Source organism: Tachypleus tridentatus, chromosome 2 (genome assembly GCF_004210375.1).
Source record: "Tachypleus tridentatus isolate NWPU-2018 chromosome 2, ASM421037v1, whole genome shotgun sequence".
Classification (NCBI taxonomy): domain Eukaryota; kingdom Metazoa; phylum Arthropoda; class Merostomata; order Xiphosura; family Limulidae; genus Tachypleus; species Tachypleus tridentatus.
Window position 1 is genome coordinate 116,422,060 of NC_134826.1, and position 72,089 is coordinate 116,494,148.

At 33.7% G+C, this 72,089-nt stretch overlaps 1 long non-coding RNA gene across 1 annotated transcript; it reads left to right on the plus strand.

Moving 5' to 3' along the window:
* Positions 1 to 19,734: 19,734 nt before the first annotated feature.
* On the plus strand, positions 19,735 to 55,283 carry LOC143236420 (uncharacterized). Its single transcript, XR_013019553.1, has 4 exons — positions 19,735 to 19,786; positions 20,538 to 20,729; positions 23,804 to 23,981; positions 55,211 to 55,283. It is a non-coding gene; the product is annotated as an uncharacterized LOC143236420 (long non-coding RNA).
* Positions 55,284 to 72,089: the final 16,806 nt, after the last annotated feature.

The following is a 72,089-nucleotide window of genomic DNA, read 5'->3' on the forward strand; positions in this document are numbered from 1 at the left end:
CTTTTCTTTTTGTTTTACAAACGCAACTAATCAGACATAACATGATCAGATTTTTTACAAAAAATGGACCTAGTCCTTGGTGATTTTAATGAAGTTTTATCCTGACATTCAGAAAATTTTGATCAGAGGAGTTGGATTTGTTAGAAAGATCCTCAACTTTAGAGAATTGAACAGATACAGGTGTTTTTCTCAGATAGTAGGAATATTTTTAAATGAAAAATTGTCTTATGTGTTAAAGTGCAAGCTTTGTAAAGATCAGCTGCTTCCTGTAATGTTTCAACTTTCTTTTTATCGAAGTAAGTTTTGAAGTCATCACGTGCACAATGTTTAAATTCTTAATAGGATATAATCAGGCAAAAGCCTGAAACTGAGTTAAATTTAGATTTAGATGTTAATTAAATGTCGAAATGTATAAAGCTTATGATATTGCTAACAAGATTAATACGTACAATTTACTTTCTTAATATAGATGAACTTTAATATAGAAACAATAATAGTTATTACAAACAATTATTACAAATAATGATTTATATTCAAAAGTTTTACAAACTTACAAACAATATTCAGTTCTCTATCTAATCTGGAACTGGATATATTATCTAGGGTTCTTGATGAATGAATTAATTTTGAGTTGATATATATGCAGTTCACTTTAAGGGAGCTAGCTAACTCTTCGCTGATCAACGTAAGTTTTTCACAGCTGAAGTTATATAATGTTTTTATAAAAAATACGAATACCCGATGTTAATTTACTATAGTGAAATGGTTTGTGATGTTTAACAGCTATAACAAAAATTTGAAGTTCCAGATTAATAAGCGTTAGTCATAGTTATACCTTCCGAAGTTCATAGTATACCAACTGTAGCAAATCAGTAATATATACTATCTCTTGGCGTTTTGGTTACGATTTATAGACGTGAGGAAAATTTATAGAAATTTCAGTCTGTTCAATGAATCTGACGATACGTCAGTGCTTTCGTATGTATATGTTTCTTATTTTTATGTTTGAGAAATTCCCGCCTATTCATTAAAATTGTTAAATATATATTTAACGGAAACAAAGTATATTATAGTAAATCCACAACACCATTGATCAACTAGCTATTTTTAACGCATCGTTTTAGGCCTTAGAATGACACCAAGATATAAGTTTTTGAGTAAATAATTTGCTTGAACACTGCATTCTGAGTTTCAAGAAATAACACGAAACAAGCCTTGCAATAACAGACTGTTATTTCCGCCTATTCCATGAAGAATGTTTAAAGAGATACCAGCATTTTGACTTTCCAAAACAGTAATAGCGTGTTATGCAAAGAAAATTTAACGTTCCCCGTATTTTTTACTTTATTAAGGTAAACATCTCACCTAGAATTTCTAGAACTTTTGCATGTACACTTTCCTATCTGTGTGTGTAGTTTTTAAAACAAAAGTTCTTCAAGGAGAATGGCAAATTATTTTCACTTTGAATCATTTCTTCATGGTGTTACGAACACTTTCTCGCTGGAATGATTTATACATATTAGAATATATTATGTTAATAATTGCAGTAATCTTTTCCACTAACAGTTCAGGTGATGTCTTGAGAAAATATCCTTTTTTTTATTTTTCTGTTGAAAGGGTCATCAGTGACGTGACGTGTATTGAGATATACGGCATTATAGAACATTGTATAATGTTAATCTTCCTCTTTTTCTGGAAGAAGTAATAATTAATTAAAAAGTATGACTTAATGTGAAATGGAACCTAGCATCTTGTACACTTACCTGGTTTTAACAATTTCTGTTAATAATAATTACATTAACTTTTCTTTATATTGATTTAATAAATAATACTTTCACTTTTTTGTACATTGAGTTTAATAAGCAATACTTTCACTTACCTTGTATACTGTGTTTATTAAATATTGCTTTCACTTTTTTTTTACCCTCTGTTTATCCTCTTTATTCAGATACAGAAATTTAACTCCACTATACATGTTCTTCAAAATATTGTGATACTAATCTTAATTCTAAGGTTCTTAATGTTCTTGGGAATACCATATTAATTCTAGTCTGAAATAAACGAGAATATGCATCTCCAAAGATGATTCGAAACTTTTAAGCCTTTTATTTGATAACAGAGAATTTAACTTAAAAGTTTTTATTTTATATTTTGCAAAACGATATTTTCAATAAAGACTCTAATGTACAAATTAATCGTTAAACCCAAAAGATAAAGCGAACTGCAGTGGCTTAATACTTAGAACAAACAAATGTCGCTCTTTAATTTTAATATGCATACAACAACAAAAAAACAAATTATTATATTTTCTAAAATAACCGTCAAAATTAATAACCTTTTCAAAAAAAGCAGTTAAAATAATCTGTATAGTTCCATGTTTCTTGTTGACTTGATTTCTAAGTTTAATTTATATAATTTAAAAACTTCTTATTTTATCGTTAACTGAGCTTAGACTGATTTTGATTGAGTAATTACATTAGCGGATGGACGATAAAGGCAAAATATTTTCCGAATAGTTAGAGTAGGAAAATTTTAAAAACGATTTTAAATGTTCAAGCCTGGTGGTGCTTACTTGTATTATTTTATTTAATATTGTAATATTTATGGTATCGAGTTTTATTTAAAAAAAATATAATACAAAGAAACAGATGCCCCCAGTTAGTACAGCGGTAAGTCTATTGATTTTAAACACTAAAATCAGGGAGTCGATTCCCCTCGGTGTGCTCAGCAGATAGCCAGATGTGGCTTTACTATAAAAAAAACAAACAAACAATTTTGCTATTTGTTCTTCTTGTGTTTTTATTTCATCATCTGAATATACGTCACTTCTGAATTACGTTTTTCTCTGTTTTATTCCTGTCCATTTACGTTGGCTGAGTAGTAAGTTTGTGAACTTACAACGCTAAAATCCAGTGTTTAAATATGTTCAGTGAATGGAGTAGATAGACCTATATAATTTTTCGTTACAATAAACAAATTTCATTTTCTATTCCACCAATATATTTTACTTTTATTCCTTAAAAATACTTAATATAAGACAATCTTATTTATTCTCCCGTCCTTTTCTTTTACAAATTTTAATTCTTTTACTGCTCATAAGATACTCCCTAGGATACGTTCCAGCAAATCCAGATAATTTTCTTATTATTTGTTCGTATTTGTTTGTCTCATAATTTCGCGGAAAGCTACACCAAAAGCTATCTTTTTTCCGTAAATTTTATGATATATTAGACGTAAGGCAGTTCGTCAACAGCAGCCATTTCCACAGTGAAATATCATTTAGTTCTACGTCCTAAAAATGTATTGTCTTTGGTAAAAGCCTCAAAGTACTCCTGTGATAATAAAACTGCAGCAAGAATAAATAACATAATAATGTGATATATTTGGGAGGGAATAATCTATCTTGATAATGACCTGTAGCCACTGTTAAAAAAACAACCCTCAAATTAAATGACCGCAACCCTTACTTGAATATAATTAAACAATTTAAAGTGTCACAGTTTAATTACTAAGTGATAAATCTAATTTTATATCTACTGTGAGTTATTAGGTATAAAAATCAGCTTTAAAAAAATGGAACATGGGAACTGGTAGGCCTTTATTGTAGAAAATATATACAGAATTGTGATATGCTATTAAGAGTTAATGCGAAATAATTCACTTTGTAGTTTTATATTTTAAAATGTGTTTATAAATAAAACTGAATAGAAATAAAAGTAAACTTGTTTGTTTTTTATCGTTTATTTTTCACTTTACGAGTACCAGAGGCAACCCATAATTTCTCCTAATACCTCCCCACCAAAGAAGGCTTGCCTTGCGATACTTGAAAAACAAACAATCTCACTCTTTCAGCCATAGGGACGTTATAATGTGACGGTTAATTCCACTATTCGTTGGTAAAAGAGTAGCCCAGGAGTTGGCGGTGGATGGTGATGAGTAGCTGCCTTCCCTCTAGTCTTACAATACTAAATTAGGGACGGCTAGAGTAGATAGCTCTCGTGTATCTTTGCGCGAAATTCAAAACAAACCAAATCAAACGATACTTGAAAAGCATTTTTTCCAATGAACTTTTTATTAGAATATTTTTGAACTAAAGAAAGAAAACACGAACTCTATGCTGCACGATGAGGTGAGTTATGAGTAGCAAATTTTCAAGGAGGTTACTATCTGACGTAGCCTATCGCACGGGCTCCCTGGGATGACACATGTGGTAATTTCCGAATGCTAATCTTCTATGATGCTCGTTGGATAATATATAATGTCCCTGGGAGTTATAGTGTGTGTTTTGTTTTTATAGTAAAATCACATCGGACTATTTGCTGTGTCTACCGAGGGAAATTAAACCTCTAATTTTAATGTTCTAAATCCATAGACTTTCCGCTGTCTCATCGGTATATGAGATTCCAGATTTGATGACAATTGGTCCCGCAGTTCGTCAGTTACAGGTAGACGCACACAGACTTTTCTCCAATAGTGGTTTAGATATACTGTTACAAATTAAGCAATCCAACATGTATAATTACTTCCTGGTCACTATTCGATGACGTAATAATTTACTATTATCAGGAGGAGTGAATTAAAAAAATCATCTCAAATTGTTTTATATCACGTACACTTGTTATAGACTAACCAGATAGAAGCTGATGGAACAATGAAGATGACAAATGAAAACGTATATCTAAGTGGGAATTCTGCGTTGTTTTGGTCTCACCGAAAGTTCTCTAGTTAGAGATAACCACTGCTGGACCAGTTTGCTTCCTCTTACACGAAACTGTGAGGAGCCATTGTTCCTCTTTGTTCTCGTCGTTCTTGCACAAGTGCTACAGCGTGTATTTTGTAGTTTAAAAGTTGTTGATAATTAAATAAGTAATCATAAATTAAAGAATGTTTAAAGTAATATAAGGAAGCAGCTACAATCACACTTAAATACATTTTTCAGTATCTATCTGCCACAATAAGGGGTTACATTTACTTTGAAGTACTAAAAGTATTAGTCGGGATGTCACATTACGACTTTTTTTCTTATTTTCTCGAAGTTAATAAAATTAGAATTAATTTGCATACTGAGACATAGATAATTTTTTTAAAATTGGTTAATAACGTTTTGAGTTTTTCCTCTCTAAGACAAGCAATATCGTATTAAGATTCTTGATGGTGATCATATTACCATCCATATTTGTGTTAGAAAAGATTTAGAATAAGTTTAAAACCAAATAAAAAGTTTTATTCGACACACTAAAATGATTAGAAATTTACTCTGCAAAATTTAAGTAGTATGTACGTGATTTTGTGTTACTAGTTGAAATAGTTTAATAAATTTAATTACGTTTTCTAACCTTTTATATCTACTATGTACTTGTGCACTACATATCTATCCCATAAACTGTTTGCATGTTTGGTTTGAATTATCGCTATCTACATTATCCGTCTCTAATTTAAGAGTGTAAGACTAGAGGGAAGGTAGCTAGTCATCACCATCCACTGCCAACTCTTGGGATACTCTTTTACCAATAAAAAGTGTGATTGACCGAAAATTATAACGCTCGTAAGGTGAAGAGGTGAGCATATTTCATGTGACAGGGATTTGAACCGGCGACTCTGGAATAACAAGTCGAGCGTCCTAACCACCTGGCCATGCCTGGCCTTATAAAGTGTTTACCTGAACACACTTCGTATGGAGTACTCAATATTCAGCTTCTATATATGTATGTGTGTTTCCTTATATCAAAGCCACACTGGGCTATCTGCTGTGTTCACCGAGGGGTAACGAACCCCTGATTCAGCTTCTACTAGAACAAGATTTCGATAAAATGTGTTTCACGTTCTTGTATTTCTAAAATATCGAAAATTTATGTAATATTGTTATCAATACAGTACAGTTGTTTATCAAAGTCATGGCTAATTCCCATTGTATTAAAAAAAAGTGTATTATTGCAGCCAAACTGAGTCATAACGATAAATTATATTTTCATAAAAAGTTACTGTATTAAGGTGTAAATTATCACATTTTAATAAATTAGTCTTACGAGTGTTTAACTTTGGATTAATTAATAATCTGAAATAGCTAATAGCATAAAGGTATTTGTGTTTTGACTTTTTTCGTGTTTTTTCAACTCATTTGTTTATTTTGATTTGACCCATAATGACTTCGTGTTAAATTACTGCAATTAGACAGTTGATGCAATAATCTTCAACTCTAAAAACAAGGCACTTAATATACTGAAACCTTATCATATCCGAGATTCATCCTAACATATTTTAGCCATTATGTGTTCTGATAGCGATGACAAGTGCTTAGGCTCATACGTTCGTAAATTTAAAAATGTCGGAGGTCAATGTAACATCAGAGTGATTCAAAACTTGATCACTTGCCTGCTGAAGAAAATAAAATAAATTTGCTAGTTTATTGATTGAATACGAATGTATATTTCTGGACGTTCCTAGTCAAACCATAATTACTGTTCGTTATATAGATATAGGTAATGCTTCTATGAAACAATATCCTTATCGTGTGAATCCAATCAAAACTGATAAAATGCCTAAAGAAAGATCCTATACGCTGGAAAACGGCATTATAGAGCCAAGTAAAAGTAACTGGTTTTTAACTTGTGTATTGGTTACTAATTCTGATGCTTTAGTTAGATCCTGTACAAAATCTTAAAAAAGTGAATGCTGTAAGACAAATTCCTATCCCATTTCAAGAAGGGAAGGATTGTATCGATAAAATTGAAAAAGCCATATATGTCACAAAATGTGACATGCTGAAGGGATACTGGACTATTCCTCTAACAGACAGAGCAAAAGAAATTTCTGCTTTTGTTACCCCTGATGGAGTACACTTGTACAATACAATGGTGTTTTGGATGAAACATTCTGAGGCAACTTTTCAACAAATGAGGAATCAGTGTCTCAACAATCTGTCAGATGTTGAAATTTACGTTGATAATATTATAATTCACAGTAATACCTAGAAAGAATACTTATGTGTATTACGTGGTGTTTCTGAGAGGTTTAAGAAAGCCAATCTCACTGTAAATTTGACAAAAAGTAATTTTTGTGAAGCCAAAGTTGTTTACTTCGGTCATGTGGTAAGTCACGATTAAGTTGCTCCATTTCAAGACACAGTTGATTGCATTGTGAATTATCAAACCCCAACAAACAAGAAAAGGTTGATAAAATTTTTGGGAAGGGCTGATTATTACAGAAAGTTTGGTAATAATTTTACTGACATTACTATACAGTTAACAAACTTACTGAAGAAAAACCCAAAGCTCAAGTGGTCTGAAACATAATAATTTGCTTTTGAAAAGGTCAAATCTTTATTGCGTATTTATATTGTATTGATAGCACCTGATTTTAACAAGCCTTTTGAATTAGTTATTGATGCCAGCAATTGGGGTGCTGGTGCCATTCTATTACAATCGGGCGACAAAGGTATTGAACTCCTTGTATGTTATTTTTTTTAAAGTCTACTTGTCTCCAAGATAGTGATTATACTGTAGGAAAAGAAACATTACCTTTATAACATTTCAATGTGTATGTATCTACATCACACAAACCTATTATTATTTACACTGACCATAACCCAGTGCAATTTTTGAACCAAATTAAGGGAAAAACAGAATAATGTTAAATTTGAGTTTAACATTACAAGAGTATGATTTAAAAATAATCCATCTCAAAGGGGTTGATAACATCTGCCATGATGCATTTTCACGATCATTGGGTAATTTGTATTTATTGTGCTAAATGCTGTCATGATTATTGAGGTTGTTTAATTCTTTGATAATGTATTATATTTAATGTGTTGTTACCAGTGTATATAGGCCTGGCATGGCCAGGTGGTTAAGGCACTCGACTTGTAATTTCAGGGTCGCGGGTTTGAATCCTTGTTGCACCGAACATACTCGTCCTTTCAGCTGTGGTGGCGTTATAATGTTACAGCCAATCCCACTATTCGTTGATAAAAGAGAAGCCCAAGAGTTGGCGGTGGGTGGTGATTACTAGCTACCTTCTTAAACTGCTAAATTAGGTACGGCTAGCACAGATAACTCTCGTATAACTTTGCGTGAAATTTAAATCAAATTACCAATGTGTATATATATCTTAGTTAAATCTTATCTAATGTCGAGTTTTAATTCTCTACGGAGGTAGGCGTGACGGATTTACTTGTATTTAACTATTTATATATTAATGTTTGTTCCAGTTAAATATATATTTAGAAATACATGTAACGTATTAAGAACTTTTCATCTATTCACTAATATTGTAGAAGATTCTCGAGAGTAAGAGTTAACAGTATATGTGTGTACGAAAACATCAGCGTATCGTCTGTATTGTTGTGCAGGCTGACGGTTCCAAAAACTCTCCTTATGCCTATGAAACGTAATCAAGGCGACAAGCCAAGAGACAGCATATGTTATTGATTTGTTATAATTGGTATACTATAAACTGTAGAAACTACAACTGTGATTGTCGCTTATTAATCGGGAACTTCAGATTTTTGTTCAAACATTACAAACCGTTTAACTTCAGCGATTAACATCAGACTTTAATATTTTTACAAAGACATTACATAATGTCAGCTGCCCCCCAGTTAAACAGCGGTACGTCTGCGGACTTACAACGCTAGAAACCGGGTTTCTATACCCGTGGCGGGCAGATCACAGATGTCCCGTTGTGTAGCTTTGTGCTTAGCTACAAACAAACAAGCAAACAAAAAATTCAGCTGTGAAAAACTCAAGTGTGATTAGCTAGCGAGCTCTCGTAAAGTGTTTGTTTGTTTTTGAATTTCGCGCAAATCTACGCAAGGGTTATCTGCGCTAGCCTTCTCTAATTTAGCAGTGGGAAGGCAGCTAGTTATCACCACCCACTGCCAACTCTTGGGCTACTCTTTTACCAACGAATAGTGGGATTGACCGACAAATTATAACGCCTCCACGGCTGAAAGGGCGAGCATGTTTGGTGCGACGGGGATTCGAACCCGCGACCCTCAGATTACAAGTCGAACGCCTTAACCCCAGTAAAATGAACTGCACTTATATCAACTGAGAATTAATTAAGCTCATCGTGAACCCTTGATAAGATATTCAATTCCAGATCAAACAGAAGACTATATTGTCTTAAGGTTGTAAAAATTTTGTACATAAATCATCATTTGTAATAATTTTTTGCCATAATCGTCATTAAAAATAGTTTTATTGTTTCTATATTAAATTATATTTGTATTCAGAAAGAAACAACAACTGTGTGCATCAATCTTGTTATATTTTAATGCTATTTTAAAGATAATATATTCGTTATACAGCTGGCTATAATAATATCTAGAGATAATTGCTCTTCGACATTACCCCTTCAACTACTTTTTATTAAAATTGGTTTGGGATATTTAACTGAGTTTGGCTTGTTTAATGTTGAACGTATTGATATATTTTTTGTCTGAATAAAATATAGACATGCATTAAGAGGCTGAAAGAACATATTGTCTGTTATACCACTAATGATACCAAACACACAATTTATCAAGACGGTGAAACCTAATATGGCCTGATAATTAGGATTTTGACTCGTATTCTGTGGGTCATGGGTTTGAATCCATCACCGAACATGCTCTCCATTTTCAACCATGGGGGCGTTAGAAAGTTATGGTCAATCCCACTTTTCATTGAGAAAAAGTAGCCCAAGCGATGGCAGTGTGACTAGCTTCCGTTCCTTTTGTCTATCGCTTCTAAACTTAGAAAGCCAACACAAATATTTCTTGAATAGTTTTGCGAGAACTTCAAAAAAACAAACAAGTAATCAGATCAAAACAGGGACTACATTTCCTCATTCATTAAACATTCGTATAGCTATTTTTTGTTCATATTTTAAATAGAGTAAAATGAATTGTTCTTTAGCCCTTAGCATTTAAATTAAATTAGAAATGGATATGCATGAGGTATTAAGATACACTGATAACTAAGATACAAGACTAAACTATGTACTTATCTTAGGCTCCGGAAATCATATGCAGAAAAAGTAAATCGAATAAGGGCATTAAAGGAAAAACAACAAACACAAGTGAACAAATGCATGTAAAATGAATTTATAATAACGTGTATGTGTATTTAATTTACCGAATGGTCAGTTTTTCACATTCTGTTGTTTCCTTAGTTATTTGCTAGAGTTAAGAGGCTTTTAAAATTGTAAAGTTCTCAGTTACAATAACGTATTATTATTTCATTCATCCTAGTTTACGTTTGGTTATTTAAGGGTAACATCTATCTTCTTAAGAAGTAGGAGCTGAGTACCCAATGTTAAAGAAATTTTGGAATCTCACCATGTCGGTACAGTAAATGTCGCCACATACGGCCATTCTCTATCTGGCAAGCGCACTAAGTGTTCCTGCGACTCATAAATATCCTATTTTTATAAACTGAACTTTTATTAAAAGTGTGCGTGTACCATTTTTAATAGTATCAGTAAAAGTGAGCAAAATAAAATCTATCTAAAAATGTATCTAAAGTTTATTTAGCAAAAAAACAAATAAATAATGATAACTAAAATGTTAACAAAAAGTACGAACATTAATTGGTGTCTTCTTGAAAGTATTTAATCTGGTAGTACTCTTGCAAAGGAATTGTATAAACCATCACCCGATGACGACGAAAGCTGTCGAAAAGTTGTATACTTGCTAATAAAGTTTTCTCATTACTCATTCAAGCCGTCTCCAAACTTTATTTTCTAAACGGGGATTTCTCGTCATTAAATGCCAGCCATCTCTATGTTTTTATTATGGCATGGAAGGTCTAAAGTATTTTTCACAAGGAAAACTGCAAAGTTTTGTTCGTTAATAAAAAAAAGCATGTTAAACATGAATACCATATAACGAATTTGAAAAAGAAATGCATGAAAAGGTTATTATGTATAGGATGTATCGTCCGTTTGCTGGATGTTAAATATAATTATTGTAAGTGTAAAATATATGTATATATCATAGAAGATCTACAAAAATGTGGAATACAGAAACAACTTCCAAATAGCACTGAAAATATGTCACTTACACCTGCTTCTTCATAAAACAAAAGATGTTCACTACACATTGCCTCGAATGACCGAAAAACTGTCATAATCTTTACAAAATAGAATTTGTCTATTTCCTCTGATCATTCAAATACAACAAAAATATATACAAAAAATTGTATGCGATAACTGCAGTAAACACATTGCCAAACATTTTGTTTGTTTGTTTTGAATTTCGCACAAAGCTACTCGAGGGCTATCTGTGCTAGCTGTCCCTAATTTAGCAGTGTAAGACTAGAGGGAAGGCAGCTAGTCATCACCACCCACCGCCAATTCTTGGGCTACTCTTTTACCAACGAATAGTGGGATTGACCGTCACATTATAACGCCCCTACGGCTGAAAGGGCGAGCATGTTTGGCGCGAAAGGGATGCGAACCCGCGATTCTCAGATTACGAGTCGCACGCCTTAACACGCTTGGCCATGCCGGGCCAAACATTTTGTAATACAATTTGTTAAAGACTTCACGTGATGTTTTATTGGTTGTTTTAATCAAAGACATTCCACATTTCTCATTTTTTCTTTCTTTTATATTGTTTAACTGGTATGATGAACATGTCTTAATATGATTCTGAATTACTCTTTGCTAGTCAAAGATATGTTTTGTTTCATTTAGTAAATAAATTTATTATTTAAGGATTGATAATTAGGTTGGCATAAATTCTTTAGAGTAGGTGTAGCTTTTTTTTTTTTCGTATCATTACTTAAATTCTAAACAATAGTATTTATATTTTAGAAGTTTAGATGGGTAAATTGCTTCTTTTATTTTGGGAGTTTAAAATTTTAATATGAAATGATATTCAACGATAGTTTGTGTTGTGATACTGGCTATCTATCTGTCTGTCTGACTATTTATCTCGCGAAGCACTTTATGTGTGTTTTCTTATAGCAAAGCCCCATAGGGTTATCTGCTGAGCTCACAGAGGGGAATCGAACCCCTGTTTTTAGCGTTGTAAATCCGGAGACATACCGCTGTACTAGCGGTGGGCAAAAGTTAATAGTCGTACGATAAAAAGTTTGATGGTCTTACCTGCGTGGGCGTTCTTTAGAAGAATTTGTTTCATGATATTTGTAACTTTATCAGCAATCCTCAAGAGTTCCGTATTTTATTGAGTCAGTGATAACGTGACAATTTGAGAACGTGAAAAAATCCCGCAATAAAGAGACAGAAAGTAACTGATGAAGTGTGTGTATATATATATATATATATATATATATATATACACCAGGAGGGGTACTTCTTCGTTGTCGTTCTTTATTCCATTTCGGAAAACAATAATTGTGTCCATCATTGTGGTGAGGGTAATATCTGTTATCTGTACTGGAACTGCTGTTAAAAACAAACAAACAACATATATAAGTATATTTAGATAGGACAGAATTAATTTGATATTATAAACATCCCCCCCAAAGAAAATAAGCCAAATACATCTTATAAAAATGACCTTGATTGTGTTTGCTTAGCACTAATTGTGTCTTGTTTACATTAGTTGTTATAAAACTTTTTTTTACGTTTGTTTCCGGCACCCCAGTGGGAAAATGGTATGTGTGACAGCTTATAACGTTAAAAAACTGGTTTCGATACTTGGGGTGGACACACTTCATTATGCAGATTTGTACTTAGCTACAAATTAATAAACGTATTTGACTATCCTGACAACTTATAAAAGTTTTGGACCTTTCATATATATGTATATATATACTTGTGTTTATTTTTCTGTGGATCTAATGCAGTTTGCACAACTTTAGAGTCGTTATAACTAATTGCCTTTCATTAGGCCTGGCATGGCCAAGCGCGTAAGGCGTGTGACTCGTAATCTGAGGGTCGCGGGTTCGCGCCCGCGTCGCGCTAAACATGCTCGCCCCCCAGCCGTGGGGGGGGGTATAATGTGACGGTCAATTCCACTATTCGTTGGTAAAAGAGTAGCTCAAGAGTTGGCGGTGGGTGGTGGTGACTAGCTGCCTTCCTTCTAGTCTTACACTGCTAAATTAGGGATGGCTAGCACAGATAACCCTCGAGTAGCTTTGTGCGAAATTCAAAAACAAACAAACAAAGCCTTTCATTAAAAATTATAAGAGAGTTGTAATATCTCATTGAAATATTTCGTATATATAACACCGAATGCCAAAGTCTAATAACCACAAATAAAAGAAATAACAAATATTTTACAATAATAATAAAAGGGAAAAACCACAATTTTGTAATTATTTAGATAATAATTTATTTAAAACGCCATACTGACTATTACTAAGTAAACTTAAAGCATTTAGTTTGTCGAGGTAGTAACATTTTTCGTTAGAATTCTTCGTTAATTTTATTGTTCTAGAATAATCAAGTAAAGAACATTTATACCATTTATACAGTTTTAGGTTGAATTCTTAATTCTGAAATTAATGGACAAGATGAAATGTTTTTGGTATATCACATTAAAGTAATTACATCTGGTGAAAAGAGTGAATGATACCCTACCATTTGGAACTGGTAATTGGACTTTACTATTGTTCAGCTGTGTGCACGTTGGTAGGATTGGCGTTAATGCATATATCACGATTCTTCATAATAACTCATTTCCGAATGAAACAAGATTATTGCGCTTGTTAGCCAGTAATTAACAATCCTCACAGTTTCGTAGATTCTTGCCTATCCTTAAATAGTATAATTTAACAGCCATCAAAGTAATTATAGACAATCTTACTCGTCATAGGCACAATCCGTTTATCATGTCATTAAATGGAAGAACCCAGGTAACAGATTATAATTTTCATTCTTATGCTATAAAGAAATCACTTTTTTTTTTCTCAGTACCAAATAGCTTTTTATAATAATAATAATCTGCTTTTCAGTATAAAAGGCCAAGCAGATATTAACACAATAGTATACATTTATGTTAGGTTCATTACTTTTGATTATCCGTAGAGAATATTCCAGTAACGACACAAGTAGTATTTTAAATCTAATGATTTTAACAATTCACTATAAAAGAGGATTCATAAACTATAAATCACCTTAAAGGTTTGTTCAGGCATCAAATATGAAATCAATACTGTGAACTATATCGTGAATAGAAAAGTGCTTGCTGACATACGTTTATGGTATGTGCACATGAAACTCTAATTCTGTTTTCATAATAAACTTAATTTTTATTTCTGTTAAAGTACAACAGGTGCCAGTGGTTCGTAAAAACAAAACTGCACTGTAGTCACTCGACCCAGCAGTACAATTTAGAGCTTTCGTTTCATGTTAAGGATGCCCTAAATTGTGATTTATTTAATGTATTGCTCTTTAGTAATCTGAACTGAAACATATTTGTTGATTTGAAAATAAATCAGTTTTGTGATATTATTTTGTTTCATATAATGATATGCTGGTTTGCAACTGCAGAAGCAAAATGCTATCTCTACACATATGTAAAACATACAAATCATTTTTAATGTATTTTATGTTTTTTGATGAAAAATGACGTAGTGGATGCAAATTAAAATGATTTAAATTCAAGAATGGATCAAATGTGATATTTGGAAAGTATTTTAATGATATATATTTCATTTTTCTTATTAATATAAAATACGTAAGCTTTGAGCAGTGCAAACTCAAAAACACTCACATGTCTGAAATCGCATTGTGATTTGCGATAATAGATTTAGAACCTTAGTAGACTTAGCCGAGAGCAAAAATTCCGTAAACAGTTATAGGAAATACTATTTTAAAGATATTAATGGGAATCATCTCATAGCATGTGATTTGTGTAACGTCTTTATTTGTTTCACACACTTGAAGCGTATCTTGCTTATTGTTAAAACAGTGTTGAAACCGTGAAATAAAGCTTAGAGATTTATTAAAATGGCAGTAGATGCAAAAACAACAAAACATCTCATAATGTCCTTGTTTCATTCGTTTTGCCTGACAATAGTAACTTTTTACAAGCACTATTGTATGGTACTTGAAAAACTCCGATGATCTTTCATTGTTCAAAGTTTAGACACAACACTTATAAGTTTATTTATTTCAAGTGTTATTTGAACTAATATAGGCTATAGTATATAAATAAGTATTGCGTTAAGTGTTGAAAAGTCTGATTCATAACAATTTTATCTCCTTCATACATACTTGCTAATAATAAAACATTGTAAAGCTTACATACTTTATTGTTAAACACTAGACAAATAAAACGATATTTTACCCTTTACACTTTACCTATACGATATTATAAAACGCATGCTGAGACATTTTGCTTCACAGCCGATTTCTTTTCTTTAGTTATATAACAAATGAAGATTCCTTTGAAATTATAATTTTCTGGACAACCCATGCTTAACTTTCTAATTTCAAAGAAATTATGAAAAACATTCTTTCGAGGTAAATTTAACAGTGAATTATAAAAGATTGCTACCGCTTAAATTGAATAATTTGGATACGACTTGATTATAAAACCCGAAATGTCATGATAAAGTGAAGCATTCATTAGAAACACAGTTAACAAGATCCACTCTGGTAATAAATATCTGTTTAATCACGCCGCTAGATGGGAGATGAATTTTTAAAGTATTCTATAGTAATGATTCTGGTGTTTCATTTATTTTATTTAAATAAGTAGAAATCCATGAGTTTAGAAGACTTTTAGGGAAAAATAATTAGGCAACATTCCATTTTATTTATTTCTTTTACAAGTTTCAACTCTATTATTCACATCATTCTTATAGTAATGACATGGAATTAACACATGATTATCTCATTTCGCAAAATTCGAGAAAAATATACGGCCATCATATTTGACGTATTTTTAGATTTTGCATTCCTGGTTATCGGTGAACTTTTGGGTTAAAAGTGAAGGTTGCGCTAATATTATTCAATGACTACATAACGTATAAAGAAAATGTCACCATTAATTTAAGATCACAAGAGTTTTTTGTGGAAGTGGAATATGAAGATGAAGAGCTCAAACAAATGAAATCAAGTTAAATGAAAGCCGTTTAGACGTTGTAGTTTTCGTCACTAAAGAAACATCCGTTAGGGAATTTTCATTTTTCTATTAATTTGAAAACCAGTTTTATGTTGAGACAGGCCGCGCAATATGACTGATTTAAAAAAAAAATCTGTGTACAAAAGAGAGCGTTCATCGTGTTTTTCTAGCGTAAATGTATATTTTCGTGTTTAACTCTAAGATTGTGTTATACTTACAATATCGTCTTGTTTAGTTTCTATCACTGTAGTTCTTACTTAGTAAGCTCTGTTTATTTTCAAGATTTTATACGTATATAAGTGTAAGATTTTCAATATCATAGAATTAAACAAAGGATAAATATGTTTTCCTAATTTTACCCTTCGTTCTAGATTTTTCTTTTTCTTTTCCTTTTTGGAAATAAGAGAATAATTTAGAACTTTAGGGGAAACAATACAATTTTACGATCGATGGTCTGAGAAATGGGATTTTTGGTTTTAGCTAAATTACGTTCAAGGCAGGAAATGAAGATCGTCACGTGCTTTAGATTTTGCTTCACTTACTGGCAACTGACGTTATTAGAAACTAATATTGTAATTTAATTTTGGCAACTTTTCTTAAACGATAAGTTTGTATATACCTGTTGGGAACATGATATTGCGCTTAATAACACTGACTAATCATGCACACCGATATGAAATTTCAATTTTTACATTATAAAGTTTGATATATTATTATGTTGTTTATATTGCTTATTCACACAGATGACCCACTATGTAGCTTTTTACTTAACAAAAACAAACAAGTCATTAATTACCAGCAGAAACGTCACCCTTCTAGCGGCTGTTCTATCAGGATCTGGGCGAAATAAACGGTGTGCTTCTCTGGCAGGTAATTGCTTTTAACTTCTAACCATATCTTGGGGAGGAAGTTAATATTCATATATGCTTCAGATTTGTTACTGGCTTCCTTTCACTGGATTTTACCTTCTAACTTGGTGAGCAAGTCTATATCTTCCTTGTTTTTTTCTTTCTGTAGCTTGCATTTCAAAGATTTTTTTCAAAGTTTCAGACTTCCTCCGTAATAAGTCACCACCCACCGCCAACTCTTCACAGCTGAAAGAGCGAGCATGTTTGGTGTAACGGAGATTCAAACCCACGACCCTCATATTACGAGTAGAGTGCTTTAACCACCTGGCCATGCCGGGCCCTTCAACATAGAGGAAAACTTTCTTTGAATGTAATGAGTGTGCGCACTGACGTATATGATCTCGGATTGACCGTTAGTACACTAATCCCTGGTGTGATCATAGCTATGATATTAACAAGACTATTTTTCTGTCTTTTTTCCTTGCAGCTCCAACAGTCAGTCGAAAGATGCCACTGAGAAGTAATCCACTGAAGTTTTCAAAACATTGTCATACTGTAAGTATCGAGTAAATATACACTTGGAAGAGACTGTATGATGAATAAAGATTTTATTTATTGTCTGTGTAGGAGTTTTAAGTGTTTTTTATGTCGATTCTCATTTTAGTATTCCGCAAATAAGTTCTAAGGTCCTCCTGTTATCTGCAGTCTCTTAACTTACTTGTTGGCTGTAATTTCATCTTTGAATATTACAGCAGTACAATTGTCTGAAATTTACATCTGCATAACCTAGATGATAGAAGTTTTCCAGAACTCATTACACTGAAGATTTTTCTAAGATGTCGTTGTCGTCAATCGGGCGACAATTAAACTACCATTTGGTATCGACCAGTGACGTGAAATGTGTACTTATTAGAAAACAAGAGAGTTCTGATCACAGCGGAAAAAAGTCAGTAATAGCTAAATACGACAAACCTGGCCAATGACATACATAATCACACACATGGGATAACATTTCTACATCATAACCCGCTTATCTATTTAGTTTTTTTAAGTTGGATGTGAAATTGACAAGTCTCTTAAGCTGTAGAACTATATTTGTAGTTCTCTTCAACCGAATCTGAAAATTATGATACTTTTCTTAAGATAGATTGTTGATCTATATTTCTCTTCCCATTTTTCATATATCCATGTGTCATCAATAGGATTTTAATAACGCGAAATATTTCACGATCCTATCTAAAATCTGCCATTCTTGATAATTGTCTAGTTGAATGTCCAAACTCATAAATTAGATATTGCAAGAAAGATCCTTTAAGTTATACTTTTCGCTACTGCTTTTAATGGATACACGAGTGACAGTCTGCGAACTAAAAGTCTTAAAAATTATCTCAACGCATGCTATTTGATGGTACTTGCCTGCTGGTCATGAGATACTTTTAGATGCCCTAGGAGACTCATTTCTAGGGTGTGTTTGTGTTGAATTTCGCGTAAATATACACAATGGCTATCTGTGCTACCTGCCCCTAATTTAGCAGTGAAAGAATAAAGAAAAGGCAGGTAGTCATCAGTACATACCGCCAACTCTTGGGATGCTGTTGTACCAATAAATAGCAGGATTGACAGTCACATAATAACACCCCACGGCTGAAAGGCAAGCATGTTCGTTAGGACGGGAAGTCGTACCTCTGACCCTCAGATTACGAGTCAAGCGCCCTAACCACCTGGTCATGTCATTTTTAGGGACAAAAATCACAATTTCAAATTTTGGTTTTCATGAGAACTTTTTCACAAAAATAAAGGGATCATGCAAATTGTAAATGGCGTATAAATAAAATAAACATTTAGAAAGTAATAGTCATGCTTTCAGTTTCTTGAAATTTTTAAGCAGATATAATAGTGAAAAAGAACTTTAACATAATTTGTATTTATATAATTTTCTTATGATATTATTACTAATTTGAATTTACTTTTATCACAATAATTACAAAACTCTGCAATGTCAAACTCTAGGGCAGACAAAGTCCATAAACTGTTTTCGTACACCTATCTCTTGAGTAGTAGTTGTATAAGGTTTAAATTTTGCTACTCTATCTTAATGTTAGGCTAATGTATATAGTACATTCACTATTTTCTGAAGTAGTTTGAACCTGGACTCTGGATCTGGCATGATCTGATGGCTGTGACGCGCGATTCGAAATATGCGGATCGAAACTGTTTGCCTAACATACTCCTCTTTCAGACGTGGGGTCATTATAACGTGACAGTTAGTCTCAGCATTCTTTCGTAAAGTTGTTGTTGGATTTTTTACCACAAAATCTCAAAACGTTCTATGTGATCTGGCACCACGATTAATCAAATTCAGGATTTTAGCGTTGTAAGTCCGAAAACGTCCGCTGACCCACCGGGGACTGTTGGTAAAGAATAAACCAAAAGTTAGCGACGAGTGATGTTTACTAGCTACCTTCCTTCTAGTTTTTCATTTCAAAATTGGAGACGGCTAACACAGGCAACCTCGAGTAGATTTGCTAGAAATTCAACAAAACAAACAAAACTTGAAAATATGAAAGCACCCAAGAACAAAAAAAGGGTTAAAATTAATGTAGCCAAGATCTCATTGAAGGTGTAATTCTCAACAAAAGACATTAGTTAATTTTTTTTAATGAATAACGTGTTATAAATTTCTAAAAAAAAATATGAGCAGTTTGTCGAAGAATGGGAATTCATTGTATAATTTGAAGCGAACATTTTTTTTTTCTGAGTCAGAATGGTCGATCGTTGAGAATAAACACGGAGGGAGGGCGCTCTTCTGTAGATATTTTTTTACTCAGATGAGTCCCATGATGACTTGCGTTATCCCATGTGGTACTGAAGTAGAGAAACATACTAATAACAGAAAATTTCGAGTTCTTTTAGCACAGTTGAGTACAACTTGTTAATTGTAAGAGAAAAATATATTGTTATAGAAATATTAACATAATATTTAGTATTTGTTTGTCTAAGCAATCGACAGACGGTAAGTACACAGAACAGTTAACGTAAAAAGAATATACCAATCTCTTGTCAGTACTAAGAATACTAGGTTTAAACCTGAAAAAAATCTATGCTTATGCTAACGGGATTTAATTTGATAATAAATACTATTTAAATTAACGTATTCGCTATTCTATTTTACTTGCTAATTTAGACTTAAGTAATTATATGTTAGTATAATAAGATATATGACAGATTTAATTACTTAAAATGAAGAGATAGGTCTCTGATCCCGAGAATAATTATCAGATTCTACGTCTCAACTGGTCCAGACTGGCGTATTACATTATTCAAAAATTAAAGCTTAATCCAGTTTTATTTTTCGAAATTAGCTAACGATGTAATTATAAAACGAACTAAGTATTTATTTTGCATGTGAGCAGATAAAAATGAAAACGCACATATTAGCTGCTTCGCGCTAGTACAGCGGTAAGTCTACGGATTTACAAGGCTAAAATCAGGGGCTCGATTCCTCTTGGTGGGCTCAGCAGATAGCCCGATGTGGCTTTACTATAAGAAAACACATTTTAGCTACTCTAAAATAATCATGTGTTAAAACTCAATGATTAATCAATAAAGTTCATTTCTTGTAATTTAAATTTAATTATTATTTTAATTTACTTGTACATTTATTTCAGTTTCTACCCTAGCGAGACAGAATGGTTTTGGTTCCCTGGAGCTTAGCGGCAGTTGTGAAGTCTTTTCACATTAAAAATTGAGTTTTAATACCCGTGGTGGGCACAGAACAGACAGCCTATAGTGTAGTTTTTTTGCTTGACAAGAAACAAGGGAACAAACAGAACGATCCGTAGGGTTAGATTCAGTTACAGGTATTTATTTATTTTCTTTACTGAAAACAATAATTATTTAGGGGCACGTATACGAAGTAACAATATTTATTTACCTGGGTATCATGTAGTTTGACCCTAAGACTGAATAAACCACATCAGAGTAGACTGAGCACATGCTCTTACACGGTAGTTGAACTTATTTGTTTATTTAAATATTGTACAGTTTGTTGGGAAAGTCACTGTGCACTTATATATTTATTAACAGACATGTTTCAATATAGAATACAGGAGGTAAATATGAATGACAATTATAAACAATGTTGAAAGTGACCCACATCGGCATCAATACAGTCCTGGATCCTTCTTATTTTGTTTCTAAACACCGCTATCAGTTGCTGGCTTGATATAGACTGAATAAAATATGATTACAAAATTGTACAGTGACTTTCCGAACACCCTGTATAAAAAATGTTTGTGGAATAGAAATTGTTTAGTTAATTTTTTTAGTTTCTGTTGGTACCTGTCAGATTAGAATTTTTTTTTCAAAGAATGTGAAATTAACGTTAATGTACTTGGCAAAAATATTTATAATTGCTAACAGCAAATGGCATTTTCTCAACATTCTCTGGTTATTTATTATTTTTTGGGTAATTAACATTCACTTATGACTGATTTACATTGTCTCGTGAAGTGTTCATGAGAGGTTCACTTGAACCGGTTTCATTATTTGCATGTCTAGGATCGTTCTAAACGCATTATTATTTCATAAAAGAACTTTGATAACGGCACTAAAAATAGTTATCCAGTGGCGACTGAGTTAGAAAGAAAATTAAAATTGCATGTTGAGATAATGAGCTTAACCATTGTACATTACTATTGTTACGAGACTAATTTTTTAAAATTGTTGTTGCATTAAAACACCCCTTCGATTTGGACGATTAAATGATGTATCGGCGGTTGTTGTTGCTGATTTAACAATATGATGTTACGCTGCATTATAGTATCATTATTTCGTAATTTTCCAAAGTCAAATGTGTTGGTTTTTGCTTTTAACATATACTACTTCAACTAGATATTATACTCATTTTAAAATTCAATTTAAGTTTTTGAAACTTTTACTCGTGTAGCGAAATGGTAAAATAGTTTACGTTATGTATACATTTATGGTCATGATTTTTATTTTTTGTTAATGTGCTATTGGTAGAGAAAGGGTGTTTTTTTTTTCGTTTAGCAAAGCCACCGCGGGCTATCTGCTGAGCTCACCGAGGGGAATCGAACCCTGATTTTAGCGTTGTAAATCCGTAGACTGACCGCTGTATTAGTGGGGGGCAGATAGAGAAAGGAGGAAGCATGGAACTACTTGATTGTCATGCATTTTAAAAAGGGGTTTCCTGCATTGAAAATGTTGTATATTAAGAGGTATAATTAATTGTACTTATATTTTGTCTCTTACAACTTCTGAAAACGAATGATCTAATAATACAAGTAAAAACAGATATAAAAATTGATATTCTAAATTTACAAGTTGTTGGGATAGAAAAGTCATAAATATCATATCATAAATGTAAATTGCTTATTTTTTCACCAAGACTTAGTCTCAAAGTAGTTCGGTAGTTTGATATAGTTTGAGAAATAAAACAATGTAAGATGTTTAAAAGAAATGTTCAGATATTGAGATTTTATTGATAAGAAACTTGTGTTTTGACATACAGTTTTATCCTAAGAAATAATGTAAAACTTCCACGACAGCATCCCTCATCTAATCATGTCTTTCCTAAAGACGAATAGTCCGATTTCGTTCACATTACAATTATTGGAGTTGCTTTGAATTCATTACAAAATACAATAAAATTGGAATACATAAGAAACTTATTAATGTGAACTTAAAGTTTTAAATAAACTCAGCGTCAGACATTGCACTGACACATGAAACTTAGATAAAGGTAATCGTATGGTAGTTCTTAACAAGAAGGATTATATTAATGTCTATTAATTTTGAAAGATAACAAACTAAAAGTTTTGGTTACTGACAAAAGTATATACAATGGAAGACGGTGTCAAAATATCAGATCAAGTGGTAATCATGGAGAGTTATTCCATGGAATTATAAAATTTCTTAATTGTTTCTGTACGACTAACTATATTTAAAACACTGGCATTCCGGTTTGCTTATAGTTTAGCTTTTAGTTTACTTCCTAAAACAGTTCACAATTACTGGTATACTTCAAGGATGATTTTGAAATTTCTGTTATTTAGAAATGACTGACTTGTAATTCCTCATAGTACAGACATAGAAACACAGGATATGTTTGTTAGTTTGCTATTACATGAATCAATATAACTAAGACTTTATTTTATTATGTTGGAATAAGCGCTACCTATTTTATGTAATATCTTTCAGTTATTTTTTCGCTCAAATATAGATATTCTTTCATTTTAATAGAATTGTTATGATCCAATTGGTAGTTGTATTATAAGGTGACCAATAGTTCCAATATTGGCTAATGTTGTTTTATATTTTAACAAAAAGCACTAACTGAAACAATGATTTAATGTATTAAATCAATAAATTCAAGGTCAGTTTGTCATTTTTACTGTCTTTAAAGGCGGTGCAGTGGTGCTTATCCTACTAGAAACCAGGTGGGCAGAGAACGGATCGCCCTTCGTGGATAATTTCAACCAACAATAAACAATAACAACTGTCTTTAAAGAAACTAACTATGTAAAAAGGGTTTCTGAATTAACTGCATTTAAATTTTAATTTTCTAGTTGAAGGTAAAAATAAACAAATATACTTTTTAGGTACTTTCGTATATGTTTGAGACAAAAGCCTTAAATCAATGTCTTCAGGGCTGTATAAAAATTTCATTACTACTGTTTTAAAATATTACCGATAAAGAAGACACACAAACGTGCTATATTACAGTTTCTACCCTCAGTAAACATGTTTCTTATTGTTTTCAGTTTATCTTGCTAATGTATAATCCTACTGGAGATCACACCCTAAACTGTGAATTCAGTTGGTTATACGATGTCTGTATTTGCTTCTCTTCACAATTTTTATCATTTATTTATCCAGCAATAAATTATAACATTTGCCTTTCCATATTTAGGGACACGAGTTTCTTATTATTTCGGTGACCAGGCAACTGTGTATTTCATAGATATCATTGATCACCTTAATCGACAAGTGTGGTATCAGATACTTGAATATGGTAATTGATTTCTTTGATTTCTCTTTCCTGCTATTTGACGATACTATGAGGAAAGGAGAGTCATACAGGCCTAAAGGTAAGATCAAAAGACTCTTGATTCATTCTGATAAGTCTTTTAATTTAGAGCGCCCTCCATGACTATGACAAGTGTTCCAAAACTTTATTCTTTGGCTGTTTACTTTTATGGCGAAATTATTACTTGAATCTTTAGAGTTTATAATCATTTGTGGCCTGAGACGCTGATGGAAAACTACCATGAAGAGGAAGCGAGAACAGACAAGTTACGACCTCTCAGTATTGTGAAACCCTAATCAAGATTTCAGTTTGGTCAAAAGAATTAGTAACTTCGAAAAGCATTGTAATGGTTTATTTTTTCTTGAATTGTTTTTACAAACTGCTCAAGGCCTATCTGCGCTAGCCGTCTCTAATTTAGAAGTGATAGGCTAGAGGAAAATCAATTAATCACCATCATCTACTGCAAACTGTTAGTATTATTTTACTAAAGAAGAGTGTGGTTGACCACTACATAATAATGCCCCATGGCTGAAAGTCGAGTATTCTCTGTGATGGATTCGAACCTGTAACATGCAGATTACTAGTTAAGCAGCCTAACCACCAGGTCTTGCTAGGCCACAGTCTTCCATGATATATGTTACACTGAATTAAACATGAAAATAAATGTAAATAATTATATTTATTTATAATAAAAAACTTTTATCAAATTAGAGGTTTTGAGAAACATTATTAGCATAGTAATTGAGCAGATAAATATACATACCAAAACGTATTATGAAATAAGTGCGCATCTTTTATTGAATGTCTGCACACATCATGTCTAGTTCTGAATCTGACACATTACAGTTATATGCACCTGTGCATTTTGAGTTATTATAAGAGTCTGGATAACCTTCAGTCTGCTTCTCCTCTACTGCTGTATCATTTACAAAATTTTCAACATCTAGTACTGGGGCCAAGCAAAAAGAATCTGACAGTATCTTTATATATTGGTCTCCTGGATTTGGCTTGGTTTTGTCTGAAGAACTTACCTCCTGGATAAACTTCCACATGGTTTTGCGCAGGTTTATACTTGAGCCATTCAATTTTGACAGCCCTTTCATGAGTATTATATTGATCATGGTCATCGTTGAGATTTGTTGTATGGATTTTGATCAGATATTTCTAATTACACTTGGAAGAATGTCTAAATATTTAAGAGATCTTATAAGGAACTCTGCTATATTAAATTATTTAAAGCATGCATTAATACGCTTGATTGTCACTTGCCGTAATGTTTATTTAGTTTATTTCTTCATAAACGTATCTTTCCTGAGATGAAGTGTAGGCAGTAATTTTGAAGACTGTCTCTTTGATGAGAGAGGTGAGGATTTTAAGTGATGCCGAAGTGGAATTAATGCCTATGCTGAGACTAGCCCTAGAGTTGTTTATGATGAATGAATGTGGTATTGGATGACATTTCTTTGTAAATGTGGCAGGAGCAATAAAGAAGAAAACTCGCCTTTATCATCCAAAAGCTCATTGTATGATTGGACTATGGATATAGGCATTGGAAACTGTCGTTCTCATACATAGATGGATTACAGAAAACATCGGGGAAAAATGTGCTTTGAACATGACAACCTTACAATGAAGACTGTAGGTGGAAATTATACTAAAGTACTCTTACCAAAATGCATTGTATTCAGATGACTTCATGATTGTAATGATATGACGAGGCTCCAAAATATTTTAAATATGACTTTTTTAACCTTTGTAGGACTTAAGAGACTTGCATGCTGCTAACAATAAATAGGATACCTAGAATATCACTAGCATCATAGAAATTATTACAATTAATGTTGCTTTTAGATTACACTATGTAACAAATTTTGTTCCTGGATAGTATGTGTTATTTCTTTATTGCTTATCTTGTAAAAGTACGGAAAATGGCCATTTTTCCCTTCAGACTTTGCTTTCGTGACCTGGATAACGAAATGTAGAAATTAACCTATTTTCTATGTAAAAACGGCCAAATTTGCACATTTTCATTTACATAAGGTCTGAATAAAACAACATATGAATTAAGATTTCCATGTATTTATACTAAGGTTATACAAAAATGTTTAAAAGTTTTCCGAGATTTTCGACTTTAATGTAAATTACTTTCACGTATCAGCCCCCAAATATAGTCTCCCATCATGTTTTCATTATACGCTCCTTGGTAGCGGAGTTCAAAGTCAGTATATCTTGGTGGAAGCGCTCGCCTTGCTCCTCTGAGTATGCTCCCATGTGACACTTCCTCTGAATTGCGACTTGCACACTTTCATCTAACAAATCCCACTCCTTGAGCCTAGATGTCAAAAGCTCGGCATTTGACTTTGTTAGACCAAGATCTCTGATCGAGTCATTGAGGTCTCTTTGCCTGGGGTAGTATGGGTATCTCACCAGCTGCACCTCTGAAATTATAATCTGGATCAGAGACGTCTACCTCCCCTTCTGATTTGATGCTCCCTTTTGAGGATGACTGCTTTCTCTCTGGTGGAGTGGGTACAGGGACGTCAGGGCAGTGTGGCACTGGGGCGACGGATAATGGAAGGTCCGGATACATGATAGCAGATGCATTCTTGCCAGCCCGACGTTTGGAAGGGTCCACCATGCAGAAGTAGCAGTTGCTTGAGTGGCCAGTGGGTTCATGCTAAATTCTTGGAATAGCGAACTTCATGTCTCTCTTTTCCCCTCTGTACCATCCTGCAAAAAAAGTAATAAAATTGTTATTATGAAGAATACATTTTTTTTCATTCACGAGTAATGTGTAAGAGGTTTGTACAAAATATTTTATATGGGATATTGTTTCTATATTATTGGAAATGAAAATATATTTAAATTTTAAAAGGTCTAAAATCTGTATAATATAAAAATCTTACTATTAAAGCAAGCAAAAATTGTCCGCTTTACCTTCTAGAGGTACTTGCAGTGCTCTCAGGTAAAATGAGATGCTCATGGTTTGCCTTGATCTCCGACAGGCATGCCGAAATATGTCTTGTAGGCTTCACACACTTTATCAGATGCTGTCACAGAGTATTTTTTCGCTCTTGTCTTGATGAATTGGCCATATACATAGCAGAATGCGTCTGGAGAATTCTTGCAGCTTTGATGCCATCTTTGATAAAATCAGATAGGTCTGTGTTCACTTAGGTAGGTAGAACTAAACTGAAGTGGTGAGTGGTGAGCCCCTGTATATATTTATTACTATGGAAAGTTCTGGAAAATGCTTGTAAGTCCTACAACATACTAGAAAGTTCTTGAAAATTCTCTATCAGTTACTCAGCACTGAATCTACGTGGGATGTTCTGGAAGATTGGTAAATTTGAAAATTTCATTACCCAGGTCACAAAAGCAAAGTTTGAAAAGAAAAATAGGTCTTTTCCATTTACTTTAGGCATAAGCAATTGGGAAATAACACTTTTTGCCCAGGAACAAGAAAAAGTAAAAAAAAAATTATGTAGTGTTATAATTAAGGAGGAATATAGCATGTTATATCATAGTGAATTTAGATTTTATGTAACTATTTCTATAAATGTATTGTAGAGTTAGTGAAGGAATAGGGCTGTATAAGAAGAATTTATCATACACATGTAGCATGGTGATCAGTCAGGGTGAGATATGAGTCAGAAAGAAAAAAATGCATGGTTACAGTCTTTCTCTCACAATGCTTAAAAGCGTTACTTTGTAAAATTAGTTTTTGTGTGTGTACATGTACATATGCATATACTTAGATGTTGAATAACATCATCGAAATTAACCAAAGTAGAGTCGTGTGGTGGAATGAACTCGCATAAGGACATAGGACATCACGAATGTGAAATAAAAGTTAAACTTTATTGTTTAGGTAAAACAATAGGAAGTAAAACTTCAGTGTTTATAAGGTTATGTAAAAAGGAGCACAAAGTAATTAATGTTTTTGAAAGGTTTTAAAACCGAGACAACGTTAAGCATATGTTTAAATATTTTTAACTTAATATACTAGAGAAGTTTATTTTCCTTCTTGTCACCTTCTGAAAGCAGCGTACATTTCCCACAGGGTTCATGAGAGTGGTTGGCTGCTTATAAAATTCAAATATAAGTAGGAACCAAGCATAAGTTTTAGTTATCTTGTATACAACATGTATTATTCGTTTACTGCTGCAGCAAATTAATTGTTGCTTGTTTACAATTTATTTTCTGTCATGTCAAATGCTTTTTCTCATGATATCTGAGAAGCGAATGCTTAGCTAGCAATGAAGGCAGCCCTAATCCACTACACCTTAGTGTTCGTGTACGGGTGGCAAGGGTTAAGGTTTTATTTTATTTTCATGTGGTATAACGGTGCACGTGTTTGAAGCATAAGGAGAACTATTATATTTTAAAGAGTAAACTCTACATTCAATTTCAGTTGGTAATTTGGAAGAAGTGTTGAGATGCTTTCATTCTAGTTTTCGCTAGACTCCAGAATTTGCTAATTTACAAATCCATCATCCATGACAAGACAAATAGGCAAGTGGTAAAATTCTATTTTTGTTCAACGTAAGGCCAGGTAAATGCCATACTGGATACACTTGTTTTGACAACTAACTTGTAAAATATTTGACTGATTGCATTATTTGCTATCACATCTGAAGGTCTACACATTCTAGATGTTTAACTTGTAGAGCTAAAGGATGTGTTACACATACCTTTAATCATTAAAATGTTCAAAGCTTACTAGTCCACAGCTCCACCCACAATGAAAATAATCAGTTTTCAGGCAATGCATTTTACCTCCCCATTCTATTGTACGATTAAGATAGATAAAAGTCTTAGATAGGTAAATAGTATTTGGACGTTTGAATCTCTTCCTGTTTTTTATGAAGTTACATTGATGACTAAGACACCCGTTGCTTGTCCTATAGATGTGTACGCGCCTTTTGCTCTTAGCTAGTGGCGCTGAGAAGTCTACCATAAATTCTAGGACCATCTAAACAGTAACAATCGAAGAGAAGAAATGTATTTATTGTACCACAAAAAGGTAAAGAGAAATGTTTATGTAGAGTTAATATCTGGTGAAATTATGGTTTAAATAATCTTGAAAACAATTATGTTGACATGACATGTGGAAGAATTATCAAAAATGACTGAACAGTCCTGAAAAATACTGCTAAACACGACATGTCAAATCAGCTGAGAAAGTCGAGAATGCTAAGGAAAACAAGTTTCTGTATAAACTTTGGATTAAGATGTTGTTGTAATGACCATCCCAGATCGTAGCGATATATTAGTTTTATTTACCAACGTTTAATTGTTATTGCTCTGCAAAGGACATTTTTGTGAATTATATGTGATTTAGACCCATTGTTTCTATATCTGTGTATATATCGTAGCACTGCTTATTTGTATGTAGGGATGGCTTGGATTGTTCATCGAAATAACATTTTAAATATCTACCTAGTAGGTCATCAGTGTTTCTTTTGGTTACAGTATTTATGCAATTACTGAAACACAAGTTGTAGTCAGTCTTGAATTCCTGTAGACTGGCGACCTTGGGGTGGCCCCCAGGGTCAACTGAGTACCAGTGTTGGACGCTCTCAATCGGTGTTATGGATATTGTGCTCGATGCCGGTGTTTGGGTATAGTGCTCACAAAACTTTGGCATTACTGTAGTGTTCTTGTTTGGCATTGTAGTGCATCCTTTCGTATGGCTCTATAGTGGGTGGGATCAGGGAGCACTGAACTTTTTCTATTTATTGTGGACACCCCAATCCAATGAAAACAGAAACTGAATTAAAAACATGTAATTGGAAAACGATCACGCATGAACGACACTGTTGCAGAGTCATTACCACAGATGGATTCTGTAGCTCTATTTCTCATTCAGCATTCATCATCTTAGAAATTATTTGGGCAGGTGTCTCTCTTTTTCGTTAAAAAGAGATTAGAGATGCTTACTGGCTCCACGAAGTCAGGAAGCTATGCTCTGGAGACATTTTAGTGAAAACAGCTACACCACAACATACCAAACTCCTTCTGAATTCAAAGGCTATTGAGCATATACCAATTGAGGTTGAGAAGGTTTTAAAGAATATTTCCGAGTCGGATATTCTTGCTGGTTTCTACAGCCAGGGCGTTACTGTGGTGCGCTGTATCTATACTCCTAAGGACGAAAGAATGCTCCCTACAGATGCTCTTATTTTGACGTTTACATCACCACGCCCACCTTCCACTATCAAGGCAGGTTACTTGAACTGTAAGATGGAGCCATATTTTCCTAACTCCAATGTTTCCAGTGACAGATTTTCAGTCATTAAATCGCGTCTTGTTGTGGTGGCAAAGACCACGACGTCTAAGAGTGTGAACTGGAATTTCACTGTGTTAATTGTAGTGGTTCCCACTCCTCTTTCTTTCATTCTTGCCCTAAGTGGATGGAGGAGAAAGAGGCTTAATATTTGAAAATTGTGAACAATATTTTCTACTCCACAACTCGAAGTTACTGTCCTCCACTTTATCTCGGACATATGATGCTATACTACATTCCACTGCTACAGTGGGAGTGCAGACAGATCTTTTCATACGACTCAACGTCTACTCCTATCTGTTCCAACCATTTTTTACAGTGGCTATCCGGATCCACTTTCTTTTGATCCAGCTTCTAGCGTCTGCTCGGGTCCATCTTTACTCTGGATTAAAGATGCAGAATGATTATTCATTCACGCCCTTAGTCGCTAGAATCTACGTCCACCACCAGAGACCTGCCCATACAATCTAGGACAGGATCCATGGAGGTTAACAGATCTTCTACTAAAACGACATGTTTGAAAACAGAAGGGCTTTGCACCAAATTATTTTCCATTTAAGTAAAAATGGTCAATTTGATTTAGCGGAACTGTCGAGGTTTTGATTGATTTTTATCATCCTGAATGTGTTTCTTTACAGGACACATTTTTGAATCCTGCTGATACAGTCATCTTTCGGCAGTTTTCTTGTACGTTAATAACAAGTTGTGTGATCGACGTCATACAGAAAGGGGGCATCAAGTCTCGGACAGAGCAATCAATTCTTTCCTTTTTGACCGATTGTCTCTGTGGTTATAACTGCCTCTTTGCACTGGAACTCAAGCTTGCTCTTCATTGATCTGGCAGTACATCAGTCAAACCTGATGCTATTCACTACGAGATGCTATGTTATATTATTATGATTGTTTTTAACTGGATCTGGCAGGAGAATATTTCTCCTAATGTTTAGCGCCCTAGGCTATTGTTTTCCCTTCATTTAAACTTGGGAAGTATCCCAAGATTTCTTCAAACTCTCGTCCAACTGCTTTGACGAACTGTTTCTGTAAGGTTTTATAGAGAAAGGTTAATGCTTGTCTTGTTTTGTTCCTCAAATTAAACAACCTCTTCTTGCCCACTCACTGTTGGTTTTGATGATAGTGCTCCATCGTGGACCATCTGATTTGACTTGAAACGTCGATTAAAAAAGATTTTGTCAAGTGGCAACAACCTGTTTGACCTTGAGGTATGACATTTCACGAAACTTCCACTCATATGGGTTGCGTGGCCATTTATTAACTTTTACACAGAACGTTTTAATAGACAAGCGATTCCAAGTCCATGTTAACTCGATGCTTTCCTGTTCTTTTCCACAGGAACTTGGAGTCCCTCAGGGCTGTCTTAAGTGTCACACCTTTCAATGTGGAGGTTAATGTTGTCACTGCACAACTTCCTCCTACTGTTTCTAACGGGCTCTAATTCAACAACTTCCACATCTCGTGTCAGTCTTCGAACATGAGGTTTATTGGTGGCAGCTTCAGACTGCTCTTAGTCGTCTGTTGAAGGGGACCACAGCAAACAATTTTACCTTTTCTTTTTAAAAACCGTTTACATTAACTCCAATCCTGACCTTCTTGGTAATGTTGTTTTTCCTGTGGTCCCTGAGGCAAAGTTCTTGAAGCTTATATTTGACCATGCTGAACTTCATTCCACACATCAAGCAGCTATGTGTTAAGTGTAAAAGGGCACTGAACATCCTTAATGTCATCTTTTCCACTTCTTAGAGAGTAGATCGATGTTCTATGCCAAAGATGTATCGTGCCCTCATTCGATCCAAACTAGACTATGGGTCCTTCGTTCTTCCAGGACCTTGGCCTTGAAAATGTTGGACCCCATTCACCACGAACCTCTTTTTCTCTTCTGCCACTTTCAGATTTCTTTACTGTATGTTTCAAAACTTCAGGCCTTACTGCAGCGTCCCATTTTAGGTTATATTTTTCTTCCTCAGTAGGATGAACCTTTTTAGTACAGACTGGCATTTTTCATATCGCGCTTTGTGCCCAGGTTCAGTTGGCTGAAATGGGCCTTCCTTGAATCATGTTGCTGTCTTCACTGGCCAGCCCATCCCACCATGGCTTATTACCATCCACACACGTGACCTTTCTTCGAACCATCTGAGAGAGGGGGATATTCCTGATTGAAATACCATATTATATTTGCTTAACATCTTTCGAACCATCCTTCCATTCCCATTTATATGCATTATTATTCGAAATAATGAGACTCTGTAGACTCTACTATGATTTGTTGTGGTTTGATGGTTGCACACAGGATCCCTCTACAGAGTCTATTTTCAATGCCGAGTTGTATGCCATTTGTTTTGGCCTGGATTACGTAGAAGTTATGTTGTATCCCTAATTGTACTATTAAAACAAACTCGTTTAGCTCTCTACTGGGCCGGGAATCACTTCACGTTAGCTTTCACCCTGTTCTCGTTGATATTCAAAACCGACTGGCTTATTTATCTTTGCCTTTCATTTCTATCCAGTTCATCTTGATACCAGACCACGTCGGTATTCGCGGGAATGAGCTGACTGACATCGCACTTAAGTCTAGCTACTCTGATGCCATCACTGTAGTACCTGTCTTAGATATGGACTTCAGTTCTGTATTTAACGCTCGACTCCGAGCCACTTGGCAACCGATTTGAGCAACTTCATACGAAGCGTTTCCAGGTCAAACCTCTTGTTGCTCTTTGGCTGTCTTTTCTCCATGAATATCGGTAGGAGGAAATTGTCTTGACTAGGGTAAGCATTGGTCACAAATTTTAGCTCATCGTTTTCTCTTATCTGGGACTAATGCACCAGAGTGTCAGAGTATGGCCTTTGTGACATTCAAGCCACAAAACTAACGTTTCACTGTTGTGCCGTCTTTTCGACTATGAACTGTGGCACCATTTTAGACGTTTTTTTCCATTGGTTTACTCCTGACGCTGGACAGTGTCATTGGTGATGGTGATACAGTCCATTTTACTTGTTTTTAAATTTTTAAAAGCCATTGACCTTTGCAATTCTGTTTAAGTTTTTACGTGCTTCTTTAAGTTTCTTTAGTTTTAGCTTGATTATTTTTTTACGTTTTACAACGATTTTACTTTTACACTTTTTCTTAAATCGGTTTGGCGCAGATAGTCTACTACTCTTTTGCCAATAAACACCAAACAACAAACTAAGCATTCTTCTTTTTGGTCTGGTATGATAGGCGGTTAGGGCACTTGATTCGCAATCTGAAAGTCGCGGATTCGACTTCCAGTCTCACCAAACATGCTTGTTCTTTCAGCCATGGGAACATTATACTGTGACGGCCAATCACATTATTTGTTGGTAAATGAGTAATCCAAAGGCTGGTGGTGGGTGGTGATGACTAGCTGTCTTCCTTCTCGTTTTTCACTGTTAAATTAGATACGGCTAGAGTAGGTAGTCCTCGTGTAGTTTTTCGTGAAATTCAAAATCAAATTCTTTTTTATATCATCCCCATGTAACTATATATATAATTATTATACAAATTATTCCCCTTTTAACTCTTTTTGGCATTTTGATTTTATTTTTGTTTTTAAAGATTTTTATTTAAAATTATTCTAATTTGTGTATGTTTGTTTTTAGTTATCTGGATAAGATGAACATGTGCGTGGGATTTTATATATCATTCGTGTGGTACGTGAACTTCTATTCACTCTTTTATTCTGTATATCCATTTCCAGTTTATTTTATTGAACGTTGTTATTTAATGGAGAGGTAAAGAACAACTTAAGCATAAAGAAGTTTTATGAATCATTATTTTCTTTGTAAAGACATATACATCTTGGATTGCTTGGTACTGACAGTATCTGAAAAAGACAGATCAATATTCTGTCGAATCATCATCTGTCGAAAAATATGTCCCATCATAAATAAAACTTTTTCTTATGCTTATGAGTCATTGTTTGCCTATCTAGTATTATATTAGTATAATGTGTTCTTTACTTGAGTAAGATTGTTTTTGCTCATATGTTTCATTTCTGAGTGTAAAGTTATGTCACAACTCTATCTTATTGCAGAGGAGTAACTTCTCTGCTTTTTTGTATTTTTTTCGCCTTCATAGGTAATGAATTGAGAAGAAGGAACTTATTCAGCATTTTTATTATATAATGAAAGATTTATTTTGCATTTTAATTCCAAAGTATTTTATTTTGTTATAAAATCTTAGTCTAGTTAGCTGTCATTGCTGTAGCATCTGATGTTCAGAGCACTGTCATTTCTTTGTACTATGCTATTCCTTGATGTACTCTTCAGTTTATCATGGTATTTAGTCAGAGTAATATTAAACTTAAATTAAGGTCAGCTTGAGGAACAGGTCTAAGGAAAAAATAAGAGGGGTTTTAGTTTGCGGATAATTTTTCTATGATATATACATTTAACAAACAAAATGTTTTATTTTCATTAGCGTTATTGCAAAACATGGAGTATCAGTCTACTTTATATGCTAATTTAGCACTACAGTATAAATAAGTTAAGAATGTTGTTTTCTGTTTCATGGGACAGTATTGTTTCCAATATAACCTATGAGTTTACTATGAGGCTACTTCACGAACGTCACATAGAACAGAGATACTTCTTACGATCCAGTTTTTTACTGGCAATATCTGCACAAGAAGTGGATTGTAAGAGTGATATTCAACTCCGAAACTGCTAAGATGCAAAAGCGTATAAGATAGTGTATGTCAAGTGTATTAGGTGTTTATCTTTTTTGTTTGTCTAGAGAGATGAACACTTATTTTACGAGTATGTGGTGGCATTTATGACATTTAAACCTACAACTTCCATATATTTGTTGATAGAATGAATAATACATATGCTCTTTAAATGATGATATCATTTTACATATATATTCATTGTGTTCAAGTCTTTGGAGATTTTCTGTAGATTTGTTTCAGTACTTCTGCTGTAGAGCTCTGTCTCCATGTAGAGAACATTGCTTTTTACTGTGTTTGTTCTTTCATCACTTTATTTTTGTAGTTTATAAATATTTAGTTTTCCTTTGTTTCACATTGTGTTTGATCTCTTTTTTCAAATTCAATAAGAGACGGAAATGCAGATATCCAACTTTTTTTGTCGTTCCTTTTGTTTACTGGGTTCACTATGCTTACCTGTAGGGTTAATCATTATCTCTGAAAATTATCATATTACTTCTTATCGTCTTCAGAAATAAAGTACAGCTTTATTTACATTTATTAGTTTCTACCATCATTAGATAGTTTCTGCCTATTTTCTTTAATTTAAAAGAAAGATATCTTATTTTAACGCATTTAGGCTATCCCTTATATTTTATGTAATATTTTTGGAAAATATTGTCTTATATTGCCTCTTTCGTTTAAATCAACCGAAGTTAAATCACCATAATTCTTTCCTTTTACTAAGTCTAGATAAGTCTTTTGTTTATTGTAGTGAAAAAGTGATTGTGTGGTTTCATCTTGAAATATCAGTGGAAATACTAAAACCAAATGTGTGAAAAAGTTTCAAAATCTTTAATACTTTTCTTTTTCTCCAAACAAAACTTTATCTGGTAGAATAATTACTGTTACCTTGTCAGCTGAAAATCTGTCAATGAAGATCCGTGTCGCCGTCCCAGAGCTCTTATGACACTTGATTTTCCACAGGAGCCTGTAAAATCTCTATAAAAACGTCTTTGTGGCAACATAGATTATATTAAATTTCTCAAATCTCCTCGTCATAATGATTGCATAAAACAGTTATTTCTTTGTTGGTTCGCTTCAAAGGTACCTGGTTTGACAAAACTTGGTGGTTAGAGCTCTCGACAAGCAGTCTGCGACTGGTTGGTACGGATATCCGTCACCGAACATGCTAGTTCTTTCAGTCATGGGGGTGTTACAGTATTTTTTTTGTGCCAATCCTGCAACTATTTCAAAACAAAGCATATATTTGCGGAAAGCTACACAAGGACTAGCTATCTTAGCCATTCCTAGTTTTTAACTGGTATATTAGAGGGTATATTTGACGGTTAGTCAAAAGTACCTCCTGCCAACCTCTTGAGTTCCTGTAATAAAAGTGTAATTCGGTCGTTACTCTTGTAACTTACTCATTTCCAAAGTGTGGAGCACGATTTTACGGCAACGTTAACTGTGGACCCTCGGAATCACCTTCTGAAATATTAACATCTAAGCCACGTCTGGCCATGCAAAAATGGAAATTTACCCTTAGATGTAGTTGGAACAAGATATGAAAAATAAATTACAGAAAAGATGGGTTCAACGATAAAGCGCTTGGTTTTTGCGAGCTTCATTTGAAATTTACCTCAAAGGAAGATACAGTAATTCCATAATATTTTTCACTATACTAAAATATTTTATATTTAACTTGCCATATTGGTACAGTCTACAATATTTTTTGTTAGACATAAATGGGTACCAGGAGATTATACATGCATTTTCTTTAAATACATGTATACGTCTTCACGTAGTTTCTGGGAGGAAATTATACGAATCAAATGGAAAACAGCCCTGAAATATTTAGTACCTATATTTTTCACGGAAAAAACTGCCTGTAGTTAATTTTGATATATGTTATTTATGTGAACATAAATAAAACGTGACACTAGATTTCAATATTGTATTGTTTTTAAAACAAAATATTTACAAAATTAAAGAAGTACCTACATCGCTGTTATTTCCACAGTGCAAAGCTGCACAGCAGACTATAAGCAATTTATCCACAGCGGGAAATCAAACCCCGGTTTTTAGTGTTTTAAGTCCGTAAGCTTACCGTCGACCAACTAGGGAGGAGGGCATGCGTAATTTAAAGTAGTCTAAAAGGTGCTTTTTAGTAATTTGAATTTATTCTCTCGTGTTGCATTTTTAATATTTTGTAATATAGCCAACTTCAGAAGAAGCACCAAAGATTGTTACATCAGTCTCAGCTGTAGGATATAGGATGATTTCCCTATAAATAGAGAGTATCTTTTGATTTACGAATGATCTGTCAGAGGCTCAAAGTAATGAGTAGAAATATAATAAATTACAAATTATTCACCAAAATAAAAATTTGGAAATTTAGGGCATCCCAAAAGTATATGTCGAGATACTAGAACAATATTCCAAAAATCAGGACAGTTGGCTACCCTAATATATATATATATTAAATAAAGAAGCAATATATAGTTATTTTAGGCATTGGGCAAGATAGTTTCAATGTTAATAATTTATTTCACGAAGGTAAAGACTTATAAAGTTTCAATATGAATGCAACAAGAACAGCATTATGTGTATATATCATAAATGACAAGATCAGAGACCCCTAGAATTCAGGAATAGTAGTCTGGAGTGAAGGTAGTCAACCAGTAACAGCTGTGGCTACAAGAGATTTATTTGTCTGGATCTATAAAACGAACAAACTGACTGGCTGTTACCTTTATAATGGACCAATAGCTGAAAGAAAAGAGCGTGTGTAAGTAATGACCCAACGATATAAATGCTGTTGTGTTGTTATTTAATATTTCTCGTTGTTGCTTTTTAACATATTATTTCTCCCGTGTTTTCTAAATGTTCATTCTCTTTACCACATTGCTATATTGTTTAGCTTTTGAACATTTTTCCGTATTGATAGAATAAATATAAAACAATATATATGCGAAATTATATTTGAACTCATAGTACTAAACGAATTAATGCGAAACAAAGAGGCATGGCCAAGCGTGTTAAGACGTGCGAATCGTAATCTGAGGGTCGCGGGTTTGCGTCCCTGTCGCGCCAAACATGCTCGCCCTTTCAGCCGTGGGGGCGTTATAATGTGACGGTCAATCCCACTATTCGTTGGTAAAAGAGTAGCCCAAGTGTTGGCGGTGGATGGTGATGACTAGCTGCCTTCCCTCTAGTCTTACACTGCTAAATTAGGGACGGTTAGCACAGATAGCTTTCGAGTAGCTTTGTGCGAAATTCAAAAACAAGCAAACAAACAAAACAAACAAGCGAAACCAAAGAAGAAAATTAAATTTGTTTGGAAGAGATATCACAGAAATATTTTGCGTCAAAAACACACTTTTCAAAGAGATCGAAAAAGTTTTAGATTGGCACTGATCGCTAGGTTACATCTTTCTCGAAGGATGATAATCATGATAAAGGGTCATTTTTGAATATCGAAACTTCAATGACAGACATTTTTTTTTCCAAACCTCCTATTTAAAATCAGGCTGGACTCTGTCGTTACGTTAATAGCCTGAAGTGGGCTGTCTTGTATTGATTCTACAAGACTTTGGAAGATGTATTGCTCATTTGTAGTCCGTTCATCAAGGATATGCTGTGGTTCTGGTTTGCAGATGTCAACAGAGGATTACTGTGAATAATGCAACGTTCATGTTTATTAGAAGCATGCATAGGTGTGCGCAGACTTAAGAATTAGGGTAGACTACATATAGATAGCTGTTTTGGAGTTTTACTTAGCTTTCGTAAGAAAGTAAATTGAAAATCTCTTGTTTTACTATCAGATGGTTAACAATGCGGGTTGAGTTGGTTGCTGTTAATCACAAAGCTACGCAATGTTTTACCTGCACTTCGCCTATCAAAAACACAGAAGCCGGATTTTTAGCGTAGTAAGCATGAAGACTTAACGCTAAGCCACTGAGAGGTGGAGAGCAATTAACAATGTAGGTTTTTGTTGATATTTTTGAATTTACTAATTATCTTACATTAGGAACTGTCCAGTTGCATTTTCTTCATATACTTACTAATGGTTGGCGGCCACAGTTTTATTATTTTTAACAGGACAGACGCATTCCTTTCCAATTTCCACTGCTGATAAGGTGTATTTTTGAGTAAATAATTTGTGAAACAGTTTTTGATAACGACCCTCCTGTTAAATGGGCACTCGGTATCATGCTCTTTTACATATCGGAGAGATCTTTGTTCTTATCCATTGTTTCTCATAGGCAGGTTATATGTATCTACGTTAATAAGGTTCAAGCAGCAATTGACTAACGTCATATAATCAGTGTGCTATGAATATGCAACAAGGAGCGTGCTATAAATATACTTATTAGATGAATTGAATTCTAATAAAACGGCTATTAATTACTCATACATGACTGTTCTGGAGGAACGCTAAATTCCAACAATAATAATAGAAAGATAAAAAACACCCATTTAAGATATGATTGATTATTTCAAGATTGATCCAATTCGTTTAATAAGTTAAGCGCAAACTCTGACGATCGTATGTTGAAACAATCACAATTTCACGATAGAAACATCAAAAAGTTTAATAACTACGAAGTAAGAAAATCTATAATACTGGACTTTTGTAGGCTTACGATTAACTGCAATTCTCGGTTGTTCGAGCTTGCGAACTTTTATACATCACGTTCGGTATAATGCAGTTTAAGAAAACACCTTGATATTTTTGCTATAAAATCTGCAATTTGTATAAACGCAAACTTTTAAGTCAGGATTAGTTTTAAAACATAGTTTAAACGATGAAATTATGAACGAGTAACTTTTTCTTTTGGGAACTTCATGCCACATTTGAACAATAATTGTTTGTTTCTTTTTTTGAATTTAGCGCAAAGTTACTCGAGGGCTATCTGCGCTAGCTGTCCCTAATTTTGCAGTTAAAACTAGAGGGAAGGCAGCTAGTCATCACCATCCACCGCCAACTCTTGGGCTACTCTTTTACCAACGAATAGTGGGATTGACCGTCACATTATAACGCCCCCACGGCTGAAAGGGCGAGCATGTTTGGCTCGACAGGGATGCGAACCCGCGAACCTTGGATCACGAGTCGAACGCCTTAACACACGTGGCCATGCCGGACCTTGAACAACAATAGGGAAACGTCACCGTAGAAATAAGTCTTATTTTGTTTTTCTTTAACCGGAATTCGTCACCCTAAAGAATCATATCTAATTAATATTTGATGAACCGTATTTCGTCATTTTGCAAATACACCAAATTAAAGGGAATGAAAGAGGCATCTCTTCAGCATTCTTTCTATAATTATTATCGACAATTTTTTATGTATACATTTATTGTAATAACTTAAGTATATCTAAGTATAAACTAATGAAGCGATACATTTACTCAGCGCTTATATTAAAGCATTGAAATTGTTTCTATCATGCAAACACTGAAGGTTTTTCCAGATATATAAACAGCACGGTTTTATAATATATGTTTACCATTTGTATATTCACTCATAGAAATAGTGTACATTTATAATGATAGTAGTATAACATATGAGGGACAAAGTTGATGGTATTACCAGTTTTTTTTAACGTGAAAAATGTTTTCGGTTGAAAAAAGGAAATTTATCTAAAATACAGATTTAAAAGTTGGAATTCTTTTAAACACGAATGGCCAACCTATTTGGTGAAACGATGGGACACAATACTTCCATAAAAATACATTGAAATGTCGTCTTCCATTATATAACCACGTAGTTTGGCTATTGGTCTGGTATTTCCTGGTGGTTATTGCACTGGACTCGCAACTTACGGTTTTGGGATCGAAACCGCAAATTGCACACTTGTCAAGGTACCGGTACAAATATTCTTTTGTTTCTAGAATATTTATAACAGAACCTTACGAACAGTTCTTCATTATTATCTGGTAGTTATTCTACGTTGCATAAAATTGTCAGGTGTTTGATAACTAAGATATTCTAAAACTCGTTAGAAAACACTCCCGATACCAGAGCATTGCAGGGAAGTTTACTTAATCGGTTTTATTGAAAAAAACTAGCACAAGGCCAACAATAAGACACTTATATCTTCTAACGTATCGATTAGGAAAATGATGTGCTCGCTACATACTTATTAATTTTTTCTATCTTGTGTCTATGGCACACAAATTCGATATTATTCCCATGACGTTTTCTGTTTTATAACTGATACTGGATCAATAGCCAGGACCTGATCCAGTATGTAGTTTTGATAATACGAGCTGCCAATTTTTTTCTATCTTTAATCAAATGAAGGTGGTGATTCAGATTATGTGGAAAATTATCGGTAGATATCTATTTTATCTGTATTTGTACGCGTTGTTCAACGTGTACTTTATAATATAATTGTTAGTTTTTACAGAATAGTGTTTTAAGTAATTCACAATTTAGTTTGAGTTGGTACAAATCAACAGAAAAGTGTCTACTGGCTATTACAACAAAGATTATCAACGCTTATGAAGCTCAGAAATTTGTTTTGATTTATACCATAGACACTGCCAAAACATTTTGCTTCATTTAATGGTATGTAGGCTAATTTTTGTAATATTCATTGTGGTAGTTTTAATAACCAGGTAGTATTTTTATAGCTGAGCAATAAATAAAACAATTTAAATTTCCACAAAAAGCGTGTATTTCAGATTTAAACAATAAAGTTACAATGATAAAACAAACAATAAACTTAAAAATTATTTGTTTTTCTTTAACGAAAATCTCATGGGCGTTGGAACAGAAAAACAAGGCACTTTCATTGATAAGTGAGTCTACAAATAAATATTTCAATAAAATCTCCTCTGTGATGTAATGCTGTGATGATACCTTATTTTTAAACTAAAATTTCAATAAAATCATTTTTCTCATGGATAGTTAACATTGTTGCATCTCAAGTGTGAGTACATTGTTGTAGAACTGTCAGATAATTCTAGAAAAGGCCACAGACCCAATAGTATTCTGTAGGAACCAATAGTTATACCTGCTATGGAGGGTGAGTATTTCTTCTAGTAATATCAATAATGTATAGTAATTTTGTTAATGAATTTAATTTTGAAAGTATTTTCAGAGACACAAGAAGGTCAACAATCCCAAGATTGAGAATGATGGTACATCTTTTTCTTCTGAAAAATACTTTTGTTAAAACGTATTTTATGAAAGAGAATCGTTAAATGTATATCTTAAAGCATTTAATGAAGCTTAATTATATTTTGTTATTCTGATTGAGAATTTCTGTACGTAGTAAGGTAGTATTGTCTTTCCTTACGTTGGTCGTTGTCTATTTATTTACCAATTTTATATATTATTCACTTGAATTAACATAAGATTTGAAATTATATTTAATTTATTTGAATGAATTTAAAATAGTTGATATGTAATGTCTACTGCCCTTTTGTTTCCGAAAAATACTTAAAATTGTAATTTTAACAATTTCCAATATTACTATATGAAATACCCATGTATTATTTTCTGTTTATGTTAAATGAAGACTCATAATCATTGTAATACATCGTTTATCTTATGTGATATTCAGCCAGATAATTATAACCCGGCGAAACTTGGTAGCCGTTTTGACTATGACGTGGTATGAGATAAAATCATAGTTGCTTGATAACAAATTTCACTTCTGACGATGGCCGAAGAAGGTCGAAACGTTTTCGCTCTTCTATGTAAAATATTTTCTCAACCCAAACAAGCCGTTTTTGCATACATATTTCTCGACATCACTGATCACAAGTTTCACTTCTGTTCTATAAATAATATGGTAAGAAGAGCACAAAAATATAACTTCAATTAAAATTTGATTGAAATTCTCATTGGGCTGAAATAAGTTAATTTTGATGTGTATTGTATTTTCTGTTTATCATTGCTAAGTTTCCTGTTGTTAATGTATACATGCCCCCCCTATATTGCGACTGCTGAGTGCTTGTTTCGAGTGCACAATTTCGAAACACACGCAGCTAACGTGATTTGGTGCGATCGGCGAAATTTCTTCCTTATGTTTGTGACTAATACCATATTGTTTGTTTATGGCAAATATGTATACTAATACTATCTGCTATCGTCCCTAGTTTTCAACAAAGAAAGCGCGAAATTCAAAACAAAGAAACAAACACGTTATCATAGTTTACTGAGGACAAAGGTTTTTTTATAGTTAGTTTTTCACATTAGCGGTCTATATGATTCATAGAAAACAAATTTCAAATTTACATGAAAAAGTGCATTTTGTGTGAAATGTTATACTTAATGATGTAAAAAAAGAAACATTAAAAAATGTAAGAATTACAAAGATACACTAATCAAACAAGCAAAACGTATTGTTTTTGAATTTCGCGCAAAGATACACAAGGGCTATCAGAGTTAGTCGTCTCTAATTTAGCAGTGTAAGACTAGAGGTAAGGCAACTAGTCATCACCACCCACCGCCAACTCTTGGGCTACTCTTTTACCAACGAATAGTGGGATTGACCGTCACTTATAATGCCCCCACGGCTGAAAGGGCGAGCCTGTTTGGTGTGACAGGGATTCGAACTCGCGACCCTCGAATTACGAGTTGAGTGCCTTAACTATCTAGCCATACCAGGGCAAAATGTATTGAAAAATGTTCATAACAGTATATTACATTATTAATAATTAACTTACAAAGTATACCTTCTAAAAATTAGGCAGTTGTTCAAAAGCAATACATTCCTAGACATGGACAAAAGTGGGAACTAACATTGTAGTGATCTTGTTATGTGTAGAAGATATTTAATTTGTTTTCATAAGCTAAACGCCCCCTAGCAGCACAGCGATATGTCTGTAGACTTACATCACTAGAAATCGGGTTTCGATACTCATGATGGGCAGAGCACAGATAACATTTTGTATAGCTTTGTGCTTAATTACAGAAGCAATGACATAATGTAAGCAGAGAAATTACAATAAAAATTGCAAAAATACTTATAACTCATTTTAACCTAGAAGAAGAATTTGGTGCAAATGCAAGTTTTAATCGGAGTTTGACTCCTGAGGCCAAAAACCAAGTAAACGATTCTGTTTGTTTTAGCACAGATATACAGAACAGACTATCTGCGCTATGTCCACCATAGGGAATCGTACCTCAAATGCTAACATTGTAAGTCCTCTGGCCTACTTGAGAACTTACGAGAATAAAATAATACACACTAAACTATTTACTAATCATTGGACAATCTGTTTCTTCAAAAAAAGTATTACTATCATATTTAGGTGTTTGTTCCAAACCATTACGATAATGTAGCATTTAACTTTATATTTCTATTTTGCATACGCTTTAAAAAAGTGCAAAACTGAAACCTCAGAGAGTAAGATGAGTGCTTTATTACAAACATCAGATTCATTTAAGCCTATGTCTTGAGGCCTAAATTTATAGTAATACTAGTATTAATAGTCTTAGGTTTAAGCACATGAAAGTAAATTTCTTGAACTTAGAGTTCGTATATGAAATACTCAAACTTCTGTTTGATATTTCAGCTAAAGCCTACTTGAAATGTTGTAATGGAGCTAGGTCAAACAGATTATGATTTAAAAGAAGTGAAATGTATTATGACCCTATAATATTGCTAATTAGATTTTTGAATCGATGTAGAGCGTTGAAGTTATAATGTTATTCGTGTAGAATTATTTTAAATAATCACAGTTTGAGAAAATTGCAAATGTACAATAAGATTATCGAGGTAAATCATAGTTTTATTTAAATCATACTTTAAAAGCGAAGTACAAATTAGAACTCATGCTCAGGGCTCTAGTATAATTATAACGCTGAAAACTGGGTTTCAATACCCTGTAGGGCAAAGCACTAATAGCTTATTACGTAGCTTAGCGCTTTACAACAAATAGAACTGTAGGAAGTGAATGAAAAAGAAATTCGCGGATGCAATGATAACACATTAATTTGTTTTTGTATGAGTTTTTAAAATAATAATTTATTTTTACTTTTCCATTTTTCCAATTGAAGTGAATAAGGTTAATTTGCTTATTTGAAGTTAAGCACAAAGCTACATATTGGGCCATCTCTTCTTTGCCAACGAAGGGTATCGAAACCCGGTTTGTATAATTTTAAGTCTGTAGGTATGCCGCTGTGCCACTGGGGGGGCAAGAGGTTAATAAAATACATAGTTCTGTAGTCTGTATATCAAACTTTCAAAAAAGAAGTTCTCTACACCACACAAGACTTGAAGTAGCACCTAGGTCTCATCTAAAGAGGAAACCGTGGTTTGAAGTAGCTGCACTTGCTTGCAAAAAGATCCGCAATGCATATTCCCTTTTCAACCAACCTCCATGGGTTTGGTCTGCAGAAGAGGAATGGCCGTGCCAACCTGCAGTGATTGCCAAGTTCAACAGAGATTGTTGAAATATGCTGTTGATATGCATATTTCAACTTAAACGTTTCGTACAGGAAGCACACATTTCCACCAATCAACATTCTCCTTACACTGGATTTAAGATAATATATATATGTTTATATATATTAAAACAACAACAACAACAAAAACAAAGCGTGTAATAATACAACAAAAAGGACTTGTTAAACAAACAAAAACTAAAAGTAAGATAATTAAAGATTAAACAAGTCTGAATGAAAGAAAGAAAAATGTTTCAAACTAAATAATAATAGAAACCAAACAGAAGTAGACGCAGAAGCATGACGCGATGAATTTACGTTATGGTACAAATTGATACGTAGAATCGGCAAGTTATTTCAGAAGTGATAATGAATACCGGCGAAACTTTTTTTTTTTTTTTGTACGAAGTTGTAAATATTAAGTTTTAAAATATTAACTTTTGAAGATATTTTATTACAAATTAGATATTAGAATAATGTGGGAGGGGAGGAATTGGATAATTTCATGCCTTGGCGTTCTCTTCCGGCGGGTATACTGTCATGGAAGTTTTTGAAAAAACACATTACTGTGCAAAGTGAACCAGTTCAGTGCCCCTTTTTAAACACGTGTTGAGAAATCTATATTTGAAGCTCAGGTCCACACCGATAGATCTTTAGTGCATGTGCCTTTTTTTTTCATTTTTTCATACTTATTTACTTATTTTTCTTTACCCCCCCCTCAAATATCTCGTTCGTCTTTAATTGTATGTGAGAAATCCACGAAAGCTACTATCAGGTCACATCTAAGAAAGAAAGCCAAAAAGGATAAAGTGATGGATGTACCTAATAGGCACATAATGATCTACAAGTATATGAATATGAAGGTTAACTATATTATTATCAAGAGTTATTAAATTACATTAACCGACGGCTGATACACTATTATAACCTAGCGCTATAAATATTGATCATAAAGGTACTTAACCGATATATCATAGATTTACAAATAGCGCAAAGTAAATATATCTTTAAGTCGCTAGGAAAATCAAGCCACAAATTGAATATCAAATTGGGCATCCAATTCGGATTTAGTTTTACGTTTGATACTAAATCTATTTTGTCGCGCTGTATTAGCAATATTTATTCGTATAATTGTTATTTGAATCACAGGTAATCTTTGAAAAATTCATTGTCAGTCTTGTTTTGAATTATCGGATTTATTCTATTTGAAAGAAGCTGCAAAATTTTCCACAGCGATTCTTCAATTTTAATTTGTTTTTTTGTGACCTGAAACGTGTTGCACTCCGACACAGAAAATATGTATGTCATACGTATGTCCGTTTCGGTAACAGCTAAAAGGTCGTATATGATAAATATATACACACACACACACACACACACTTTCATCAGGAATTGACAAACAGTAGTAACAACAAAAGTGTAGTTCTCGCTCAATATGAACTAAGGAACAAGTGTTCTATACATGAACATTATCACACCCATTGTAAACGTTTATAGGTAATTACAGCAATGGTTATATACACATACGACATCTCCCAATTAATTTTTACATTTAAATAATGAAATATTAAACAAAAACTAATTTAGAGAAAGCGGATTTATATGACAATTCTGAAATTAATTTGAAAGAAGCAGATCAAATATAAACATAACATGTACTCTTGAGACCTGCTTTGTAACCACAGCAACGGTGTACATGTATCTTCTAATTTATTTTCACATTTAAAAATTATATAACGAACAAAAAATAAATATAAAAAAGAAGATCTAGGACACAGTCAATTTTGAAATGGATTTAAAATTAATTTTCAAAAATGCCATATTTGCGTGTGATTTCAATCATATTGTCGAGGGTTACACAGTGGAAGCTAAGTCCGTTTCTGTAAAAATGAAATTGTTTGAGCTATTTTATGAAGTCTTCTGTCTTTCACACTTATAAAATACCTTTCGTAATGTTAATGTGACTGAAGGCTGATATTTGGGTGTATAGCAAACACGTAAGTGTCAGAACATTTGTTAGATAAAAACAGTGCTTAAAATCTTTTCATTCATTTTGTCACGCGCTTTTCTATACGAGTGCTGAGCAGGCAAATCTATACGTCAGTCATAGAAGTAAGGGAGAAATGAACTCGTATGTGGACAGTGGACTTGTTCACAATGCATTACATACTGATTACATTTTTTTTTGTGGGGGGATAGGAAACGTGGCTTTGACTTCTCATTGATTAATTTAAGTAATGACCAACATCCATGTTTCTATGTGTTTTGTTTTCTATATAAAAATAAACTTTCGTGCTCAAGTTGATATTCTCTTGAATGAAATATAAAATATCTAAAGCTTTTCTGAAGAAAACTTGTCAACTTGAATGACTTATCTGAAAATGATTCTGAATAGTGACGGACTAATTGAATATTTGATACGAGAAAGTATGAACCAGACAGCACACTTGTTCATGTACATTCATAGCAATGGCTTCTTGTTCAAAAGGTATTATTACAGTCGTGATTATATATTAAGCCTAGTTCTCATATTAAATCAAGGAACAATGGGAGAAATTGGCTAAACTATAAAAATCTAATGTTTATATGTAATATAAGCATCATTTTGAGGAATAATATCGTCATTAGATAGTATTTAGCACTTAACTAGAATTCCGAAACTATATTATGATATTGTTTTGTTTTACTGAGATTACAAAATTATGGGTTGGAGTATCGCACAAAGCTCCTAAATTTACGGGGTCCATATATTGCAAAAATTTGCGTGTGGCGTGATAACAATCAGGTCACTCAGTCTCTTTATAATTATATCAAAATTTATTTCTCGAGATTTACCTTCTAATTTGTAAATGTTGCATAGTGACTTTGATTATTTTTCAATCACATAACGGCAAACTTAATGAAACATTTCTCAGGTAAGAGTTGACGTTCGGTTTATGAATAACCATTTGTTATCCAGAATGTATTTAACTTATATGAACCAATTTGAATAAGCGTTTGTTATAAAGGTTATGTGCATTTCTTACTTAAGTATTTTTGAAATCGTCCTGGTAGTAATCAATGTAATGAAGTTACTTGACAATCTTCAAGGCGTCAGTCGTGTTTTTTTATGATCGCTTTTTCTTACTGGTTTATGCATATTTCTATCGAATAAAAAGCTTATTATATTTGGAATTAGCTTATGTAAAAACGTTTTTTTATCTTGTTGACATTCTTTGTATATTTTGACATGCGCCATTACATAAGGGAATAAAAACCTTTTTCTAGAACTATCGGTCAACCAAGGTTATTTCACTTTCTGTAGTTAAAAATTCATGAAATAATTATAAGTACCATGTCTAGTACTCTAAACAATTGCTACTGAGAATAGAATAATTTTGAATGTTTACAGTTTTCTGTGTTAGCTTGAAAATGTTTCAGAATTTTGAAACTAAATGTCAGCTACATGTTTACTTATTACAATACGTCATTGTTTGTCGCAGAGGGTGTTACCTGCATTTTGTCCTCCGCTGTAATCGAGCTCTGGAGATTAACTTTCCAAGTCCGTAAACTTATCTCTAAATCACCAGGGGGCTATCATAATAAACATGTACTGGTAAATTAGCTAAAACTTTATGTGAAACAATAACAACTGTAAAAAGGGTTTGTGACACCTTGTTTCGAACCACACCTTACGTTTATGTCAGTTTTGAAGTTACTGTAATAAATCGTGAAACTCCCAGAAATTCTCAAATCTTAATATGGATGTCCCGATACAAAAATATCGAAAATTCCCAACGTAGGTTTGAACAATACCTTACATGTCCATGTCAGTTTTCATTTGAATACGTGAAGCCCTCTCAGCTCTTTTAAGTATATTTTTTGGGATCACATTTGAGGATTTCAAAGTTCTGAATGTAAATTATCTTGTTTAACAGCTTTTTACACTGTAATAAATACTTTTATAAATATAAAAAATAAGTAAAAAAAATAAAAGACGGTGCAGTCGTCAGCTGGAAACAAACAACCAACAAAAAATAAGCTAAAAAGCAGTGTGGAGCCTGGTAACTCTTCATGAGGACTGATTTATCACTGAGATCCTAAAGGTCACACGTAATAGATACAAAAGTGTGGAAGCAACGCACAAACCTAAACAAAAAGTGTAATCTGTCGTAAAACGACGGTGCCCCAGTTTACAGAAACCAAACTGCAGAACGCTTTCTGTCATTGTTGTTATAAAATATTTCACGTGTTTTCTATCTACTCATATTTTGTTTTTCCTTGTGTGAATTTCGTAAAGGATACTATTTATTTGTTCATGCTAAAGTTATTACGGCTATCTTTCGTCATCTCTAATTTTCAACTGCTGATCAAGGTGAAGACAATGCACCAAATGCATCCATTACCAATTCTTGGAATACTCTTTACCAACGAATAGTGGGATTCAACGTAACATTATAATGCTCCAATAGCTGAAAGAGCAAGCATGTTCCAAGTCAGGTTTCTATCTTGTTACCTGTAGATTACTTGTTAAAAGTACTAACGAACAAAATCAGACATTTCAACTTAACACGATTAATATTTGTCGTTCGGGCGAAGACTATTCATAATAACTTTTACTAAGATATTCAGTGGTTGTTTTTATAATGTTATTGATGTTGACATACATTGTCAAAACTTGCAGACTACGTTTGCGTGTTTTTCTCAACAAAAGACTTATTCAGAATCCAGTCGTAAGAATATCATTAATTTCTCGCACCAATTACCTGTTATTTTCACTGATGACTGCCTGGTTATTTGCCTCTATATACTTATCTATAGATAGATGAATATGTGTGTGTGTGTGTATATATATATATATATATATTTATAATACAAATATTTATACTGCACACAGTAAGTACAGTAAAATATTGTACTGTACTATTGTAATTCATTACTGTACATCATTTAAAAAATTAACATAATCTTAGCAACTTTGCCATAAATCCAAATTTAAGCTGAAAAAAATGTAGAAGTTCAGCAGTAATTATCTACTCTGCTACATTCTTCTACTCGCTGTAAATTACTGTGTTTGTTGCGTTTGGAAGTGACCCTCTTATAAGGGTCTGGATTTGGAAGATGACTAACCGAGTTTGAATTCCTGCTATACTACAAAATATCATCCTACTTTAAGCTTACAATTCATTTTTTAATCAGCTGTTATTTTTCTTTTGCATTCATAATTTACATAGAAATTAAATTAAACCATTTTTATCCAACAATATTTAGCAGAATATATTTATTACTGACGTTTATCTTACGAAGCACTTTACTACTCTTACCTAGTTTCCTGTACGTACATACTCTAATTACCCTAATTAAAATAAGTTGTGTATGAAAAATACGCATGGTTACAGAAAGCTAAGCGCTTTATCGACTTTACAGTTTATATTCCTTATTTGGTGTTGGTCTCCAAGCAGTGAAAGCAGCTTTTTAGTATGAGAGCAACGTACTGTCTTTAAGTGCACAATACTTGGCTTTTCGTATTTTGATGAATTTGTTGAGGTACGAAATAGATAGAAAATACATTTCGAATTTACATATTAGTTTTTATTCATCGCAAAGTTAAAAGTTTGGATAGAAAAAATTATTTGTTCTGATAAAGGTACATAATATCATAGACAGCGTTTAGTGCATTATATCATAATTATTTTATAGCCTCATTACCTCATTAAAGTACAAGCCGCCCATTTTGCCATGCTCTATCTGATGACTGTACACCTTCATAATAGCCTGCAGCGTAGTTTCCATTCCAAGAAAACCTCATTGTAAGGGTATCACGTTCAAAGCATGCTATTCTCCCTGAATACTTAATACATTTAGTGTATGAGGAAAACAGTTTCCCAGGTATCGTTTCAAGAGATTGATCGCACAGAAATCCAAAGATAGTGTGTTAGGCGACTTGACCGCTACGTCTTTATATATGGAATATATCTTTATAATTTGAATCTATGGATATTTTGCGTTCAGAAAAGGTTGTTATGTGACACCAAAAAATGTCAAAATATAATACTTGTAAAAGGCGTTCCAACGCGACATTATATATGTTATGGTTGTCATGTGACTGCTGCTATGCATATTCAAAGTCATTTTAGTATAACATATTCAACTCTGTAGTGAAAGTTCACAGCAAAAGTGGAGGCCAGTGTTACTGAACTCATTTTGTACAAATATATACGTTGTTTATTATATTAATTTAAAATTTTTATTGGTAGGTTAATACATAATATCTAACGCTACCTGTGTTTATAACATCTATGTAAACATACATTCCTCTTTATCATAAACATACAGGACTGTGAAAAAGTGTTAGGATAAAAGAATGTTTTATCATTATTTTCATTTTATAGTGATAATTCTTCCATGTCATAACAGAATGTAATTTTCAATGCTATTGTAATGCTTTACTGATCCATGTTGACAACTGTATGAGCCTGGGTGAGAATACTTATCATTCTTTAGAATTTCCATATACTTGTATCAAGGACATGTCATAAGAGTTCTGTTTGAATTAACATAGTGATCAAATTTAGGATCTGAAATAATTGTCATGGTACTCCATGCAGTATCTTAACTATATAGAAAGAAGCTATCATACGATACCGGTATATGCTAGAAGAAATCAGTTTAATATCACTCTACAAGGATATCTTGATAAAAACAGTGTTTAACACTATATTTTAAGTTTTAATATCATGCCATTGCACAGACAGTATAGAGAATTGTTAGTAGATTTCGTGATGTTGGTAGGGCTCTCTGACAAATTGCTGCAGACTTCAAATGTTTCCCAACACTTTCAAGTACACCCTAGATCGTGAGACCAAGACAATTAAATTTGAGAATAGGAGAGGAAGAGACAGAACACCTGAACTCAATGATACTGATGTTAAAGATCTAGATTATCGTTTATGAAGCATTAAGGGCAGAAGGAAGACTGTCACTGATTTCATGCATGAGATAAACGACCATTTACCATATGACACAAAAGTGTCCAGATCTACAGTATCAAGAAGACTCGACGAAGATGGAATATTTGGTCGTGTAGTAGTTATAAAAACCCAAAAAACATCACTTCTATCTCTAAGTATCGTAAAAAGACTGAAATTTATTAAGAGGTACAAAAACTTGACTACTGATGATTGGTAAAGTGTGCTACGGATAAATGAATCAAAGTTTAAAATACATGGTTTAAAGAGTAGGTTATACGTCCGGAGGAAGAAAGGAGAAATATATCTACCTCAATGTATAGCACCTACCATGAAGCACAGGAAAGACAGTGTGATAGTTTGGAAGTTGTTTTGTTTTCCAGCTGAGGCGGCACGAAATGTTTGCAAAATAGAGTATGTAATGAACCAGTGCAAGTACCATCGCATACTGATTCGTCATGGTATACCCAGCGATTTGCGTGTTACTGGTAAAGGATTCTTCAACCAAGAAATTAACAAAACCATACACTAAATCAACATGTGCAGAAACTTCGTAGCTAAGAAATGAACTGTTGGAGACATTAAAATAATACAATGGACCCTCATAGCCTCGATCTCATCGCAGTTGAGCATATCTGCGATGTGATAGATGAGAAACTTGACAAAGCAAATATTACTTCCAAAGAAACTTTATGGGAGTATATTAGAGACATTTGTTTAAAACCCTAAGGGACACTTTAATTAAATATATTGCAACAATGTCTGAAAGACTGTGCAGTTATTAAAGGAAAGGTAGGACACATAAAATATTAACTATTTACTGAACTCAAGCATTTCCATCCAGTTTTTGTTGAACTAAATATGAATATTAATCCAATTTTGATATTTCACCTTTATTTTACCTTCCATTACTCTTTGAGTGTAGCCTAAAATCTAATTTTTGACTTCGCCTTAACAATTTTGCACACTATTATGCACACACACACAAACACAGATATACATATACTATTTTTGTTGAGGAAGATCTTAGCAAAAAGTAACATCTAATACTTATTAATTTGTTACTTTTCAGCAAAACATATCTGTGATTTGCTCATTGAGAAAGGTTGTTTTAGAATTACTGTGTAAAAGAGTTTTCTTTCATAAAAACTTTTATTATATCATTTCATTGCCAAGTCGTTTTCATTTCAATCCATTAGATTTCAAGTCAGTGTTGGTGAGTGCTAATCGTGTGTCTAGTTTCTTTTAAGTCTGTTGCCATGGTATCGAAAGATCTATAACGTCAGAATCAACGCAAATGTTTTCCTTGCAACTAAATATATTTTCTTCTTCTTTTGGTGACATTTACAGTAACCTCGCGTGTCTTAAATTTGTTTTTACGTCGTGAGTCGTTCGTTTTCAATTACTTTCCTTTCTCATTGTTTCTATAACAAGAAAAAATAACTCACAAAATATACAAAACACCACTAGTTGTTCTACTTTATTAATTTCGTTTACATTGACAGTGGTATTAAATTTAACAAAATAACATTGAGTACATTAATATTTAACGTGAAAGCACAGACACTGTTGTTTATTTAAAGACAGCTTTTCTAAACATTTAGGATTTGGTTTATAGAGATATTTTAATTGAATAGTTAGACCTTTGATCAAAGAAAATATAATAACTGCTGCATTCCAGATTGAAAAGTCATAATATTTATATTACTTTAAAGTTAAAAACTGACATATGTTTCAATTCACTTTGAAAATTTGATACAAAAAATTATATAATTAAAAACACTTTGCTGAATGAAATAATCTATATTCTGAGTATAAAATACATGAATAACATATATTTAAAATAAAAGCACCATGAAACCAATTCACAACACCAAAGAAATGGTACAAATTATAATGAAGGATATTGTAAAATGTATCGCGGTTTGTGTCTATAGGCGATAGACTCTCACAGTAATAGAGATACATTCTATATCAAATTTAACTTGAATCTGTTAACCACATCATTTCTGCGGAAATTAACAACAGAAAGCGCATTCAGATGCTTAAGCTCAGACATAGCACACGTTTGAGGGATGTAGTCTTAAATATTTTTTCTTCATAATAGTATAAAGTTTCAAAGTTTTCGTTACCTGTAATTTGGAACATCCAGAAATTTGGAGTGTGTTACAATAATTACTATACATCATATCTATGATTTTAGGTTGATATCCTCTACCTGTCTTAAATAGGTTGATTCTAACATCAAATCCTCATCACACGAGGAAAACTTTAATAGTCATGTGAACAAAATAGGAAAATGAGCAATTTTTATTACCGTGGGTGACACGTTCATACAAGCTGGAGGTAGAGAAAGAATGTGTTTGCCCTATGTTTAACCATATGCAATAAAGATAGGTAATATGTTAGGCTACATATGAATTGCAAAGTAACATTTAATCCCAAGTTAAAAGTAAATCATATAATTAATAGTTTACAGAAGAATTTTTCACCATGACTGGTAATAACACACTTCGAACATAGATTGAGTTTTTGTATTAAACAAACAACCAATTACTAACAAACACGTTTTTAAATATTACCGACATGAACAACTCTAATAACTTATTAGGTACGTTTTATAAGCTAAGGGACAATTGGTTTTAGCATAAGAAATTGCAAATACGTGTACACGAAAATAAAATACACATTTTTAATGATGGAATATTCTGTTTATTGTACATTGTGTGTAAATTGTTTTGCGTGATAATATACTTCAGACCGGAAATTAGTTTTATAATGGTACCTAAGGTGTCTTGATACGTCTTCTTAATAATGAACTTTTGGATTTGTAGATATATTTATTTTTATTCTGTTCAGTGAAATCTAAGGATCTTGTGTTATTACATTCAGTTGATATTTATAGGAGTGTCCTTTAAAACTTTTTTACGCTGAATTAAAGGTATGTTATTACTATTTTGTCAACAGTGTCCCCCTCACCCCAGTGGCACAGCAGAAAGTCTGTAGGCCTATAACTCTAAAAACTGAGTTTCAATACCAGAGGTGAGTAAAACACAAATAGCTCACATTAGGTAGCTTTGTGGTTAAGAAAAAAAAACAATTAGTTAATAGTTGCCAGGAAACTTGTTGTTGTTGAGGATGGGGAAAAAAGAGTAAAACAAAATTTTGTTTAACGAAGACAAATATATAAAAAAATATGTATTTAGTTAGTGATAAGTATATTGGCCCAATGTGGCATTTTTACCTTGATGTAACGGTTACATGGCCACAAGCACCAGTTGCTTCAATTATTGTCTACGGTCTTCTGGACAAGTTTTGGAATATGACTGTAATTGTTATTGTTTGAATTAATTGTTGCCAGATGAAGGCTCTGGCAAAAGGGCCAAAAGCTCGCAAATAAATGTATTTTAACTTAGAGAAAAGTCCATGTATAACTTTGCATATCTCTTTGTTTGTTTTTTGAATTTCGCGCAAAGCTACTCGAGGACTATCTGCGCTAGCCGTCCCTAATTTAGCAGTGTAAGACTAGAGGGAAGGCAGCTAGTCATCACCACCCACCGCCAACTCTTGGGCTACTCTTTTACCAACGAATAGTGGGATTGACCGTCACATTATAACGCTTCCACGGTTGAAAGGGCGAGCATGGTCGGTGCGACCGGGATTCGAATTCGCGACCATTGGATTACAAGCCGAACGCCTTAACACACTTGGCCATGCCGGGGCCCAGCTGGTAAAGAAATTAGATTTAAAAAATGGAAATAAGACGCAATTGGTATCAACGAAGGAAAAATGACAACTTGAAACTTAGTCGATATGTTAAAGAATCACCATTTAATAAAAATAAAGTTGATAAATATTTCCAACATTTTGAGAAGGTTGCCCAAGTTATGGAATGACTCGCCGAAAAATGGTCATTATTATTATTATTATAGCCCCCCAGTGACTCAGCGGTATGTCTGCGGACTTACAATGCTAAAAACCCTTTTGATATCCGTGGTGGGCAGAGCACTGATTGCCCATTGTGTAGCTTTGTGCTTAATTAAAAAACAACAAAACAACAACAATTATTATTACAAAGTGTTTTAACTGGTAAACCACAAGAAGCTGATGCCATTCTCTCTACATACAATATTGTAGGAATTATGATAAGGTTAAATTAGCTATTTTCAAAGCATAGGAGCTAGTATCGAAGGCTTATCGCCATAAGTTAACTTATATGGAATTTGCTCTAGAAAAAGAGGTCTATTTTGATGGATGATATACATTCTATGCATACTGGCAACAGGTTTGACAAACTAAGATAGTTATGTCTAATTGAGGACTTTAAACTTATTTAAACGAAAAGAAAGTTGCAACACTACAGGAGCAGCATCTCTTTCAAGTGATTACACTTTAATCTCATAAAATAATTTTTTATAAAAAAATAATTGTTGTCATCTCAAGAAAAATCTGTATCTGTCCAATTCACTAAAGTTGAAGATTCTTCTAAAAATCTAGCTTCTCTAGTTTGAAATCTTCTGACAGTCAGGATATAACTTCATCAAAACAATTAACGTCTGCCTGTCATTACAAAAATCTGGTCATACTATGTTTGTTCATTGGTAATTGATAAACCAAAAAGAAAAGGAGACAATATACAGTAGACGTAGCTTCACCATATCGCCCGATGTCATTGTTTTGGTCTTTAATATAGAGACTGATGTTGTGAAGGAGGTATTTAGACCTTTTGTACCTGTTGGTTCTATTTTTTGACAAATGACATTGCCAATCCCATACACATATGTATTTTATGTGATACTGGGGCGACTCAATCATTGTTGTTAAAAGGTATATTACCTTTAGATTCATGTTCTGTCACTGGTCAGTCTGGTATTGCTCATGCTATTAAGGAAGGCTTTGTTAATATAACATTTATTTAGCATGAGACCGAGTTTCGGGAGTGGTTGGATAAAACCTATTCTGTCAATTAGGGGTGTATCATTAATGTTGAGGGCCCAGCATGGACAGGTGATTAAGGCACTTGACTCCTAATCCGAGGGTGGCGGGTTCGAATCCCATTCACACCAATCATGTTCGTCCTCTCAGTTCGTGGTGGCGTTATAATGTGACGGTCAATATTCTTATTCGTTGGCGGTGAGTGGTGATGACCAGCTGCCTTCCTTCTAGTCTTACACTGCTAAATTAGGGACGGCTAGCGCAGATAGCCCTCGTGTAGCTTTGTGCATAAATCAAAACAAACAAACATTAATGTTAGGAAACTATTAGGCTGGGGGAAAAGCTGTTGCTTAACCCAAAATGGTGTAAGAATTACGTTGTCGTCGAGGTGAATCGTGATGTATTTCTCTCGTCTGCTTTGATTCTAGCTCAGGTTAAGAAGTTAAGTCAAAAACAAATAATAGACACGTATTCAGAGGATGATATTATAGACGTGAGCTACAATGATGGATGTGAGGGATTTGGCTCATCTACTGAAGTTCTATTTGCTAAAAGTAAACTGATTGCTGAGCAAAAAAGGATCTGCAGATCCTTTACACTATTTAAATATGTACTCGAAAATGAATTCGAAAAAGTTCTAAATGGTTATTTTTTCATGATGTGCTTATGAGGAAATGGAGACCAGTAGCTTTTGAATACTTGGCTGTCATTTATTAAATTCATGTTCCGGAAGCATATTGTTAAAAAATATTGAAAGTTGTTTATTAACTTTCCATGATGCCATTTAGATGTCAACAAGCTATGTGATAAAAATTTGATATATTTATTTTGGCCCAAAATTAGGCAAGATATTTCTAAGTTTTGTAAAATTTGCCATAAATATTAGCTGGTTGGAAAACCTAGCCAGAAAATACCTATTGCTCCTTTGAAAACCTATTCCAACTTTCAAAGAACCATTTAGTCGTGTTATTGTGGATTATGTGAGAGATCTCTACTAAATAACCCGATTGGAAAACCAGTATTTTTTGACTATCATATGTACCTACATTCAGTTTTTTTATAAATCATTTTGAGAAACACTTCAGTCGAAAAAAATTCTAAGGCTTACCTTAATTTCTTTACTTTTGTTGGCCTGCCAAAAGAGATTCAGTCTAACGAGGGATCAAGGTTGTTTAAACAATTTGCTTATTAGTTCGGTGCGCGGTCATTAAATTTATTACTGACAAATATAGTGACAGAGAACACTAAATCCGCTCTGTAGGTTGCAAAGATATGAGCAACTGCTATAGTGTGCAACGGCAGTAATGTAGAGTGTTTCCAAAGTATTCCAAAGTAAATGTCGATATGTATTAAACTTATGATATTTGCCAACAAGATTAATACACACAACTTTATTTCTTAACATAAATATATTTTAATATACAAAGAACAATACAATTTATAATAATGGTTATTAGTAATAGTTATTATAAATAATTATTTAAATACAAAAAAAATTATGAACTGACAAACAATATTCCGTATTCTGTCTCGTCTGGAACGTAATATTTTATCGATGGTCTAGATCCACGTGGCACAAATTACTTTTATTTTGATATGTAGATATACTTCACTTGATGGGAATGATAGCTAGCTTCATTCACATTTGGTCTAACACGGTTTAAAAGCTTACTTATAACAGACGAAAATAGATATCTAATGTCCTTATAGAAATGATAATGTCCAAATCTAATTTTCTGAAATTGTGTGGTTTGTAATATTCGAAATCTGCGAAGATTCCTGGTAAAAACTCTGTAGTTTTCCAATTAATAAGCGTTAATCACAATTATAGCTTCCGAGGCTTATCTTATATCAACTGTAGCTGACAAACAATATAAAACTGTCTCTCAGCGTTTTATGATGGCTTGCTTTCTTGTACTAATCACGCGAGAGTATCGAACTTTCAACAATGTTCGAAAGCACCATAGCATTTTCGCAAAATAAATATTGTTGATCCTGACGCTCAAGAATCGTTTACAAATTTAGAGAACATATATAACAGTAAATTCGTTACAGTGGTATCTTGTCAAGTGGTTTCTGGAAATCCAGGTACACAAAATATGCACCTTTACCCTCATCTGCATAACTAGTATCGTTTTTCAAAGAACGTCAAAAGATTTGTAAGGCAAGAGTTTTCTTTAGTGAAAATCTTTTGATAGTTAAATAAAGTTTTAAACATAAGACTTTTAAATGACTTTGTAAAGTATCTTTTATCAGACTTTCCAAAACTTTTCCCACAACTAATGTAAGACTAATAGGTATATAATTAATAGGACAATTTTTATAACTTCCTTTGAAAAAGTCCTCCACTGGTACAGCAGTAAGTCTACGGATGTACGATGCTAAAATCAGGAGTTCGATTCCCCTCGGGACTCAGCAGATAGCCTGATGTGGCTTTTCTATAAGAAAAACACACGCACTCCTTTGGAAAGAGGGTTAATATTAGCCAACTTCCAGTTTTCTGGCACCTGCCAACTATTAAAGATTTCACAAAAATAGTAGCAAGTGTTTCACATATCTAATCTACAACCTTTTTCAAAACCCTTGGGGAAATATTAATTGGCCAAGGGAACTTATTTAACTTTAAACTTCCAAATGTTTTTATTAATAAGCTCAGGATTAATGGGCTGATCTCGTTTCCAGACATCAAATGTTCAATATGTGGAATAGCGTTTAAATCTTTATAAGTAAAAACTAAAGAACTATCAGTATTTGATAACCCAGCCATCTCATAATCTACCCTTCTCTTTTTATTCTTCAAAAGTTCTACCACATCAACTATTTAATTTACCATTAATATATTTAAATAACTTCTTAATTTTAGTTGTTACTTTGAGGACTTTGATTTGTTTAAAAATAATGTATGTTGAAATAGCATAAAACGGAATATTTTTTTGTTGAAAAAACACTGTTCATGTGACACTGTCTCACAAGATGGGAAATAAATCTAAATCGAAAGATGTTGCTTCTTCTAATGATCTTTCCGGCCGGCTGAGCGCAATCTAATAAAACTACAAAATTCATATAAATTCCGTGATCCCGAGGGAGTTAAACTGTGATTGGGTAGCTATTGAGTTCTACAAAGCTTAAGAGAAGTAGACAAAGAAACATGCACACATATGTATGTACAGTAATTGCAAGGAAGTATAATTTTCACTCTATTAATTATGATAACAGTGTTGCTATTTTAGTAAAGTTATGTAAACGATCAATGATAAATGTGGACGTTTTGTCAATAAACTTGCACTTTCCTCTTGTGTGAACTATGTGACATCTGAATTCCGTGTGGCATTTCACTGAGTCGTATGGTGTAGATAATTTAGTCTTTTCAGCTTTTAATAATTATTTTATTTACCATGATGTAGTGGAGTTTCTTAAAAGGGTTTTTTTTGTTATAATTACAGTATACGTCTGGTACAGTTCAGTTTGCTTTTTTTATATTCCTAATGGTTCGGTTTATTAATCCGTTTATTAATTTATAAAGTGAAGCAGTTTACTTTTGCCAAAAAAAAGCATTTTCATTTACTGACATTTACTTGATTCTCATTGACAGTTTCAGAACTTTACTCTTATCCAAGCAGTTGAAAAACAAACAAAAAAAGGAACTAAAAAACTATAAGTTATTTCTTTACATATAGTAATAACTTTATTTCAGGATTTTTTTGTAAAGCAACGTTTAAGTGTTATCTATGTACAGCTGTCTATAAATTTGGATTTGTGGGTAAGAGGAAATGCATTTAGTCAAAAACAATACTTTTTAGGCTACTCTAATCTGAAAGAATAGTGAAATATAACCGTTACTTTTATAGCGCACCCATGGATCCAAGGTACGGAGCAAGATTTTGCGGAAGTGAGTCGCGATGCAGTCGTTTCACAGTACGGGTATTCTAATGTTTTTGAATTTCGCACAAAGCTACTCGAGGGCTATCTGTGCTAGCCGTCCCTAATTTAGCAGTGTAAGACTAGAGTGAAGGCAGCTAGTCATCACCACCGACCGCCAATTCTTGGGCTACTCTTTTACCAACGAAAAGCGGGATTGACCGTCACATTATACACCCCCACGGCTGGGAGGGCGAGCATGTTTAGCGCGACGCGGGCACGAACCCGCGACCCTCGGATTACGAGTCGCACGCCTTACGCGCTTGGCCATGACAGGCCCACGGGTATTCTAGCTAATAGGTTATACTTAGCTGATGAGGTCCGGCATGGCCAAGCGTGTTAAGGCGTGCGACTCGTAATCTGATGGTCGCGGGTTCGCATCCCCATCGCGCCAAACATGCTCGCCCTTTCAGCCGTGGGGGCGTTATATTACCATGGTCAATCCCACTATTTGTTGGGAAAAGAGTAGCCCAAACGTTGGCGGTGGGTGGTGATGACTAGCTACCTTCCCTTTAGTCTTACACTGCTAAATTAGGGACGGCTAGCACAGATTGCCTTCGAGTAGCTTTGTGCGAAATTCAAAAAACAAACAAACAAAACAAACAAACTTAACTGATGACGTAAAAAGAAAGGATATGCATTCTACATTACCCTGTTTGATGGGATATGAAATTCATGTGGTTCTGGAGGTGACATAGTTTCTCTGAATGTACATTTTCTGCTTCATAATAACGAAATAACGATAGTCTATCAAGTTTGATAACCGATAGAAGAAGAATAGAATAATAATGGTTTGGTTTCAAAATAGTTTTGTGTAATATAATGTAGGTATATACAGTGCTTGTTTAAAAAAAAACAACAGTTAATAAACAATGTCGACTTCAGTAATGTATTTCGAACAAGTTTTAAAAACAATGACATGTTAGTTTCTAATAAAAATGTATATCAATGGTTCTATTAAGCAACTGATTTTTTCACTTCAGTAATAATTAGAACTTGTCCTTGTGAGGTTATTTAAAATTAAGGGCACGACAATAATATGGATAACAGAATCAATGAATTCCACTTTATTGTTGGAATATACAAATCATTAAGTCTTCTGTGAAAGTCCCTTGCTGGTAAAACGGCAAGTCTACGGATTTGTAACCCTAAAATTATGGGTTTGATTCCCCTCTGTGAACATAGTACATATAGCTTATAGTACAACTACGCACTTAGAAAGGAACACACACAGTATCTGCAGTTAAAAACGGCAAATTCAAACCTGTGACTAATTATGTTAGTTTGTTATAACAAAAAAACATCAAACTAAAAACGCTGCACTAATTAAAAAGATCCCAGGGTACAAGCTACAATATGGGATTAAAAAAATTACCCTAGGCTTAGTAGATGACTGCGGAAGAGGACCCACATTGCGGTGGAGATTCACCGTCTACCAGTTTTAACCTCCATTCGTCAGTCTCAGAGAAGAAATGAAAGAGTAGCAATGACTTATACGGATATCAATATAAATATTTTTTATCAAAAATATTTTGTACTTCCAACTTACGGTTTACCCTCTTTTAATAGTAATATACCATATCATTCTGTTATAAACATTATAACTTCGTAATTATTTAGATATTGTAAAATTTTGTGACGAATTACAATATTTTATCAGTAATGTTGAAATGCTGATACAAAAATTAATAGTCAATGGATTTAATAAAGAAACTTTAAATAAAATTATTAAATTATTTTGTAAAAAATATAATAATGTATTAAATAAATATACAGAAGTAAAAATTAGTGAAATTTTACTATTTCTAATAAATATTTTGGGTAATGAATAAGGTAATTTAATAGCCTGGTACTTCTTAATGTGGATGTACACCTTGCTGCAGCTAAAGGCTTGTTTAGAGCATGACAGTTATGATAGACTTAATAAATGGGCTGTGGTTATGAGCTATATTAGTTTATTTAGATAACTCAGTGGAACTCTTCATAATAGTATAAATCGTTTACTGGGCTACCAATTTGTGCCTTTTTACCATAATGGGAGCTGGAATGCTAACTTCAAGAGGTAAGTTTTCAACTTACTTACCTCCAAATGGTAGTGCCTTATTTTTTTATAATTGTTTTTATTTCAATTCATTTTTCTTCTTTACTTTGGAGAGCAGTTATCTTCTCACATCTGTCCGCAGGCAGTGAAGGGTGATATAGATGTGGGACGTTGTGGACTTGAGTACCCACATCTCGCTCTTGTAATTTCTATTTCTATTGCTACTATTTTATTTCTTACGTGAGATTGGCGAATGGTGGTTAAGTCTTATAGATAGTGTATCCCTACTGCAATGTGGACTCTATTTCGGCAGTCAACTCCAAAACCTAGGGTACATCTTATAGCCCCACATTGTAGCTTGTACTCTAGGATCTTTTGAATTAGTGCCGCGTTTTTTGTTTAATTTATTTTTGTTTTGGCTTGTTTTTATAAGTTATACACACACATGTATATGCTTTTATCTTTGAGGCTATGTAATGGGCTCTCTCTGCTCTGCCCACCACAGGTATTGAAACACGTTGTTTATCGTTATAACCCCTTCAGACTTAACGATATGCCACCAGGGATCAACAGATTGAGGTATGCTAGATTGAACTGATGTTTCAACCAATCTACCTAATTATTTTGTTGCGTTTTCAACTGCATCTGGGATTTGGTCATTTTTAGTTTTTTAAACAATTTCTGCACTGGCAACTGTTACGGGAATGGTGAAAATAACTTGTAGTGAAATAACTGAGTTTGAATAAAATTCTTCAAGTAATTTGAAATGAAAACCGGTGACTAGAAACAACATTTATGTCTGATGAAAGGAAAAACTGAAAGATATGTCACTTCAGTGGCTAACTAATTTCGAATGTCAGCAATAAAACTAAAGGCTTCGGCTAAAGGTATTTGCGGATCCTCGCAAAACTAGCGAAAGCTTTTTGTTGCCTTGCCGTTTGAAATACATTTGAGACATGATTGAATTTTTTCATCTGATCGAATGTTTCTTCTTATTTGAAAGTTGAACAATCAAGAATATCATTAAAAATTCAGTTATAAACCTTTGTAAAATCGAGACTCTCCCGCATTCTCTTACAATTTTCTTCATTAAAATTCTGTATAGTAAATCTCGGTTGTTTCGATTTGAAGAGATGAGCAGCACCAAATCTATCATTTTTGAAACACTCAACAGGACATTTATGTCGTATTTTATTATTAATTTTGAAATTAAAATAGTTGCACTAAGTTTTATCATTACTGCTGTATAGCCCGTAAAAATTATGGGGTAAGTACAACCATGCCCACCACATAGTATACCATAACCTCACATTAAATAACTAATTGAAATAAATACATTTTGTGAAATCAAGCTTGACCAACAAAGAGGCAGAAAAATGCATTCGATTTAGTCAATAAAAATTAGATAAATCTAACAACTTCTAATATATTAAAAAGTCGATGCTTTTTTGGTAACTCCACGTTTCAACAATGGTTTTATGTCATGCCGCTTAGTAACAAATTATAACCTAATATTGTTTTAAACCTGTGCACTTAAAATATAAAATGAAATGTATAGACAACAAATCCGGAATATTTATTGTTTAATCTTTAACTTAGATAGAGTCTTCGTTGATTAAAGAGGTTTATTTTTAAAAGAAAAAACGTTGGTGATATGACAGAAAATAGCTTAATTCGGAAACAATTTAAGTTTAGAATTGAAATGATATATTTAATTTTATGGCAAATTTTATGCACTTGGCTTTAGGCTAGGTGACCCCACACTACGTGTTTACTTTCGGCTTATTATACCAACACTCAACACATTTATAGTGTTTCATGGCACCGCTTCACGGCCCTTTTTCACCCCTGTCACTATAATCGTAATGGACAGACAGTAATCTAGATAAATATATATTTTGGCTTTTATGACTTTTCCTATTTCAAGAAATTTGTCAGATTAATTGTTAAATATGTTTCAATGTATGTGCAATTTCTCTAAGTTAATTCACTTAAGCCCCCGCTAGTACAGCGGTATGTCTACGGATTTACAACGCTAAAATCAGGGGTTTGATTCCCCTCGGTGTGCTCAGCAGATAGCCCGATGTGGCTTTGCTATAAGAAAACACACACACACATTCACTTAAATTAATTTGCTTTAAACATTTAAATGATTAGTGAACATGAAGTACAAAAAACCGACAAAAACCGTTATGTTATTTATGAATATGGGCTCGGCATGGCCAAGCGTGTTAAGGCGTGCGACTCGTAATCTGAGGGTCGCGGGTTCGTATCCCCGTCGAGCCAAACATGCTCACCCTTTCAGCTGTGGGGGCGTTATAATGTTACGGTCAATCCCACTATTCGTTGGTAAAAGAGTAGCCCAAGAGTTGGCGGTGGGTGGTGATGACTAGTTGCCTTCCCTCTAGTCTTACACTGCTAAATTAGGGACGGTTAGCGCAGATAGCCCTCGTGTAGCTTTGCGGGAAATTAAGGTGGTGATGACTAGCTGCCTTCCCTCCAGTCTTACACTGCTAAATTAGGGACGGCTAGCACAGATAGCCCTCGAGTAGCTTTGTGCGAAATTCAAAAAACAAACAATTTATGAATATATTTGTTAATTCTCCTTTTTTATTTTTCGCACTCTTAATGATCGGCTGTTGTACCACTTTTATCTCAGACAGCATATCAGTGTCGTAATAGAAAACATAGTTAAAACTTCCAGTTATAAAGTAATTAAAATTGGTCTCTCATAGTAATTATTCAACAGTTTAATCAATAAGTGTAAAATAAATGAGCGAGCCAAACATCAAAATATCTTTTAGATGGAAACACCATAAGTATTTTTTCCTTATAGATATATATACATGTATGTATGTATATACGTGTATAATCTTCTCAGACAACCGGGCCCATAACAGAAAGCATATAAAGTCCTGAAAAAGAAAAGTAGGGTATAAACGTATAATATATCTGATTTAATCTTTATTTCAGAGCCTAACATATAATTTTAAATAATGTGAAAATTAACCAAATCGGTGAAATAATAAATATAAAGATTAGATATGACAGCTGAAGCCTACAGCTTTTGACATCTAATAACACCTAAACTGTTATTACTTGTACTATCGATAAAAAGAATTTACTTTGGAATAGAAAGAAAAATTAGAGTAATGTAAGATCCTATCTTAACTTGCTTGGCATGCTGTCGAAGTTAACGTTCTGTTGTGTGAATGAAATTAAATAGTCACTTTTCCATATATCTACTACGTACAAAGTTGTTATAAAAGATTCCATCGAGGGTTTTATTATCGTGATATCTTTAAATATTCTACAGTAATTCCTGTACAGTGAATCCGGATATGATATCCATTTTTCTCTATCACTTACAGATTTTTCACAAAACGTACTTTTAGAAAAGTGAATCATTTTTACTGAAATCGAGTCACTTTTTTATGCTTAAATGTTTAAAACCTACTAGCTATAGATTTTTATAGATCACGTGAAAGTCTTATCAATCGTTCTAGAACCCAAATATAACAAACATAATAATAATAAAAATGTTCATTATGGTAAATGGAATGATAATTTGATCAAAGTAATAGTTTTTGTTTTTTTAAATCACAGGCACATGTTATTTGAGAGTGATAAGTTGTTTTGATATTTCAAAAAAATATCTTATGTTCACCTCAGCTAAACGACCAAATGAAAGGCCTTTAGATTTTTTGTGTTCATCCATATATTTTTTAAAATTTTGAATATTGACCAGTAGAACACGAGCCAGCCAACATTACTCTCCATCATAGTGGATCTTTCCGGCATTGAATCAAAAGGCATGATTGACTGTTACTTTTATAACGAAATTACACCTGAAAGTGCAAAGCGTATTCACATAAATTTCGTCGAGAACTTTGGACATCTCGATACATAGTTCGCCTCTTTGATAGAGGCACGTGCTAAAACAGGCATGACAAAACAAGTCTTCTAATTTTAGCAAGTACTGACATAATAAGCATTTATGGTTTTGAGATGCTTTCATTTCTTTGAATGTTATCTTCAGGAGAAAATGTTTACTTGTCACTTATGGTACTTTGCTTACTATAGTAAAATGTTTTATTTTTATTTATTTTTTTATACTTTAATAAGAACAACTTCCTTTCTTCAGCTGGATTCGAACGTTGAATGGTTTTAAATGTTGAAGTCAAGAACTTAAATACTAGTGAATGCTTAATTATTTTCCTCTTAAGATTTAATTTTATTTCAGAGTTGAAGTTTGAGAATAATGAATCCTAATTTGCTTATTTGTTTGTTTTTTCTTGTGTGTCTGATCACTAATTATTACTTACCATTTTATTGTTTTACACTGCCAATCCTTTAGATTTTATGATTAATATGTATTATATTTTTAATACAAGCTAAAGGAAGCAAGCTTTCTATAAAGAACAGCAGTAAATAGTGTTCACCTGCATTATTTCTTTTGATATTAAATCCTTAATATTCCATTTAGATGATCATTGTTTACTTTATTTGTGAAAACTAATAACTGACTCAATTAATTGACTAAGTAGTTGTAACTATAAGTTCAAAGTCAAATGTCTCTAAAATATGTCCTATATCTTCAGCGTATTTTTATCTTTCTTCTTGGGCAAAAGGTATAAAACAAAACATTTTAAGTACATCGTCTGACAGTTTCCAGTTACTATACAAAAAATACGGTCACAGAACCACCCAACCCTAGATGATGGGTACTAAAGCAAAAACAGACGCATACGTAATGATAGAATACGTGTGTATACATGTATCCAACAGTTGAAATAATTATGTGAACACAGGAAATATACATTAGATCGCAAGAAACTGTTAAAGTCAACTAGATGATAATTTATTAATGCTAAAAAACATCATTACATAAGATAAAATAGCATAAATTTTAAAATGTACAAATATAATGTGCATGAAACCTTTGCTTTTTCAGAGCATAAAAGCTTGTGTTTTTTTTGCTTCCATAAGACTTATCAATTATGTACGATTATGGTATATTGTTACAACTTTTTGTATTACTTCCTACAATTTAGTCATGTTTTTTGATCACATTTTAAAACTAAGTTTTGACATAAGCTGACACAACCTCAAAAATGTTCATATATAGATTTTGAAGACCAAACTATAGCTGTAAATGTTACATCGGCCTTTTTTCTGTTAATATGCTGTTTTTCGTGCTCTGTGTATGTTCGAGTTAATTCTTTGCTGGAAGATGAACCCCCGCTATTTTAGTTGTAATCCTGAATTAGTCTCATGTTGAATTTTAATGTTCTTGTATTTTTCAGCAGTCATGCTGCCATCAGTTTTGTGTAAGTTACCAACACTGTTAGCTGTAATGTGGCTCATAAACTGTATTGATCTTCTAATGTTTCACTGTAGCCCCGTACATGTAGCACGTAGTCTTCGTATCTTTCTCTTCTCTGACTTCTACCGTCATTGAACAAACTGCTATTCATTGTTGCCAAACAGTTTGAAATTAATCTTTACATAGTGGTTGTCTACATCTTTGGATATTCCATTGTTTGTGATCCAATGCCAATTTTCAAACATTTAGCTTGGTTACTTCTCAAAAGTGGTTTTAGAGTAGCTTTAAGTCTCTTCAGACCATTTCGCACTAATATATATCTTCCTGCTTTTGAAGTAGCATTCTATTATGTCTTTAGCAATACTGATACCCGACACTGACTTATTAAATAAATAATATATACTGAGACTTAATATGACCTTTGAAAAGTTTGTTTTTCTTACTTTGACCACTGCTATTATTAATAATGCCAGTTTGAGGTACAGTTTTTCAGAGTCTTGCACACAAGTTGTACTGAAACATGGAGGCTTGCTGCAGTTTTTACATTAACTATCCTACATCATCTAAAATTCTGAGTTCTACACGCTTGGCGTGCAGTATTTTTATTCTGTGTGATATGGGTAGGTTAACACTATTTTATTGGACAAATGACTGCCTGTTGACTCCCAGTTTGGCAGCGTAAGTTTGTAATTGGTTATTATCATAGTATTTGTGTTTTTACATTTTTTTCTTAACAGTTTCCATAATTATTATCTCCCTGCTGGGATAATGAAAACTTTACGGATTTACAACGTTAACATCTGGGGTTAGATTCCAAGTGGTAGAGAAAGGAGATAATCAAGTGTGGCTTTGCTTTGAAACAAAGAAAAACATAATCGTTTACAGTATTGTAAATATAAAATTTATTTTGTGAAAATGACGCATAGAAGTTTAATAAACAAAAGTCTTCTTAACGTAAAAACTATTAATCGGGCTCGTATAATATTCATTTTCCTGACTCCTAGTTGCAATCACCGTAGGCTCAAAATATTACTCAAGGAATAATAAGCGCAGTAAACACCATACGAAATTTGAGACCAACAGTTAACTTATTAGAATCATTCTCAGATTATTAGTGTGACTCTTATAGGTGTTAACAAAATTTCTTTTTCAAATACAAGATGAATAAAGAAGTGTAAATTTAAAAACCTATAAATAGGGATCGTAAAAAGTAAGGAAACAAGGCCGGCGATACCATAGAAATTATTTTTTCTTCGAGCTACAACACTTATTTTGGCTCCATGCTGCTACCCAGAAGTACATTTTGAGGAGTCAAAATAGGGATTTCTAGTTTGAATAAATTCTTCGGCCCCTCGGTGTTGATTTCTGTACGTGGTGAGAGGACAACCCAGGGAAGGTTCTGTTCTTTCACTTTACCTCCTCTGGGATCTAAATATCCACCCACGTGTTTGCCGTGCGTGCCAACCCGTGAAGGGGAGGAGAGGATCTTGGTGGCTGAGGGATCCAACCCTAACATATCGCTTTGGCCTTGAATTCCTGTAGACGGACGGCCTTGGGGTGGCTCCCCTTGGGTCAATCGGCTGGTCCACTCTGTCTAGGATCAACCAAGTACCAGTGTTGGATGTTCTCAACAGGTGTTGTTGACAATGTATCTGATGCTGGTGTTTGGGTATGGTGTTCACGAAATCCTGGCGTTGGTGCAGTGTCCTTGATTGATATTGTAGTGCGATCCTTCTAGGGCTACATAGTGGGTAGAGTCAGTGGGCACCGAAATTTTCCTTTCTTTATTATGAATATTCCAATGAAAATCTTAATAAAATAGTGAAAAAACAGTCTATAGGTAAATGACCATATCTTGAAGATCCTGAGCAGCAAACCTCACCATCTGTACCACCTGTTGTGCCTCATTTTCTTATATTGCAATCACTTTGAGAGAAACGTTTAGGGCAAATGTCTCCATTTTTCATTCAGAAGGGACTAGAGGGACTTGCTGGCTCTCCAAAGTCAGTAAAGAAGCTTCAATCTGGTGACGTATTGGTGGAAACATCCACATCTCAACACAGTGAACTCCCCTTGCATTCAAAGGCAATTGGGAATATAACTATTGAGATTACACCTCATGCTACTTTGAATTCATCACGAGGAGTTATTGTTGAGAGGGATTTGAGAACATCCCAGAGTCAGAGATTTTCGCTGGTTTCTCCACCAAATCAGTTTCTGCAGTGAGGCGTATATCCACTTGCAAAGTTGGAATTATGATGCCGACCGATGCCCTCATTCTCACATTTACGTCACCACGTCTACCTGCCACAATCAAGGCAGGTTGTCTTAATTGCAGTGTACGGCCATACATTCCAAACCCTCAACGATGTTTCCAGTGTCAACAGTTCGGTCACTCGAAGACGTCATATAATGGTTCCTTGACGTGTGCTCGTTGTGGTGGCAAGATCCATGACGCCTACGAGTATAAAATGAAGTCTCATTGTATCAATTGCCATGGCTCTCACCCGTTCTGCTTTCGTTCTTGCCCTAAATGGTTGGAAGAAAAAGAGATGCAGCATTTGAAAACGATTCATATCAGTACTTATCCTGAGGCTCAATAAAATTGCTATTCACAACCTCATCTCGGACGTATGATGTTACACCTCGTTCCACAACTACAGTGGGAGTGCAGACAGATCTCTCTATGCCCCCAAAGGAATCGTTCTCGAAACAAATGAAAAGTCTTTTGACCTCCATGGTTAAAAAGTTGATGAATCAACTTCAACACCCATCTCTGTCTCTAACATACATTCCAACAAACTCCAAGATCCACATCCTTTAGTTACAGGTACAGACATTTTCTCGGATACATATTCTTCTCCCACCCCAAGATACAAAACAATCAATCGTTCACGTCCTCAATCACTGGAATTCCCTTCCAACAGCAGAGATCTGCCCAATCAACCCAGGGCAGAATACATGGAGGTCAATAGTTCTCCCTCGAATAAGGACAGTAAGAAAAAAGACGTGGTCGTAAACAGAAGGGTTCTCCACCCAATCCGCTTACACGTAAATAAGAATGGCCACCCTGATACAATGGAACTGTCGAGGTTTACGTTCTAATCTGGATGGCATCAAAACACTGATTATTTCCTATCATTCTGTATGTCTTTCCTGACAGAAAACATTTCTGAAACCTGCCGATACAGTCATCTTTCGGCGGTTTTCTTTGTACAGAAATGACAAGCTCTGTGTTGGACGAGTGCATGGAGGGGTGGCACTGTTGGTTGATCAGCATGTGCCCACCCTGTCTTTGACACTCGACACATCATTGTAGACCATAGCCATCCATGTTTCCTTGGGTCATACCATCACTGTTTGTTCTCTATACCTGCCTAGAGAGATCTGTGATCAATCAGACCTTAATGCTTTCATTGAACAGTTGCCATCTCCCTTTTTCATCCTGGGGGACATCAATGGACATCTATATATATGCAAAAACGGCTCGTTTGGGTTGAGAAAATACTTTACATAGAAGAGCGAACAACGTTTCGACCTTCTTCGGTCATCGTCAGGTTCACAAAGAAAGAGGTAACTGACCGGAAGCTGACCACATTTTTGAAAGGGGTTGTGTAACTTAGTGT